Raw genomic sequence first — 59648 nt, forward strand, 5'->3', positions numbered from 1 at the left:
GGCGCTTGGCCTTGCTGGCGCCTCGGCTTCGGGCATTTATCCGCAAAGTGCCCGGGCTCGAAGCAGTTGAAGCACAGACGCTGCGGACCTTGAGCGTCCCTGCGGCCTTGACCAGGCTGCACAGTTGGCGTAGGAGGACGGGGCGCACGAGTCCCTTGCTGACTCTGCTGTTGCTGCGGCTGTGGGACGCGCACCACGAATTGAGGTCGGGGCGCGGAGCGAGGTTGCTGCTGCTGTTGCTGCTGCGAGGAGGTTCCCCCTGGATAGGGATTGGTGTAGCGGACCCTTTGGTTAGCACCCTGTTGATTGCGGAAATTCGCCAAGCGGCATTTGTGCGACTCCAGTTCCTTGTGCTTGGCTTCCAAGCGGATGCTCTTGTCCACCAGACGTTGGAAATCCGGATAGTCACCGGAGATTAGACGGACGGACAGCTCAGGGTCCATTCCTGCCAAGAACTTCTCTTGCTTCTCCTCATCTTCCCGCACATCCTCCGGGGCGTAACGGGCCAGGTTGTTGAACTCATGCAAATACTCCATCACGGAGCGGTTGCCTTGCTTCAACTCTCGGAATTCCCTTTTCTTAAGGGCCACGACTCCGGCGGGCACATGGGTTCTCCGGAAAGCGGCGGTGAAGCGAGCCCAAGTAATAGGCTGCCCCTCTGGCTGCGTAGCCTGGAAATGGTCCCACCATAGAGATGCGGGCCCCTGCAGCTGGTGGGCGGCGAAGATGACTTTCTCCTCATCGCTGCACTGCACAGTGTCTAGCTTTTTCCCCACGGCATGCAACCAGTCCAACGCATCCACGGGGTTATTGGAGCTAGAGAAGGTAGGTGGGCGGATGCGGAGGAACTCGGCGAGTTTAGAGTGTTGTGAGGGTGGTGGTGGAGCATTATGTTGTGGCGGATTTTGGAGGTGGTGGAGGAAAGCAGTCATCATGTTGGCCTGCTGGGCGAGGATTTGGGTGAGAATGGCGTTGGTGTCTGGTGGTGGTGGTGGAGGCGGAGGAGGAGGTGGAGGTGGGCTGCCATGGTTGTTGTGGTTGCTGCCTTCAGGTTGGTTGCCATCACCGGTGGCAGCACTTCTCCTAGTCGTCACCATCTGGAAACCCCACACAAAACCAGCAAACAGAGAGAGCTGACAATTAAAGCTAACCACCCACGACTACCATAATTCTTGAATTTATTACTGCTATTAAATTGGTTCATTAAAGTTCAAGTTGCTTAAGCAAATAAAATAAAGACAGGCTCCGACACAGTTATGCCACACACCGGCATAACCATGCCCCACACGACTCCAACAAGAAGACAAACGAGAAAGAACACACGCGCAAGCCTACTAACTGCTCGTCTACCGCTGCGACAGGCCAGGACGGAAGGTGAGCAACAGCGCATCCTCCGTGCTACCAACGCCGGAGGCTTCCCCCTCCTGGGGAACCACGGGCGCGGGCTCGGCACGAGGGGTCTCCACGAAGCAGGTCCACGCCAGGGACTGACGAACAAGCTCGGGCCTGGAGGTGCTCTTGCGGGCGGTGATCTTCTGGCTGCGGCAGACGCGGCGGCGCTTGGGGCGACAGACCTCTCCCTGGGCGATCTTGAGCTGATGCAGCTGCGCCTCCACTGCGTCTAGGTCCTTCTTCAGCTGCAGATTCTCCTGACGCAGCTCCAGGATCTTCATGTTGTTCTCGACCATCCCACGGCGCACCATCTGATGGAAGTCGATACGAGCCGCGTCGTACGCCTCCACCATGCGCGCCAGGTGCATGATGGTAGCGTCATCCTCCGAGCTAGCATCCCGGAAGGTGGCGAAGTCGCGGGCTCCTCCGCGGCGAGGGTGGTAGCGGTAGGGCGAGTGCTGCAACTCGTCCGGGTAGCGCTGGTGAAGAGTGCCGATGGCGAGGAGAGCGGCGTTCTGGCAAGCGGCGGGGAAAGAATCTCCACCTGCGGTGACTGCCAACGAAGTCCGCTCGGGAGAGCCAGTGAGGATCACTGCAGTAACCTCCCAAGCAGCGTGGGGCTCTGCATCGTCACCCTCCTGCTCCGGAAGCGGCATGCCCTGGTAGTCCACTCCATGTGGATACCCCAGGACAACGCACATGCCCCGCAGCTCCAAGACGAAACCAGTCATGTCCAGGCCACGACGGCTGACGCTGCCGGCCATCTACAAACAAAAACAAAAAGAAAAACAACATTTTAAAGGTCAGATTTTGGCGATAAATGAAGCAGCAGGACAGAGAGAGACTAGAGGATTTTCACAAATAAGACAGGATTTTTTTATTTTTGAAAATATTGCTAAGGCTTGGGATCTACGGCTCGTCCTAGGGTCAAGGGGGCTCTGATACCAACTTGTCACGACCGGAAATAACCCAACGGGCGTTCCTTACGTGCGTGTATTATTCCTTGTCCCAGGAGGCAAGGTACACCAAAAGTTGATACAATTCAGAGTTTAACAAGCGGAAGCGTAAATAGTTAATTTATTACATGGGCAGCGAAGGCCCAGCACACACAAAGACAAACGGGAAACACCGGAAGACTAGGGCGATGACCACAGGCACTTGACGGCAGGCACGAGCTAGACACCAAAGCCTTCATCTTCTAGGGGCTCCTCTTCTGGGTTTGGGAAAAATTGAGCAAGACTGAGTACAACCACCGTACTCAACAAGACACACCCACAAGTGCAGAATAAATGCGAGGGAGTACAAAGGAGTTATAATATAAAGGGTTAGAGTTGCAGTAAACAGCATTTAAAGATATTTAGTTGCTCAAAGCTATTTTGTAAACACGATTCTAGAACTATACAATATTATTTATCAAGGCCGTGAACCCACACGAACCTGCCTTAACCCAAGGCCTACGATGATTCAGACCGAACTGGCAACCCGACCCTGGGTCCCAGCTCGTCCCAAGCCAACCCAGGCCAACCATTCCTCCTTTTAGTTGTTTAGCAGGTTTTAAGAATTAAAACACTAACTTGGGTACATTGCTCGGCTTGCCCATAACCGAGGGCGCGGCTATTCGAATAGATTATACTCTGATCAGAGGTGTACATCTTTACCCACAAGACACATCTTCCTCACGTGCAACCATGTGCCACATACCACCACGGTATACAGACGGAAGACGTGACATAGTTTCCAACCCATCCTAGCCATAGACAAGAGTACCGACCCAATCCCACCTACGGCCAGAACCCCCGGGACAGGTAGGCAGGACTGAGCCCCTAGCAACAGGACACCGGCCCTGTGCCATGACATCTCGACTACCGGGCCGCAGCTCGTGTAGCCTTCATTTGCCCTGGAGATGTCCATCGACCCCCGACTTCGTCCATCTCCATCCATGTACTTTTGTTTATAACCAGACTGAGCCACAAACTAAGCCTTACCCACTAGACATGTGGAAGTACGGTAGTGCTTTGCAACAGAGGCCCGAAGACCGGTCCTTATATGGCCGAGGTGCTACTATCAAAACCATGCACCCCGAGCCAGCCTAAAACCATTTTGGGGATTTTGAATAGAAGGAGCGGTGTGAAGCCAATTCCACAATAACCAAACCATTCCATAGTGTCCAGGTGATATGAATATTCCCAAAGTCTAGAGTTGAAAAACCACCTAATGTTACCTAATTAAATAGCAAAGCATCTACCTAAAATCATACTAGTGGTACCATGAGTAGAGTGTCCACTAGTTGGGGTTTTGTTTACTCTAGGGTGAACAAGGAAATAATAACAATAACAATAATAATAAGGTCATAACAAAGGTAAATAGGCATGGCTAGATAAAACAGTGATAACGCGGGAATTTAAATAAAGCGATAATGCAATAATTTAAAGCGACATAATTTTATAAACTGGGATTCAATATGTTCAAGGATGATGTGACTTGCCCTGCTCGCTTTCCCAAACGTCGGCTTCAACTTCCACGAAGAGCGGATCTTCCGAAGCTGCAGCGTCTACACGACCAACGGAAAAGAAAAGGCTTTTACTCTAATAAACTCCATATAACAAGCAGGAACAAAGCACAAAAATGGGTTCTTGACTTCTTAAGGAAAAATTAGAGACTTGAACGGTCCAATTCCGAGTTCAAATGGCCAAGTTATGGCCATTTGAAGGTTATATGCTCTTTAAATGAATATTTGCGAATTTCTTCATTTAAATTTTAATTTAAAATTGGATTTATTGCGTCAGCCGAGGGGAGGGGCGCGCGGACCGGGTCCACGGGAGTGGGGCCCACGCGGCAGCCTCACGGTCCACGGTGGACCGGGTGCACCCGGCTCACACCGGCCGGCGCCGTGGGTCCCATGCGTCAGCCGCACCCGAGGGCGCGGGCGGCTGACAGCCGGGCCCCACATGGCAGCCGCGGGACGCGCCCGAAGGCGGCCACGCCGGCACAGCCGACGGGAGGCGGCGCGCTCGTGCCCCGATGGTCGCCGCCGGCGACCACTGGCGCGGCGGAGCGGCGCCCGAGAGAGGGGAGGAAAGGGGGAAACGAATCGGCGGTCCACGGCTCACCCCGGGTCGACGGCGACGACGGGAACGGCGACCGGAGCGGAGAGAGGCGGCGGCGCGGCTCTGGTCGACGGGGACGGCGGCGTTCCGGCGATCGGCGACCGAAACGGAGAGGTGGACGAGGTCGGCGAGGTTGCGGCGAACCCGAAGAAGGCGACGCCGAAGCAGGAGATGGTCCGGGGCGACGACGGCGGCGGACCGGAGCTCGGCGGTGACGGCGGAGAGAGAGAGCGACGGCGCGAGCTCGATTCCGGCGGAGAGAGAGAGCGGCGAGTGGCGGAAACGGCGGAGGGAGGCACGGGGAGTGTTTATATAGGGTTGGGAGGGGGAGAGAGCGGCCGGATGAGGGGGAAACGGGCGCGGAAGATCCGGCCGCCATTGATGCGCCGGCGAGGTTAGGGGGAAAGTTTCCGAACGAATCCAAGGGAGAGAGGGAGGGAAAAATGGGGGGAAAGAGGGAGGGAATCACGGGGAATATTTCCCCCCTCTTGATTGCACGCGGGACGGACGGGAGCGGCGGGATTCGCGGCGGCGGCGGCGCTAGGGCACGGGCGAGGCGGCGGGAGCGGCGGGAGGAAGGGGATGACGGGTGGGCCCCACCCGTCAGCGAGGGTGGCGGGCGGGCCCGCCCGTCAGCGGCACGCGCGCGGGGAGGAGGCCGAATGGGCCGCGGGGAAGAGGGGAGAGAGGGAAAGGGATGGGCCGAGCCGGCCCAAGAGGGAGAGGGGGAGGGAAAGGGAACTTTTTAGGGTTTTTCTTTTTATAAAACCATTTTAACTTTGTTTATTTCTTCTTAATTATTATTTGTGCTCTGAAAATTCCACTAAAATTTATTTACGCATTTTAGGCTTTTAGGAAATATACAAAAATCCTCCAAGCCTTATTTAACTTTTAACTTTGCACATTTTAATTGTTGGAGGCTTTCACATGGATTTTAATTATTCTAGGCATAATTTCGAGGATGTATTTTAGAGTCGTTTTGGGACGCGACACAGACCGGCGGCATCCACTCAGTCAGACCGGCAGATCAATCTCGGTCTGACCGACTTCCGTCGATTTCGAGGGTAACTTTTATTTCCGCTAAAAGTTTTTGGTTTTTGGGTATACCAACCATTCACCCCCCCCCCCCTCTGGTTGGCTTAGTTCTTGTGATTCGATCCTACAGTACACAGCACAACCGAACTTACGCAAATGGGAAATACTTGGAGGATTTCCACGTACTAACTGCATTGGGGAAGTTTCATGATATGCAGTTGGTCATAGTTGGACAAGGTTAGCAGCGTGCAGAACTGCATGACCCCAAAACGACGAAGGTAATTTGCAATTCATCAATAATGGTCGAGCAATAAGCTTAATTCTTTTGATCAATGATTCAGCCAAACCATTTTGTGTGTGGACATATGGAACAGAGTGCTGAACCTGAATTCCCAATGCCATACAATAATCATCGAAAGCATGGGATGTAAATTTGGCAGCATTGTCCATATGGATTGATTGAACCCTATGTTCAGGGTAATTTGCCTTCAGCCTTATAATTTAAGACATTAATTTGGCAAAGGCATGGCTTCGTGTCGATAAAAGACACACATGAGACCATCTTGTAGATGCGTCAATCAAAACCATAAAGTACCTGAACGGTCCAGATCTTGGCACAATTGGGCCACAGATATCTCCTTGAATGTGTTCAAGGAATTTAAGTGGTTCAGCTCTAATTTTGAGATAAGATGGTCTCAAAATCAGTTTCCCAGTAGCACATGCAGTGCACACGAAATCAGAGGATTTGAGAAATTTGTCGGTGATCAAATGATGACCAATAGAGTTGCCAATAATTTTTCTCATCATCCCGATACTGGGGTGCCCAAGTCGATCATGCCAAGTGTGGAATGCATCAACATTTTGAAAAATTACTTTATACGCAATATGTGCAATGGGCTTAATGTATGTATAGTACAATCAAGATGTGAGAGATGGAATTTTCTCGCAAATGTGTTTGCCATATCCATTTTGTTTGGTTAAGAGAAGAAATTCTTCTCGATTATCCATATGGGTTTCAATGTGAAACCCATTTTGACGGATATATCTATAACTTAGTAGGGTACGGGTTGAATCAGGATACAATAAAGCACCCTCAATTGTAATTTGTGTACCCATTGGGAGTGTAATAATTGCTTGTCCTGAGCCAACTATCACAGTATCGCGCCCAGCAATAGTCAAAACTTTTCCTTCTCTCTTTTTGAGAGTTTGAAAGTATTTGATCTCCCTAAGTATAGAGTTTGTGGTACCACTATCCACAAGACATAATTCATCTCCAATCGGAGCGATATCCTTAGACATCTATAATGAAAGAAGAATTGCTTGATTAAGAATTCTTTATCCAATATATATACATACATACAATAATTAAAACATCAAATACATAAATACATAGTATGACGTTTACATATGTTAAAAGTACATACTCTAATGACTAGCAAGCAATACAACCTTACAATATAAGGGAGTTCGTACTTATCTACTTATTACAACCAATATTGTTTGGCAAACTTATAGGATATCAATATACTGTTTCAAGCACACTGAGATAAGAGCAGCTTCATCTCTAAGTGGGACGCACCGAGATTATTGCAAATCACCAAGTAGGTCCATTGAGCAGTATTCGATGAACATATCGTCCATCGCAGAGAGTGGAGCGACATCTTCTGGGAGAACATTGAGGTTGCTCTCTGGTTCAACAGGAGCCTGGTGAGAACTTGCAACCTCAGGGCGCTCTTCATCTGTAAGATTGAATTGGGCTCCAAATCTTGGGTTCTCAGAAGACTTTTTGTCCTTAAGGGATTTTTGGTACAAGAGAACAAGATGTTTCGGGATGCGGCAGTCTTTAGCGACATGAGTGTCAGATCCACACCTGTTGCAATGCTTGTTGCCATTGCTACGAGGTTGTGGTGCCTTACCCTTCCCTTTTCCTTTCTTTTGACCCTTGAATTTGTGCCTGTTATTGTTGCGTTTGCGCTTTCCAGTCAGATTCTTAGGATTATTCGAAGAATTTCCCTTGAATGCTTTCTTATTCTCAGCATTATTCTGTACATTGAAGTGCACCTTAGGCAGTGGAGCAGAGCCCGATGGGCGCTGTTGGGCATTCTTTAAAGAAAGCTCATAGTGTCTTTCTGCCTGAGTCAATGTATGTATAAGCAGAGAATGTTTCTGGAAATTTTTAGCACGATACTGTTGAGCAGTATCCTGTCCTCCGGAAGCATAGTTGATAGAGTTTTCTCTATCTTCTCTGCCTCCGTTGGCTCTTGTTCGCAAAACTTCAACCTGGAACAAATGTTATGAACAGCATGGTTGTATTCTGCCACAGTTTTAAAGTCCTGAAGGCGTAAATGAACCCTCTCATAATTAGCCTCAGGCCAAATGAGTTCCTTTTGCTGATCATAACGCTCTTTTAGAGCTTTCCAAGGGTTGAGAGGGCTCGTCTCTAACATATATTCATGTTTGAGATCCTTGTGAATGTAGAGTCTTAAAAGAAAAAGGGTTGTATTGAGCTTCCTGGGCTCAATTTGCGGATCCCCATCATTGGGTTCCTCAATTGTATTTAAAATCCCCCGAGAGGCAAAATTGATTTTGATATCGGAAGCCCAGATGGGATAGTTAGTCCTATCGAGGGCGATTTCGTCGAACTCTTTTGTTGCCATGTCCCTACAATCATGGTTAACATTATCAATTTACAGAGGTAAATTAATAAAAAGGCAGGAGGGGGGCGCCGTTCATCCGCCGCCGACGTCGCCGTGGGGAACGCCGCCGACGCAGCCGAGGTGCGCCGCCGACGCCGCCGTTGGGGGCGCCGCCGACGCCACCGCCACAGAGTCCACCGCCGTCTCCATCCATTTCCTCTGCCGCCTCACCGTCGTCGCCATCCGCCATCCACCGCCGTCGCCATCCACCATCCACTACCGCCCCGACCGCCCCTCCGTCCGCTGGCGGTTTGCCAGCCGGATTAGGCTGACGGCTCCCAATCCTCGTCGGAGTCGGAGGCCGGCCGAGCCCTGACGCCATTCCCCAGCACCCCGTTAGGGAGTGTACGGCTAGGAGAGCCATGGGGGACGGCGATGAAGATGTGGCGGAGGCCGGGACGGCGAGCGGCGGCTTCACTGGCGTGACGACGAGACGAGGACGGATTGAAGAAGGGCGGCTCCCCCGTGCGCGCAGCCAGGGTACCGGTCCGGCCAGACCCCGCTGGCGCGGGAGTGGGGGAACGGCGTTGGCGTCGGCTTGGTGTCGGTGGAGGTGGTGAAGGAGCGGTTGATGGTGGCGGCTGCGACTCCATCTCCGGGGGAAGAGCACATGGCTCGCCGGGTAGTGTCACCACTGCCGTCCATCTGTGGTGGGCGCAGTACTGCACCCCCTACACGAGGATCCGGTGAGGTGCTTCGGCAACCGGAGGCGGAGGAGGAGGCACAACAGGGACGGGCGGGGGAACCACAACCGGAGTTGCAGTCACATGGCGGCGAGGGTAGTGGCGGCGGCCACCAACCCTAGCCCTGCCTCCGCGTGATCCCCAGCGTGTGCTCCTCATAGGTCGGCGAAGAAAATGGCAGAGCCGGCATGCGCGCTGATGGCGAGGGAGGCCGAGAACGACATCCATGATCCAATGAAAAGATAGGTATCGTACCTTCTCTAATGATTCTTCTATTTGCTTTTCTGTTAGATCAAAAGCGATGTTTCTCCCTTCTTTCACTTCGCGATCTCCTTCGCCTTCGCTCTCTAATAACGTGTTGAACGTGGATAGAATTGATTGAGCGAGAGATTGAGAGATTGAGCGAGAGAGAATTTAACACAAGAATGTAGGGAATAAATGAGCGGATTTCTTTATTGATCAGTGCAGTACAATTTATAGATGGGGAAGGAGTGGCATCGTGTCTATTGTCAAGGAGCGCCTAGAGAAGAGGCGCGGTTGCCTTCAATTGCGATCCATTAGATCACCATGTTGTTTCATAACAGGTACGAGGGATTGGATTGGGTTGAGGAGAGAAGGGAATAGAGGGGAAAACCTGTGGCGCTATGGTCAATCTCCCTCTCATCCATCATCACCCTCGAACCGCATCGCCACCCGCTTATCAAGGAGATGGGGGAGGCAGCCGCTGCTCGTTGGAAGATGAGACCATCACCACTGCCACTGCTTCCCCGCAGATCCGGCCGCGCCTGGCTTCAAGGTGGCTGGATCCGGTGGCCCCCGGCTTCTAGGCGGCCGGATCCGGCGGCCTACACACTGGAGAGAAACGGCACGCGATGGCGGTGGTGGCGCGGGGGCGGGAGTGCGCTCATAGCGGCGTCGCTAGCAGGGAGAGATGGGGAGCGAAGGCGAAGGACGGACGGAGAGCGAGAGGGCGGATGGATAGGAAGGATCGGCTTCGATGTCTGTTCTTTTTTGTTCGTTGTTTTTTTATTCGGCTTGATCGACAATGGAGCTGGAACAAAACAGCCGGATGGATAGGATCGGCTCCAATTAATTCGTTGTTTTTTTAAAAAAAAATACGTTAATTAATTAATCAATGGTAGGTAAGAAAAAATTAATTGGATCAATGCCACTACAAATACAACTTATTAGAAAAATATTATTACTATTCACAAAATCGGGTGGATGTCACTGCAATTTTTCTAAAATTAGAACAATGTGGTACTCCGTCATGATTTCTGTTATCTCCATCACATCGCCGTCTCTGTCTCCGTGATAGTTCGACAACGCGCCTCCGATCAGCTTACCGTGTTAATCGCTCGTCCGACGGCGAGAACACTCAGCTTTTCCTAGCAGCTTAGAAGGCGTTCGTCTGCATGCGATGTCACAATGACAGTCGTGGCACAAGGCACCGGAGATGCGGAGCTTGCAAGGGGTACATCCACGACCTGCCACCACAGTTCAATGACAACATGCTACCTAACTGCCATGAGTGGTACCTGTACCAGTGATTCAACATGTGCGTGTACCTTAGCAACGGCGACCTCGGCGAGTCGGTGGACAACGCGAACACCGACGAGGGCTAGTACACCACGAAAGCACGAACCACTTCAGCCTCAACGACATCTTCCACGGTAGGATCAAGCAATATGAGTCCCTCACCCAACTTGTCGTTCACCTGTTCTACGCTGGTTTCGATGACTTGCAGTACACACATCCAGCTTCTGCAACTTGGTCGGCTGGTCCAATGTTGGAAGGGTGAGAAGAAGTGCCTCGTCCCAAGCATCCGCATGCACGTGTTCATCGGCTTCCACTGTAGGGACTCAAGTCAACGCTGGTAGCAGCATTCCTCGACGTGCGAAGCTCGCGGAGTCCGCCTTAGCCCCAAGGCCCCCGATCCACTCAAGTCAGCGGCGACTGATGGTGGGGAACGAGGAGAGGGATGCGCGAGGGATGGAAACAGAGGAGGTCATACGGCGGCAGAAGTCGGGGAGTAGCACGAGGGAGGCGCGAGGGACAAGGAAGAAGGAGTTGGCCGTCAGCGAGGGAGGAGATTGGAGCCAACAATGATGGATGCAATAATTGAGGGGATGGGGACGGGGATGAAGACGACGATGTGACGGAGTGGTATGGTTCTATTTTTAGAAGATTGTAGTGGCATCCATCCGATTTATTTGCAATGGTATTTTTTCAATACACTATATTTATAATATATTTATAATGGTGTGGATCCAATTAACCGTTGAAAAACCGTGAAAAATGTATACTAAATACATCAGTGCCGATTTATTTAAATAACGGCACTGATGATCTCATACCAGTGCCGATTTTTTTCTCCAATATTTATTTGAGACACCAAATTCTCCGTGCTTCTCGATATATTGCATGTAACTCATAATTAAGGCCTGAAATTTTATTTAAGGCTTTATTTTGTATTACGAGAGTAAACTCCGCTTGCATGTGAAACTATCGGGTCTTTTTAGAACGACCACCCCTTTCTTCTATGCCAATATCTCATTATGCTAAGTATTGACAACAATATCTATATTCTTAACTTATTCTTTGTTTTGTCCCGTTGCAATGCACGGGCATCTTTGCTAGTCAAGTATATATATTAGAGTGAGTCATTAACAAATCTCCTAAATTCTTAACAAATTTCAAGGGAACATTTATTAAATCTCATCCTATTCTATTGAATCAAACATTCTATTGAATCTCATCCAACTCGAAAATGCATATGCATACGAAATTATATATTAGGTATGAAGTTTATAATTGCCAATTGATGCAACCACTTGACACGGAACTGAGGGGGAAAAACATCACCATGCCTGCTGAGAAGCACTAATAATTCCACAATGATATGACTAAGGGCCACTTTGAATTGTATGAATAAAAAAACAAAGGAATAGGAAAAACACAATATTCTTGCAGGAATACAATTGTAAAATAGAGGATTGCAAAACACAGGAATAACCGTTTGATTGGACCACAGAATAAACACGGGAATCAGATGAGAGAGATAGACTTGGAGGTTAGACCTCTTACTAACTTTCCTTCAAAATGTACATAGAATTACCTATTCCATAGGAATTTTAAAGAATTGGATATGATTCAATTCTTTATTTCAAAGGCCTTCATAGAATTGAAATCCTCCAAAATTCCTACATTTTTCATACAAATCAAAGGGGCCCTAAACTTCAATTGAGTTTGTTCAAAAGAGAAGTCGCAGAATGTGCCCATTGTGCAGTTCATCGATAGTTGTGTGTTTTACGACTATGCTGTACAGCTTCCAAGTCCAAGAGCTTAGCACCGACATGACACAATTTTATTTGGCAGACCTGCATCTGGGCATAAGCAACGGATAAATTCAGAAATAAGCATTGAGGCTGAACGGTTGATATAGTATGAAACACGTTGTTATGAAATGGATTTCTCACCATGCAGTGATCCAGTGCAACTGAAGTTGCATTGATACTAGCAAACGCACTGATCCTAGTCCCCTTCACTTTATAAGGATGCATCTGATTGGTGAACCTTCAGCACCCCGCAGCCGAAGTGGCAGGCAGTGCAAGGAGTATATCCCAGGCATGATATTTTCCAGTTTGAGGCCCTCGACAAGAATGATATCCTGAAAAACAAAATAGAATATATTACGTCGATCATACCCGTAGGGTAACATTCACATTCCATACGGCAGAATATGAGCTGCAACACTCATAAGCACATCAGCTTCTTGGAAAAACATGGTACTCCTAATTAAGTTGATACCAGATTGTGGGTATTCCTGCTACCAAACTTTTTTTCTTGTCATTCCATATATCTAGAGGTGCTCACTTGTGTTATATGCACACTGGAGTCTGGTGATTTATCCGCATCTTGCAAGTGTATGGACAAGTTTGACTCTGCCATATGGCACATATCAGTTTGTGTAATATATCGTGCTGTGCCAACAGTGCCTCACTTTTTCTTTTGGGCAGAGTGCCACACATAAATTAGTCTTCGTAGAAAAAAAATGGCACAACAAATTTCAGGAGTGACTACTGGTATCCTTGGATACTTTGATATATCATACCGAATTGTCAATCAACTTTTTCAACTTTACATTGTTCAGTTTAGAAATTAATGTCATCAGGAAGCCTAACAGGATATTAGCACATTGAATTCAACATAGCCAAGCTAGGAAGAATAAGAAAATTTTAGGTGAGGACAATATATATCAACACTCAACTATTTCTTAACTACATCGCATTCCTATCAGATTTCTATTGGAAGCTGGATGTTGTAAGTGACCGAGTATAGGAAATACAGGATAGGCAAGATAAAGTTCAGAACATCAGAACAAACGTAAGATGAATAACAAAGATAAAAGAGCCATAAATATTCTGAAAGTGAATGTGAACATAACAAAATTACTCCAGGAAACATGTCCATACCCTGTTTTTGAGAAGAACTAAATGTGACGGGATCAAGTCATCAAAAGCTGCAACAGACAAATAGTCTATTCCTGAAAATGACAACAGAAATGAGAAATTACAGAACAATAACTGTAGTGTAGGGCACCACACCACCACGATAAAAATATTACCTCTAGAGCACTATCGTCCAAGGTTAAATAAACAAGAATACAGAAGTTTGCCCTGATAGTACATACATAGAGAAAATTCCTTGTGTACACCTCAAAACTCTCTCAATCCCTTATATGCACCTAAAAAATACCGAATCCCTTGTGTGCCCTCGAAAATTTGTTTAGAACCCTTGCGTACCCCTCCCGTCAAGTCTCTGTCAGTTTAGATGTTAATTTGCTTAGAAATGTCCATTATGCCCTTTGAGAATGGAGGGCATGCATGGAATTTGATTATAGTTGGCTGATTAGAGAGCTTGCTATATATTAAATAATTTTTTTGTATGATGTGTGCTATCATAAATAATTAGTGGATATAAAATTTAAAATATTTTTTTAAAAAAATAGTACATTGCAATTTTAAAAATAAATATGTGGCTATAACTAGCTGAAAATACTAAGATTAGCTGAAAATACTAAATCTAGTATTTTCAGCTAATCTTAGTATTTTCAGCTAGTTATAGCCACATATTTATTTTTAAAATTGCAATGTACTAATCTTAGTATTTTCAGCTAGCTATATCCACTTATTTATTTTCAAAATTGCAGTGTACTAACTTTTCTCAAAATTTATTTTAAATTTTCTATCAACTGATTATTTAGTATCATAAAGCACACATCATGAAAAAAAATATTCAACATATAGGGAGCTCTTTAATCAGCCAACTATGATCAAATTTCATATCCACCATTCTCAAAGGGCATAATGGACATTTCTAAGAAAATTAACATCTAAACTGACAGAAACTTGACGGGAGGGGTACGCAAGGGTTCCAAACAAATTTTCGAGGGCACACAAGGGATTCGGTATTTTTCAGGTGCATAGAAGGGATTGAGAGAGTTCTGAGGTGTACACAAGGAATTTTCTCTACATAGAAAGTGAATGAAAGAACTAAAAAACAAAAAAAAGGAGCATTATCTACCAAAAAGTGTCAAAACAGACCATGACATTTCCTACTTGACTTTAATTACCATGCTTTCAATCTTATTCATTTGCATCACTACTTGATTAAATAGGACCTTAAGTGGAGGGTCACAAGTCAAGAAAAATCTTTTGTTCCTAAGTAATTTTTTTCTCTGGTTTTTCAGCATTGATTCATAGAAAAATGTGTATTAGTTAGCATGTCATGTATGCTCCAGACACTATTATTTGAAAAAAAAATCATTCAATATTAAAAAAAAGAAAAAGCTGACCCAGGGTACTCAGAAACTTATTAGTTTTGGCCCATGTTTTTTATATACAAGTACATAATAATTCTGGATTTTCACAGGAGCTAATGCTATGTCGCATGGAGTATACACAGCATGCAGTACCCCATCCCCCAGGCAACCATACTAGATCAGTATACCATTTCCATAGGTGTTATATGTTTCAAGACCTATCTCGTGACACAAACTTAAACCTGCAAACGTGCTATTCAATATTAATATCATCCTTGAACAGAAGGTCAGCTGATGTCTGCTTCTGCCTGAGACACACAATATCCTGAAAGATGAGTTCAAGTATACTAGTATGAAATAACACACAAAAACTCTTTGAAGTCCCTTAAGGTCATGATTTCTGAAGATCATCACATTAGAAGTGCAAATTTGCACAATTACATTGCTCAAACAGGAAGACATGTAAGATGGGGATGCACACTTGTGAAACATGAGAAGAGGCTTCCAGCTAAATGCTTATTCATCGGACCAAACTAGACATTGAGATGATTATCAAGGGAGGGTAAGTCCGTAAGTACAAGAAACAATAATATGTTTTTGGAAGGAAGACACTGTAATTTTAATCTAATATGATAAATGGTACCCAAAAAAAAAAACAGGAATAGACTAGTGATTTTCACAAAGTAGACCTTTCGGAAAACATTTTTTTACAAATGGACCCCTAGAAAAAACTTTTTACAGAAATAGAACCCTTCCAAATGGTGCTATGACATTTGGTGCCGTCTGTTCATAACACGATGCTGCAGGATTGAACAACATGTAGGCTGGCATGTAAAATGGCCAGTGGAGCCACTAAGGGTGTGTTTGGTTCACGGTCATGCATGGATAGGATATAGCCATCCATATTTTGTTGGATATGGTGATCCAATTTTTTGTTTGGTTTGTATGGATATGGCGATCCAATTTCTTGTTTGGTTGGAGGGATATAGCATGGATGGGAAAAACCAAAAGTTAGTGGGACCCATTTGTCATATATATTTTTTTATCAAAATATAATCATCCGAGATCTTGTTTTAAAGATTTAATTATAACAAATATAATTGTGTAATCAAATCATAAATTAGATAAACGGTTTACGAGAAAAAATCATTTGGAGCTTGCTTAACACGAAATCAAACCAACCACAGCAAATCAGAACAGGACACATCACCCAGTCCAAAACTGGATGGCTTCATCCAGCCAAATCGGCCATATGCACTCATCCAGCATATTGAGGGAATATTCCCTATTCCGGGCCGCCCCATCCATCATGCCCTCCAACCAAACACCACAAAAACTCGGGCGGCCATCTCCCATCCAGTCTCATACGCCCAACCAAACACACCATAAGGTTCCACGCAACATCCATACAGAAACCTACACGATGCCAAATCTTGCTATGTTGTGCTATGTACACACAGCGCCAAATGTCACCTCTCTGCTTAGGGTCCATTTTTAGCAAAAGTCTCATTGGAGATATATTTGTAAAAACAAAAAGTTGCAAAGCAAACCATGCCAAAACAATAATCATTTGCATGAGCAAGCTTAAGATAAGAGTCAATTGTACGGATAGTTGCATACGCTAAATAATATAAGAGTCGGTTACAAATATAGTGAAGGAACCTCAAAAGGATGCATTGCTACTTCAAACTCACCGACAAGTTTAATATCTGTGTTGTCTACCAACCATTGTGCGCCATCCTCCATAAAACCCACATAACTAGTGTCAAATTCTTTCTTCCACATTAGTTGCCTGCAAGATGACAGCTTTACTAAGTGCGGTATTTCAGGAAATTCCATAATAGATAGATTATAAGAATACGCAATAAAACTATCCGTAGACTACGGATGCACAAAATACACAATTAGGAAGAAATAGGGTAAACAGCAGCGCATCATTTCTAAATAGATAGAGAAACACATGAAAAGGGCATGCCGTTGCAGCAACTAAAAAAACTCCACGCACTTTGGGTTTTCATATAGAAACCAAAAGGTGGTGATTTTGGCTAGTGGCTCTAGTAGCATAATGAGCTCAATTAATCATGATGTTAAAATATCTGAGAAAACAAGAGTGAGTAAACTAAATGTAAATGCAAGGAGTATACAGTAGGACCCACTGCCAACAGATTTAACAATCAATGGGGTGGATCTCAGAAGGAAATATAGAGGGTCGGTAGACATAGATTAAGGAAGAGAGAAAGAATGCCTTTACCATGCTGAACAGATAAAGCAGAAGATTTTGAACTATATGTGTGCTCATATATATAATGGATTTTTTTTTGGCATAACAGTTAACTAGGCATGCTTACCACAAATGAGCATATAACTATGCTGGAGTCCATTACCTGTCAGTATTTAGTGTTCTAAATAGCACTCGTTGAATTCCTTTAGGAATATGTAATGATTCCATCATTTTAGCTGCATCGAATACAATAAATTCAATAGTTAGGTTTGACTAACACATGCTGAGATAAGTAAACAATAACTACAATTTTACTATGCTAACAGTATCTTGATGGATTAAACAACAAGAATTAGTTACCTGTAATATTATCATCTCTTGGAACATCAACTAACAATGCCAGACCTGTAACAGAAAATCAGTTGTTAATGTAATGCAATTCCATATATTCTCATGTAGATCTAATTGGTTGCCATGTAATGATTCCAATGTCAGTATAAGACATGATTATGCAGTTGTGGACATTGGATTTTCAGCTTGGGTATTCGAATTGCCGAATTAGAGGTTAAGACATCATATCCATACCATGACACGTCTTTCTCCAAAAGAATAGCACTGTAATTTGTACACTAAAATACAGTTTGGATGGTAGCACCAATTTTAATTGGGGAAACTTCTGATGGAAATCTGCTACCAACAGAATACCATGTGTTCATTTTATCCAGAATAGCTGGCACAAATTTCCTATTGCAAAAGAATCGCAACAACATGAGAACTCCACCACCGAACTAACTAGTCAAGATTGTCCATGGGAAGATTATGGTGATCTGAGATCAAACTGAGACACGAAACAAGAAATATGGGAATGCTTCGAGAACTGGAAGTAGGAAGAACTAGAAAGAGGGGTTTCATTAGGCTAATTTCATTGATGTCATGTAGGTTTTTAGCCCCAAACTCCCTTCACTCACTTACACAAGGAACACATGGACTGTTCCTCTCCTCCTGTTGAAATCTGCTTCATGGATGTCACAGAAAAGCTCGAATCTCATAGCTGTCATTCATCTAATCTACAAACTTTGCATCGCAGATCCGAAGGCTCAAAGCCACGCCATATATTCCAATAGTTTCTAGTAATAATACCTCAAATCCTTAACATTTTCAATTAACTCTCTCTCTCTCCCTCTCTCTCCCTCTCCCTCTCCCTCTCCCTCTCTCTCTCTCTCTCTCTCTCTCTCTCTCTCTCTCAGATCGGCAATGAAAAATTCCCACATACTAGTATACAATCAAAAAAAAATCACAAAATAAGCAAAAGGAAGGAATCCAATCAATCCATGATGCGATTGAGTGCTTGAGCTAACCAACCATTGAGCACTTCGAGGTCGAGGGAGTCGACGTCGAAGCCGGCGTCGAAGTAGTGCTGGAAGACGTGGCCCGGGGCGTCTACGTGGGTGCCGGTGTGGGTGGGCAGGCGCATCTCGGAGTTGTTGGCGCGGGAACCGTTGCGCATGGAGGCGGGGAGCCACAGGAATTGGCCGACCCCGCCGTCCGACTCCCACGACGGCATGTCCTCCCGGTAGTAGTGGGTTATGTCCAGGATGCGCCCCCCGCCATGCGCCTCCCGCCGCTCCGGCACCGGCACCGCCGCCGCGCAGGACGGCGGCTCGTTGGGGTAGGCCGGGTGGGCGGACGGCGTGGCGGCGGCGTGGAGCGGGAGGAGGAGGAGGAGGAGGAGGAGGAAGAGCGGCGCCAGATGAGCCATCATCGGAGGATTGGATTTTGGAGCCCTACTGTAGCGGGTCTTCTTCTCAGGGCGACTAGCACGCGACCGAGAAAACAGGCGGGCGGCGGCGAGGCGAATGATGAGGTCAGCGAAGAATCTGCTCTGGGCCCGCTTGTCGGAGGGAGAGCTCCGTTAGCGTTGGGCCACGGTGAGTACTGCGGGGCCCACTTGTCGGTGACGCGAGCCAGGTCCGGAGCTCACAGATAAAAACCCTAGTGCCCCTAGTGGTAGCCGCCCGCCGCCTCGCACATACTACAGGAAGGAAGGACACAGCCAGCCCACGCAGGCCCGCCGCCGCCGCCGACATGGACCCTTCGGCGCCGTCCGGTAGCTCCGCCGACGCCTCGGCGTCCTCCTCTTCTTCCGCCGTAGAGGACCTCGCCCCGGGCATGGCGGCCATGAGCCTCCAAGACCGGTTCGAGTTGCTGCGGGGCATCGGCGAGGAGTGTATCCAGGAGGACGAGCTCATGAATCTGCTGCAGAAAAAGCCCGTCCCCATCTGCTACGACGGATTTGAGCCCTCCGGCCGCATGCACATTGCCCAGGTTCGGTGAATCCGCCGCCTCTCCCCCCTTTAGATCGATCTAATTCCCAGGCTCGGTTTGTGGTTGCTGCCCTGTGCTTATCCTTTTTTAAATTGCTGTGCAAACTAAAACTTACAATCTTTCTTTGTTTGTTTTGCCGATCGAATTGTTTTAAAATATGTTATCTAACCCTCATAATTCCCTCAATTGTTTTATATTTTCAAACTGTAATAATATTACCCTTTGTAACACCAAACTAAAGGAAAAATCAGTTTGCCAGACACCAAAATTTGTAAAGCTATTGGGATTATCTGAATCCACCGCGTAGCCAAACGGAGGCTCAAGGTCTCAACTATCTGTGTTGCTACTTATGTTGCAACTTGAACTGAAATAGTTATAAGTTTCTTGTAGAAGAAATCGAATTTCGCATCGGCTGCCTAGAGACTAGAGTTCAATTCATCATGGGGGAAATTAAAAAGTACCAGCATAAATTTATCAGGACAGGTGAAATATAGAATTTTTCTTCCAAAGTTTCAATCTTCAATGCAATTTTTTGAAGGGATATGCACATTTGTACTTTGTAGGGTATTATTATCATCAAAATGTGCTCCTATGTGGCTACCGAGTTCATTTAGGGTAAAGTCCATTTTTAGGCCTCAAACTTCCATCAAAGTTCATCTTTCACCTTGAACTATAAAACAGCCTAAACTTTTGAAACCAGACAAACTTCTCCCATGATTGTTTTTAGTTGTGGTTTTATCCATGTTGAGAATCACATTGCTATGCTATATTGGTTGCTAGCACGGCATTGCTTCACATATCATATGCTTTATATCCTTCTTCCTTGCATCTCCTTCTCTTATCACTACATTGTGTGAGGATTGAAGATTTGGGGGGGGGGGGGGGGGGGGGTGGATTTCCCCGGGAAATGTTTGGCATGTTGAGTCACTATAATATTAGCAACTAGAATAGTTTAACATATTTTTGTTGTTTTAGATGTGGTAAAAAACACCATTAAAATATTAGTCTTGGGACTTGACCCGGTTTTTAAGGTTTGGGGTTGAAAAATATATGGGTTCGTAGTTGAGGTTGAAAATAGGAATTTAGTGAAAGTTCAAGGGATAAAAATGGATTTTACCTGATAATTTATGTGGTACATGATGTTTTTCTCTGGAATGCTACTTACTGAGAAGTTAACTTGGTCTCTACATAAAGATTCAATGGAATTACCATGATTTCACCTAGCTGGGGAGTGGAGATTTGCACTAATATGCTTGCTTTAAGTTCTCTGTGCAAATAAATTTGAAATTTGGGTTGGATGTACCTATAGACCTATAAAGTTTGCTTTATTCACTGTATGGACCAGATGGGTGAAACTAAGTTTGGTGCATATGTTAATCTGATATATGCTAGACGGTGCGTGCATTGGTTTGGATAGTAAACAACTATGATGGTGATATTTTTCTAAGAACCACGACCAGAGAAGAAGAATACTCTAGTTCACTGTTCCTATACTTTGAGGTTTATTCTTGTTCCACAAATTGAAAACATGCTGCATTACCTCATCTTTGGCTACAACATTCACTACATGAGCTTGTTGTGTTCTTCCTCTTCTGCCATGACTCATTGTGGGCTGTTTTTTTTAGTGATGCATGAAGCTTAGATGTGCAAAAGTTTTAGGCTTACAATATTTGAACAAATGATTGTTTTGATTGATCATCTTGTATATTGTCAGGGCATTGTGAAGACAATCAATGTTAACAAGATGGTCAGGGCTGGATGCAAAGTAAAAATTTGGATAGCAGACTGGTTTGCTCAGCTCAACAATAAGATGGGGGGTGATCTAAAAAAAATCCAGACTGTTGGACGGTACATGATTGAGATTTGGAGAGCAGCTGGTATGAATCTTGATGGTGTGGAATTCTTGTGGTCCTCAGAAGAAATCAATAATCGTGCAAATGAATATTGGCCACTTGTAATGGACATTGCCTGTAAAAATAATGTCAAAAGAATAATGAGGTAACCACATTTGGATTGCATATGTTCGTCTAATGGCTTCTTCACTTCCAAAGCCTGAAGTGTAACTGCAATTTTATAACTTGCAAGTGAGTATATATTTTTGGCTCACAGATGTTGTCAGATTATGGGTCGAAATGATTCGGATGAGTTGACAGCTGCCCAAATATTCTATCCTTGTATGCAGTGTGCTGATATATTTTTCTTGAAGGTTAGTAAATTTATGCTATTGCACACCATGCCTTTTGAGAAGTACCTTGAGTCACAGTGTAAAGAGAGCGTGTGTACATGAATCTGTAATCCAGAATTTCATATAGGCATGAAGCTTATTCTAATTATCCCTTCCTTTTGTAGGCAGACATTTGCCAGTTGGGCATGGACCAAAGGAAGGTCAATGTGCTAGCCAGGGAGTACTGTACCGACATCAAAAGGAAAAACAAACCGATTATTTTGTCACATCGTATCCTAATCTGCCCTTGCATGTTGATTAAACCTTTATCTTCTGTAATTAAACAGCGCGGGACACTTTTCTTTTGGTCTGTCAAATTAATTGGGATGCTAAGCCTTCTTTCTGAAAAAAAAAAAACATTGTCAAAAATTGTATTACTCCCTTAACGTGAATTGCAGACATGCTCCCTGGTTTTAAGGAGGGCCAGGAAAAGATGTCAAAGAGTGATCCATCCTCAGCCATTTTTATGGAAGATGACGAGGTTTTCCTGTTATTCAAGTATCAATTTCTATAACTTCTGAACCTTGTGACACCCACTATTGTAATATAAAAGAACATATTTATTACGCGGTATGCCTTTCATAACACAAGTTTAGGCAGCAAGGGCTGTCCAATAGTAGTGTATCCTTCTGTTTTCAGTGTTGGATAACTGCTGAAAGTTCACTAACTTGGATGAAAGAAAGTACTAACTGATAAGTGAGATAGGAACAACTAAAGGTGACCCCATTGACTATGCTTTGTGAAAAAAAAAAAACTGTGCCTTTACTCGGGACCATCCCAATCTTTGGGCAAGCTAGACCCTTCCTAAGAAATAGTGGAATGTTTTAAGGGTATTTACCTAGGAGAGGTCATCATCTAAGTGCTATAATTTTATGTTTTTTCTGGTGATTTTACTTTGGTTTTAGTTTCCTGATGCGGGTTGATAGACACCTATGTTGTTTTGAATGGCTACTATGGCAACCTTACATGCTGATTTGCAGTTTTTCTTTTCCTTTTGCTTATTCTAGTGGATAAATAAAATTCTCATTTACTCCCTCCTTCCCAAATTGATCATCATATAGTGGAACTCAAAATTTCTCAAATTGATCATCATATAACCGCATGGACACGGATTTCATCATAATACAATTAGTGCAGCATGGGAGAATGTGAGCATGCTAATGTGTAATTGGCATGGTGTTTTAATCGATGCATGTATTGTGGGAGAATGTGTGCATGATGTCCTGATTGATGTGATTTAAATTATCCTTGGTCTTGGTGTATAAACATATATGATGATCAATTTAGGAAGATGGGAGTATGTTTCTACAATTTGCTAATTCTTTTCTTTTTGGTCTTCTATAGCAGCTTCTGTTATGTACTTGTAATCAGAGCATGTATTCATCACTACCCAAACTAGTTCTAAATTTATTCATGGCTTAATTTATTGCAGGCTCAGGTAAATTTGAAGATAAAACAAGCATTTTGCCCTCCCAACGTGGTTGATGGGAACCCATGCTTGGAGTACATCAAGTATATTGTTTTCCCTTGGTTTGAAATGTTTGAGGTGGTTCGGAAGGAAGCAAATGGCGGTAACAAGTAAATGTTCTGTTCTGAGCTACATAACTTGGAATTTTTCCTATTTACCATCAATTGGCTCAATCATTAAGTTAGTTGCCTATGCCACCAGTCTGTTAATCAGAGCACATTAAGTTAGTCTATTATTGATCTTCTGACATGACAAGGCAAAGCATCGATGTTAAACTTTTTTGCATATTGATGTTAAACAGGACATTTACAAACATGGATGAACTCATCGATGATTATAAGACTGGTGCTTTGCATCCTGCTGATGTTAAGCCAGCTCTAGCAAAAGCAATAAACCAAATATTGCAGGTAAAGTTTCCCACATTTGGCTTTCTGTTCAATAATATGGTGCCTATTTGTTGTTTGCTTCATTTGACTATTGTCATTTTCTCTAGTTTTGATGGATTATTTTTATTGATGTGGTATCAATTTCGCACTAGTGTATTTTGTATTGACCTGTTTTCATTGGATAATGATGTGGTGTTTATTATCAAGACCTTGCACGGTATGGTTCCAATAGCTTATCTTGTCTTAATAATGTTATCCTTTCTATTTTCAGCCTATTCGTGACCACTTCAATAACAACAGTGAAGCAAAGATTCTGCTTAACACTGTTAAGGTATATTTTTTTATTATCCATCTCTGACTGTTGTGGTTAAACTTTTATGGTCTTTCTTCACACTGTAAGATACTGTAGTAACCACTTCCATCCATGCCTTTTGCTTGCACTGTGCAATGCATTGTCACAAATCGAGTTTAAAGGCAATTTATGATCTGTTCAGTATTGATATAGCTTAAATTATGCATTATTGCATTTTCATGTCTTAGGAGTTTTGTAAGTGGCGCTTTGACTCAGCGGGTGTAACTCCGCTGAATTTCATTTACCACAAGATAATGGGAAACATCTCTGTTGACTTGAATTTGCAATTTTATTTCAGTTGCTCTTAAGATAATCTGGTTGAACTTCCATTTACTCTGTTTGATTCAGCTGTTGACAATAATTATTGCATACATGGATCAATTGCTAAGGTCTAATTTGAACTTTTCCCATTTGCAGAAGTACAGAGTAACCAACTAAGGAGGAAACTAGTTCAAGCATCTTTGTCCTATTGATCTACCTGGATATTTTCTATGGCTACTTTGGAACCATATGAACCTAATATTTAATGGAGGAATTTTGTTTGCCATTTTTTTGTTTTTGTTTTTTTATGTACTGAGTTGCAGAGCAACCATTGCATGGTACTGCACAAACTTTGTTTAGATTATTAGTTGTCAGATACCCAATCTCGTTTTATCAGTATGGTGCAATGAATGTTCATGATCACCTTAATGTTATAGATTTGACAAGACAAAAGTCGAGTGCAAAGTGCAAACATATGGTGGAAATGCATTTGATTTTATTCCAGACGTTCTACGCAACCACTGTGATCTTAACCTTGTGAAAAGAACTGGTGAAACGCTGTTTACGTGGGAATCATAGCTGGTATGTGGTACTCCTATCTTTGTAGACTTGTGAATCACCCATATGGCTGCTTCCTAGTATCTTATTTTTTATCTGTTCCCATTTTTCTGTGTTTATCCTGTGAACCGTAAAACATATCAACTACGAGGGGGAAGCGACCTATTTTCAGGCTAAAAAAAGGAACCTATGTATGGAGGCATAATGGGAAAAAAAAAGTAAAACATGTTTTTTGTTGATTGGTTGGGATTTCAAATTGGCGTGAATGCTAGTTGGCGCGCATGTGTTGCCAATGCGTACTTCCGGCCCATAAGGCTGCCGGCACGTACCTTTGGCCCACAAGGTTCACGCACGCGCGCACACTTCTTCTCTCTTTCTTCTTTTTTTTTGGGACGCCGCTCTTTCTTCTTTTTTTTTCCTTTTTTTTTTTTTTTTTTTGCTGTTTTTGCCATTCCTGCCCTATGGACAGGGGAAAAAATAGTAATTAGTTTAGATTAAGTTAGTGATTAGTTTACTAGTAATTTTTAAATCTTAACTTTAAAATTTTCAAATTTGGATTTGAAAGTTTTCAAATCTCGAGTTGAAAAATTTTCAAATCTCAAGTTGAAAGTTTTCAAATATTTCAAATCTAGACTTATAAGTTTTCGAATCTCGAGTTTAAAGTTTTCATATCTCGAGTTGAAAATTTTCAAATCTCAAGTTGAAAGTTTTCAAATTTTTCAAATCTGGACGTGAAAGTTTTCGAATCTGAGTTAAAAGTTTTCAAATCTCGAGCTGAAAGTTTTCAAAATTTGACTTTAAAATTTAAATCTTAAATCGAAAGTTTTCAAATTTGACTTATAAATTTTCAATCTGTTAGTAAAAAAATCTCCCAAAAAGAAAGAAAAATCTTGAGAATATTCTCTAATTACCCGTCATTAGTGTTAAGTGTTAACTAATATAGAGTAGTTATAGGAGGGAAGTGCTCGCCGCTGGCCGTCATTAGTGCGCCAGCTAGCAGCCCCCAAATTGGTTGTGAACTACGATTAGACTTGTTCTTAGACTCCTAGATAAACTTAGCAACTTTTGTTATACTTAGAAAATAAGTACGCATAACTAGGCCATCCCTTTATTACGCAACTGCTCTACTACGTACAGCAGTTTAAAAGGATTGCGTATGCACACGAAGCCTCAGCTCTTCTTCCTTTATATAGTCAATTATTATATATAAAAAATAGGGTGTCCCCCTCCCTTTATATATAGTCAATTATTATATATAGAAAATAGGGTGAGGGACAATTGATGTATTGGACATTTAGACTGGCCTTCATGGGCCAAAGTCCAAATTTCTCACATTCTTCCTTGGATCTTCACCACGTATTGCTTATGCATCATTAAAACTTCTTAAAAACCTAGTGGGAAATAATTGAAGAAAGAGTACATAGCATACATTTTGTGTGTTGCACGGATATATTGTCTCATTAAAAACCTTAATAAGAAACTGCGAGAAAACTTATATAAGAGAAAGAGTACAACCCACACCATTATTCTTATTGGGTACTTTGTCATTCTGGAATTTGGATTAAGTTTAGCAAGTGAGTTAGCAAAATTCTCCTTTTGCACTTCTCTAAGTCTCATCATCCCAATCCCTTGGATGCATCTTTCAAAAGGGATGTCGGTAATGACTTAGTGAATAAATCTGCAAGATTTTCACAGGACTTGGTATGCAATACTTTAATTCATTCGTCTTATGCAGTTCGTGAGCATAGAAGAACTTGGGGTTGATATGCTTGGTGAGATTACTTTTCACGTAACCCATTTCCACTTGTGTGACACACGCTGCATTATCTTCATAAATAATTGTAGGGGTCTGGATGGTGTTCAATTCACATGATTGTTGAATGTGGTGAATCATCCTACAAAGCCATGCACATTTGCAAGAGGCTTCGTATAGTGCGAAGATTTTTCGAGTGGTTCAACGCAATTGCTACAATATTTTGTTTTGATGATTTTCAGGAAATTGTTGTTCCTCCACATAGGAAAACATAACCAGTCTGTGACTTGGCTATATGTGGGTGTAATAGGTACCCAACATCTGCATATCCTACCAAGGTGAGATCTTGGTTATTTCTGTAGAATAGTCCCATGTCCTTGCTTCCTTGAAGATAACAAAGGATATCCTTGATGCCCTTCCAAGTAAGTTGCCGACAAATGCTATGTCCAGTCTTGTGCAATTTGCAAGGTACATGAGCGCTCCTATTACACTCAAGTATGGAAATTCTGATCCAAGGACTTCCTCCTCCTCTTCTCTTGGTCTACCATGAGGGTTTTCGAAGGATTTTTTTTTAAAGCAAAATTGTTCCAACACTTTCTATGTGTAGGTTGACTGGTGCACTAAGACCCCTTCAGGGATATGCTCAAGCTACAAGCTTAAGCAATACTTAGTTTTGCACAAGTCTTGCATTTTGAACTCAGATTTCATCCACGAATGCATCCATGTGATATGTTGGGGACCAACCCAACAAAGATAGTAGGCAAAGAAAAGCATAGAATGTTCACTTGTCAGAGAGTATATTCCCTATTTGGCGTGAGCCTCATCAGGTATAAATTTCTATCGCAAGGTGACATTGTTATTAGAGCATAACACATAAAAGACAAAAAGAAAAACAACTAACCTCCTCATCGTCATCGGCTTGCTTTATCGTCTTGTGATGTCTTCGACAAATTCTTTCCTGTCTTGGCATCCCTATGTTCAGTCAGTTCTAAGGATGCAAGAGTTGGATCTAATAAGGACGGGAGCCGTGAATCGGCTATCAAAATCTCACACTTCGACTGCGATCCAGGGAAGGTGTCCTTTCTCACCTTGTCTAGCATCTTCCTCTTCTTTCTCATTGTCTTGGAGAGTTTAGTCTCCAGAACGAGAATCAGGTTGCTACAGAAGGAGATGGAATAAATGTGAGGACGTAGTGTAAGAAAAGGGGAAGGAGATGGAATAAATGGGAGGATGTAGTGCAAGAAAAGGGGAAGGAGATGGAATAAATGGGAGGACGTTGTGTAAGAAAAGGAGGGAGAAAGAGATGTAGGGGGTGCATCACACTTACATATGCCGGGGGAGGGGGGAAGGGGCTACCTCAGTCGCATGGGTGCAGATCTACCCAGAGGTGTCAATCCATCGACAATGAGTAGTGGAGTTGGGAGGTCACCGCCCTCGTGGAGAAAGAGAATGTAATGATGATTCATTTTAGAAACCGTTGTACTGCATAACTAAGATAGGAAGTAAAAATAATAAAAAAAATTATCCTCTCAATATTTTCCCATTTTCCGGATTAAGAAAAGGAAATGTCATATGCCATACATCGTTTATTAAACAAAGTGCTATAGTGGTTCTCAAAATTACTTGTCATTATTTGGCAAGGTTACAAACCAAACAAATTTATTATTATAAAAAAATCAAAGTATTACCAAATACCAAATCTTCTTGCTAGAGATTTATTTTTTTAAGCAAAGGGCAAAAAGCCCTCCATTTCCATTAAAGAAATGTGGAAATTTAAGGTCTTAGACCCGAGGAGAAAACTCTCCCCAGGGGCTCACATGGAGCAAACAAAGAAGAAAGAAAAAAAACAGCATGAAATGCCCGAAACAACAAACTGTTTTTTACAGGAAACCCCCCTCAACTGCTACGTAGAGCAAGCCAAAAAGACCATCGATCACAACACAAGATTTCGGGCCTGTTTGGTACAGCTCCAACTCCTAAATTTAACTCCAGGAATTGGGTCTGGAGTGGAGTTGTGGAGCTGCCTAAACCTAGCTCCACAACTCCAGTTCATTTTGTGAGAGAGCTCCACCCAACTCCACTCCCAGTTTTATTGAAGCTGAAACTGTTTGGCTGAGCTCCAGCTCCAGGAGGGGTGGAGCTGGAGCTGGAGCTGTGCCAAACAGGCCCTTCATCAACTTCGTTCTCCAGATCTTCCTGCTCTATATCAGCTATTCAGTAATCTTCTCTGTCCCAGGCACCATCCAAACTGAGACTTGAAGACTTCACTTGCTATTTGCTTTAGCAATTAAGCTCCCCACTTCAACTTTCTTCGCTTTTCCTCCGAACTCTGTAAAATAGACCAGTCAATCATTAGTGCACAAGCATTATATAAAATATTAGTTGGATTATGTGGTAAAATTTGATTGAAACAAGCTTTGTTTCTAGCTTTCCAAGTGGCCCAAATTATAGCAGCCACACCAACCAACATTAGCTGTTTTGTGGTTTTGTCACAAGATCGAATCCAAGAGTTCAGCATGTGTTTCAGGTCTTTGATCTGTTTCATTCCAAAAGCGCAAATCACAACGTTCCAGGTGAACCTTACTATTGGACATTCGAAAAATAAATGTTGGATTGTCTCTTTTTGTTCACAGAACTGGCATAAGTTGTTTCCTTTTTTCCACCCCTTTTTATCAAATTGTCTTTTGTTAGAATACTCTCTTTTAACATCAACCACATGAAAATCCTAACTTTTAAAGGAATCTTGATTTTCCAGATTTTCTTATGTATACCCCTGTCATGGAGGATGTTTCCTGAAGTTTCAGAGCTGTATAAAAGGATTTAACACTGAACAATCCATTTTTTGTCAGATTCCACACAACCACATCTTTTTTATCATTTAAAGTTAACTGATTGCAAGAAGCCTTAATTCTGTTCCAATCTGCTAGTCTTGCTAGAGATTTATTTATGCCCACTCCTTACGTATTCGGCTGAGTTCTTTTACCAACTTTTCCAATTTACCACCCTCATTTTCCGCACTCACTTTTTTCAAAATGCTAAACGGTGTGGTTTTTGCAAAAAAAAATATACGAAAGTTGTTTTAAAAAATTATATTAATCTATATTTTAAATATAATTAGTAAATACTTAATTAATCATGAGAAAATGTATTGCTCCGTTTTACGTGTGGGGTAGGTGAGTTACTCCCGAACTCAGCCTAGCCCTGCGTTCGTGCGACCACGTTCCGCGCGAACGTTCGGCGCGAACGTTCGCGTGGTGGTCAGTGGCCATCATCGTCCAAAGTCCAAAGTCGAAACCGACATAAATTAGGCGCTTCCGGATCCCAATTCCACTGGCAGATAAAAATCCCCAATCTCACGCGTCCTCCCCTTCCACCCGCCTCTTCCAACGAAACGCGAAACCCTAGCCCGTCTGATCTCTCTCTATCGCCATGGCCGGCGGCAAGATGAAGGAGCACGACGGCGCCAGCCCAGCGTCAGTCCTCTCGCCTTTCTCCCCTCCCCCAGATCCCCACCTCGCTCCTTACGGTGGCTCGGTTCCGAAATCTTTCGGCATTATTTTTCTGATGTATTTTTTCGTGTGGTTTTGTCTTTGGTTTGCTCTTCCTGCAGCAAAATCTTCATCGGCGGGCTGCCTAAGGACACCACCATGGGTAAGTCCAGATCTGCTATAGATTCACTTTCTCCCTCGTGTTTACTGGCTGTTTTGGCGTATGCTTGATTAGTTATTTATGGTTCGGTTCTTGTTCAGATCTTCATGTTTTTAGCTTTTATATGTTGCGATTGACCTAGTTCTGGAGGTAATAATTTCCTTGATCTGGTCTAGTTGGCCCGGTGGAGAATAGCTCTTCTCTTGATTAAGAGCATGGCAATTTTGCGACCTTAGCTTTGGTGGCATGCTTTGGCATATTCTGGGATGCACTACGTAGCGACAAATACAGTTGTTCCGTTAACAATTCATGCTGCACCAAATAAAAACTAATATATGTGTGATATAGGGTACTGGCACTGTGGTTGGACCAAACAATATTTTTGAACCTACATTTGTCATGTAGACCTCATCTTGCTCAAATTTGGCTTGTCAGCAAGATTTGTGAAAAAGTCAAAGGGAATAGCGTCTTTCAAAGGTGTACTGCTCGACAACAGTAGGGACTTCCATTAACCTTTTTACAAATTTGGCATGTGGCAGTGAGGATGGCAGAGAGGTCCTGCACTAATCCTTTCCTTGCAACCAGTGCCAGACATATAGGTAGGGGTAGCAATTTCCCCGTTGGGGCCAGGGACCCGCCCCTATGGGGTCAGGGTTGGGGTCGGGGGGGGGGGGGGATTCTCACCCGCGGGTGGATGGGGACGGGGGCGGGGATCAGAATTAACCCGCAGGTGACCTGGAGGGGCCCCATATGTGAGAAACTTCTCTAAAAGTAGCCCATTACAATAATATAGACCCAACAAGCCCATTCAAAATTGACATATAAAAGCTCAACACCCTAGTTCTCAACTGTAATCCCTTTCCTTCCTTCAACCAACCCACTTCGTCGGGGGCTATTGAAATTTTACCATACCCCTCCGTATTTTAATGTATGACGCCGTTGACTTTTGAACCAACGTTTGACCACTCGTCTTATTCAAAATTTTTATGCAAATATAAAAATACTTATGTCATGCTTAAAGAACATTTGATGATAAATCAATTCACAATAAAATAAATTATAATTACATAAATTTTTTGAATAAGACGAAAGGTCAAACGTTTGTCAAAAAGTCAACGGCGTCATACATTAAAATACGGAGGGAGTATTATTTAGTGTATTGCAATATTTTTATGAAGTATTAACTCCATCCGGGTGATGCGGGGCCCCGATCACCCGCCGGGTCCCCTGTGGGGGCGGGGACGGGTGATGTTTTTCACCCGACTTCCTTTGTGGGGGTGGGGGCAGGGATACCCTCATGAGGGCGGGGGCGGGGGCATTCCAACCCAACCCGGCCCTGCCCCACCCCGCCCCACCCCGCCCCACCCCGTTGCCACCCATACATATAGGAAACGGAAGTTTTGTGTGCACTGTTAGGGCCCGCCTAATTTTCGGGAGAAAATGAGCCATGAGTATTATACGAAGATAAATTGTGATATTTTATTATGGAATCAACTGTATTTGCTTATCTTTTAGGTTGGTATCATCATAGCTTAAAACTTTTAGTAAAGCAATAGCTGATGTATTTGTTGATAATAGATGTCTGATACTTCTATTCTACCAAATATGCTTTGCCTTTTTCATGTTGTGAATTATTTAATTGGGTTTCATGTGCACTTGTTACCTATCATACAAAAGGTCAAATTTTTTTGTACTGATCTTCGTGTGGCCCTCGGAAATTATTTTTTCATTGGTCTGTATCTTGTATTCTAAGATTTATATAAGAAGTAAAAAATCTGAGGCTATTTTTTTATTGCTTGTTTTATTCAGATTTACTCTAGCTGTCTGTTAACTTCTTCGTTATGCTCTTGAACATGCAGGTACTTTCAAAGAATACTTTGGGAAGTATGGGGAGATAGTTGATGCCGTCATAATGAAGGACCGCTTTACCCAGAAACCCAGAGGATTTGGATTTATTACCTTTGCAGATCCTGCTGTTGTTGACAGAGTGATTGAGGACAACCATGTTATTAATGGAAAGGAGGTAAATTGTTTGATTCCTGTTGCTACCTGACTTCTTTTGATCCTTTGAGCTTGGTTGTATGAATGTCGGTTACCAGAGTATGTCATAAGTTTATAAGTTAATATACTAGTCCAACTTCCTTTAGCAAAAAATAGGCATTGCCTATTGCTTCTCTCACTCTGTTTATATCGTAACATGATTCAACGTGAAACATGCAGGTTGAAATTAAGAGAACTATTCCAAAGGGTGCTGCCCCCCTAAAAGATTTCAAGACGAAGAAAATATTTGTTGGTGGATTACCATCTGCTTTGAAAGAAGGTATTACATGTATATATTGTTTGCCTAACCATGGACTAGCTCATATTATTATTTTATAAGTATACTGAACATGTTGATGCGATAATTTGACAGATGAATTCAAGGAGTTCTTTTCGAAATTTGGAAAGGTGGTGGAACATGAAATCATTCGTGACCATTCAACTAACCGGTCACGAGGATTTGGATTTGTAGTCTTTGATGCAGAAAAAACTGTAGATGAATTATTAGCTAAGAAAGGCAATATGATTGATCTAAATGGTTCTCAGGTGAGACTCGGTGTATTGCTTTTTGAAGTTTGTAATTCTACTAGTTTGGTACAACTATGCCTGCACATGTTAATAAACTGTGTTCTTCCAGTTACCTCTGGGAGAACCCTTGCTGATTTGCTGTTATGTTTCTGTTGCTTTATTCGTTGTCTTATATAGGCTGCAGGTTATTAGCACTCCATTTTCGTGGAAGTAGAAAGGTCTTAAGAGAATATAGGTTGACTTTCTTGCTTTGCTGTAGGTGGAGATCAAGAAGGCCGAACCAAAGAAACCCTCTAACCCACCTCATCGTTCATTTGATAGTGAACCTAGGGGCCGTCCACATGCGGATGGTTATGATGGATTGGGCAACTCTTATAATTATGGTGGTAGCTTTGGCCCCTATAGATCACCTGGAAGTTTTGGCACTAGGCCTGGTGGTTACAGTAGTTCTTATGGCCCTGGTGACTATGGTAGTGGCTATGGTGCTTATGGTGGAGCATTAGGAGGATATCGTGGAGAATCATCTCTCTATTCTAGTCGCTTTGGTAGCACTTATGGAGGAAGCTTTGGTGGTGGTTATGCTGGTGGCAGTTATGCTGGTGGTTTAGGTGGTGCATATGGGCGTGATGCTGGGGGTTTTGGTGGTTCTAGCTATGGCCCTAGTTATGACTCTTCTTCAGGTCCTGGTGCTGGTGTTGGCTTTGGCACGGGTGGACTCTATGGTGCTAGAGGAGGCTATGGTAGCAGTGGTGCTGGTGCTTCTGGTCGTTATCATCCATATGCAAGGTAGACAGCTTCAGATGCTGCCATGTGTGTGTTAGATAAGCTTGCAGAAGGTCGGTACTAGACAAGGCAAGATAAATTATCTGCAGCTAGAAAAGAAGAGTTGAAGTTTAATCTGCTAAGGTTATGTACCTCTCCTGCTAGATTTGGCTCTGCTAAGGTTTATGTACGCCTGTTAGATTGGCTCTGCTAAGGTTGCTGTACCACTCCTGACTCCTGTTAGATTGGCTTGTAGAATTTAAAATCACTTTTTCAGTGTTTAGAATTCAAGAGATCGCACATATGCTTTGATTAGATAGCAAAGTCACTATGGCTGTTAGTTTAGCTCGTATTTAGTCGATTTGAGATGCAACTGGAGCATATTTTCTGTGGATCTTTCCTATCATAGGCTTGATATGATGGCGATGAAGTATCTTGAATTCATAGTAGTATATCATCGTTTTTCTTCTGTTCTTAGTTAAAAATTTCGTAATCATTAGTGTCCATTGAGGTCAGCTTGCATCTTAATTTGTATGCGTATCAATTTTCTGCGCTGGCAATTTTGTAGGTTGGTTGGGTGCTATAGGCTAATGAATGCTGACTTCTTGGGTGCTATATGGCTACCATATATCGTTGCATATTTTCCTTGCAGGGCTCAGTAGTCTTCGGATAAACTAGTTTGGTATAATTGCATTTTCAGCCGGTGTAGTTCATTAGTATCTGGTTTGATTTAAATTGCACTATATTAACTGGAGACATGGTGAGATGCAGAATACACTATTATTCCAAAGATGTTCACACTGCACGTGTACCAATTGAACCAAGCTATACACTATAGGACCCAAGTATAGATTATTCCCTTCGTTTCATATTATAAGATTTTCTAGTATTGTTCACGTTCATATACTTCCTTCGTTTCACAATGTAAATCATTCTAGTATTTCGCACATTCATATTGATGTTAATGAATCTACGAAATGCTAGAATGATTTACATTGTGAAACGAAGAGTAATGTTAATGAATCTATTCACATATATGTCTAGATCATTAATATCTATATGAATGCGGACAATGCTAGAAAGTCTTATAATATGAAATGGAGGAAATATCTTATAAGGTGTCTGCAGTTATACAATCTGATAACCTCTCAACCAACTCATATAGTAGTTACTCCATCCTAAAATATAATAACTTTTAGCCTATAGTATTTGTTCTAAAATATAACTTCTCCACTAACATTCTCTGTCCAACTAATCATAACCCTCGACCGTTCACTTTTTTCTACTGACCTTCACTACTCATCTAATTACTACTTGCTCTTAGGTTGTGTTCGCTCTAGTCGGTTCCCCGCCTAAACAGTACGCACGGAAAACGGAGCGGTCCATTAGCATGTGATTAATTAAGTATTTGTACGTAGTTGCGTAATCAATTGCTATAGCCAGCAAAACCCTAGAATATCAGCTTGGTGGAGAAGATAGACTACTTCCCCTACTATAGCTATATTCGTCAGCTTTCCATTGATCTATGTTGTCTTGCATGTCCAGTTGTAACTTCGCATGGCGCTCCCTGAACTACAATACTGGATATCTCAGATCATTCAACTATTAAAACCGGTGCAATTTGACCCCCTTGACGGTTTTAGAGGGCGGTTTTGCTTATGTAGCGCTTACGTGGCGGTGTTGACCTAGTATTCATCCAACGTGACGCTGACGTGGCACTTATGTGGTATTAAAATTAAAAGAATATGTAAGACCCATTTGTTGTTCACACAAATAATTGTGGGACACACTGTCATGTTGGGACCCTACATGCCATCCTCTATCATTTCCTTCTTCCTCCTCTCTCTCTCCCTTCTATCTCTCTTTCCCTCTCCTTTCTCTTCGTTTGCAGAGGGACAGGAGCAGGAGCCGAGCGACGGCGGAGGGCCGTGCTGTTGCGGGAGAGAAACGATGACCGGGTCTACTCATCGATAGCCTCCGCGTCGCTGCCTTCATCGGGGTTGGCGATGATGCGCGCTATTTGGTGGCCTCGAGGTCGGCCTGGAGGAGGTTTCCCCCCATGATTAGCCCCATGTCGAGCGCGGCGTGGCGGTTGGCGACCAACTCCTACCGACGCCACGCGACGTGGAGGCAGGCGAGCGCATTCCGGCGATGTGAACGGAAGACACTAGAGCAAAGAGTGGAGGATAGGAGTCATGTGAACGGCTTGGATTTTGTGTGGGGGAGGGGGGAGGACGGGAGAAGGACAGTGACGCCACTGGAGGCGCGTCACTTAAATAGCTGGTGGTGACCAATTGGGCGGCGAAAAGGGCGCCGTTAAATTCAACCCATCCTCGTCACGTCGCATCGCAGCCTCCCTGTGTCCCATCTTCCCCGCGTTGCCCCGCAACATCATGGTGCTGCCACCTGCACCAAGTGTTCACTACGTCGCTGCCACGGCCAACACATCCATGCCGCACTGGGAGCTGCGCAACCGCCTCTCCCGCGTCTATAGCGCCGACGCTTGCCTATAAAAAGGCCGGCGAGCTTCGCTGTTCGCTACACCACCCCAAGCTCACCTCCCCGCTCCCAAATCCTCATCCGTCGATGCCCCCTTTTCTCTTTCTCTCTGTCTTCCCCTCTCCCACTGCCATCGCCGCCGATCCAAATTCCCGCGCCGTCACAAGGTAGCCACCTCCTCCTTCCTTTTTCTCTTCCCCTCTCTCCGCACACCGCCGCCTCTGTCGATCCAGCCCTCACCCACGGAAACAATTTGGTACCGTGAGGTACTGATACCTCGAGGTATTTTTGTTGGACCGGAGCTTAAAATTTTGTACTTTAGCTAAGTGTAATCACAAATCGAGATCCATGGATTTTTAGAGTTATACCTAGCTTCAAGAAATATTGGATCTAAAACCATGCTAAGCAAAAACCTATGCTGATGTACGTCCATTACTTAGTGTCGTCATTCGTTCTGATAAGCTGAATCATTGTTTTTCACCCAATGAGACATAATGGGGCAAGATCAAAGAGAACCTTATTAACCATCCCATAAGGAACCGATGCCTCTCGAGGTCATCCCTACTGGCTTTGAGCTATATTTTCACATGAAGCCTTGCAACACACAACCAAAAGTCCTCAATTTGTGCCAATAGCAACCAGAGACCAGAGGACAGCACAAAGACCGACCAGATTAGGATCCAAGCAGGCAGGCGGAAAGAGGCACATGCGAGCATGGCTCGCTGTCTAAGAAACTGACACCTTCATAGGCTCATAGCCACTTTGCATTGCAGGTGTAATGCACCGGTGAGGCCGTGACCACTGCCGGCTGGCGAGTGGCGACCATTGGATCTACAGTGTATGAAGAGGAGGGGGCAAAAGAGAGGAAGACAAGAGGATATAATATATACATTTGAGTAACCATCTGTCATATGGAGTATATACATGTAGATGCGGTGTCCTGATCAATCAAGAAGGTACAGGCGGGCATCCCCTGGCAAACACCCCAGGTGCTGTGGGGCACGACGCCAAGGGGCAGTGATCATCGGCGGCGCCACCCCACCACTGCACCCCGTATATGTCGAAGTATCCTAGCGAGACGAAGGTGAGCACGCCCATGAAGGCGACGCCGGCGTCGAGCCCCGCGGCGAGCACGTAGTTATGCCGCATCCACCACGCCCTGCACCGGCGGTACACGACGTGGTTGAACACGAACCCGACGAGCCCCCACATGACGAAGTTGACGGACCTCGCCGGGAGCAGCCCGCTGGCGCCGGCGAGGACGAGCGGCAGGTTGATGTCCCGGAGCAACGCGCTGCGCGGGTACCGGCGCGACAGCAGCCAGACGGGCACCGGCGCGAGGACGCCGACGAGGAAGAAGTAGTTCATCTGCCAGTAGTTGCCGAGACGGCCAAACATCCGGAGCGGTCCGACGACGCCCCAGATGATGGAGGCGTTGTAGAAGACGTCCTCGCCGGGGCACGTCCACGGGCTCCCCAGCGGCAGGCTGTCCACGTCGCAGATGTTCCTCACCGTCGTCAGCAGCCACCACGCCGTCGCGAAGTGCACCGTCGACGCCACCACCGTCCCTGCCAGCTGCACCATGAACATGGACCTGGGCGGTATCTTCATGTAGTGCCCCAGCTTGAAATCCGACACAAACGTCAGCGCCTGAGTCATGCTTATGTAGCCGTAGGTCTTGAACACCACATTCGCCAATGGCTTCCCCGGGTACAGGTACCCGATGATGAGCTCTGTGATGATGTTTAACCCTGGTTGCTGAAAGAAACAACCAACCAACAATAATGCAATTTACTACTATACTAGCTTAGTTAACGTTAATTCAAGGCTGAAAGAGAAAGTAATTCTACTTGTGCTGACCATGTTGGTCGTGGCAGAGATGACGCCGATGGGCAACGTGAAGGTGAAGGCGATGGCACAGGCAAGGAGGAGACCCCAGTATGGCAGCTGAAGCTGCCGGCCAAACCCCTCACAGGTGTACAGCGACAATGCCATCACGATGGCCAGCATCAAGTGAAACCACCACTGTGGCACGGCCTTGTAGTTCCTCTTCATGATTCTCGTGTGCACGTCTTGGCGCTCCTTGCCGCCGCCGTTCGCCTGCTCCGCCGTTGCCTTCCGCCACAAGCCCCAAATGTCCCTGCTCGAACAAATTGAAGTCAAAAGTTTTGCAAGCTGGTTAGCTGAATCTTGTCATAAACATATCAAATATTTATGACTGACGGGAGTACTAAGTTAGCAAGAGCTTGTGCGGGAAAACTTGCTTGCCGTGGTAGAGCGCGACGTGGGAGAGCGTGGACATGAGGCCCGCGAAGCCGATGCCGTAGTTGATGGCGAAGAGGATGCTGAGGTTGATGCGGCCGTAGGCGTCGTACTCCCTGAGGTTGAGCGTGAAGGTGGCCGGGTCGAGGATGCGGGCGGTGTCGTAGCGGCCGCCGGCGGCGTTGAAGACGTGCGACGACACGAGCGGGAAGCGCTTGGCGTTGTAGGTGTCGGTCCAGTAGAGGATCGGCACGGCGACGTAGGTGCTGAGCGCGAAGCCGGCCATGACGTTGAAGATGGCGAACGCCGGCGACGCCAGCGGGTTGCCGAGGAAGCCCACCACGGTGTTCCAGTCGAGGCCGAAGGAGCCGACGCCGAGGCCCGAGGCGCCGGAGCCGATCTGCTGCGCCGTCACCGAGTCCCTGTACAGCCAGCACAGCACCGAGATGGTGCTGATCGCCGGGAACAGGTAGCTGGGTACGATATAGTAGGCGAAGCTGCACGTCATCACCATGATGAAGAACTGCAGCCGCGTCAGCTGCCCCTTGTTCCTCTTCTCCTCCTCGTGCATCGCCCTGCGTGACAAACATTCCAAATTTTGCTTATAAGTTTCCCCGCAAAAAAAAAAAATGCTCAAAATAAAGTTTGTGTTTGCCCATTCCCCATTTGCATCATATATTTTTCAGAAACAAATATTTCGACAAAATAACTGCTGGTAATTAGTACCATTACCTGAAGAGGGTGACTTGGACGAGGTTTGACGGCCACCACATGTAGGCTGAGTCAACCAGGTACTTCCTGAACAATCCGGCCCATCCATACCCAAGCAACTGTATGAAATCAAATAAAAGGCCATTTTTGGATTAATCAATGTGTGTTTGATCAGGTCTTCGATTTGTTACTAATCAACCAATGCATGAGTGGCAACCTGGGTGGTCTGGGCGAGCAGCATGGCGGCGTAGGGGCTGATCTGGCGCTTGTAGAACACCTTGACGATGGCGATGATGTTCATGGCATAGACGCCGCTGGCGCCGGCGCCGGCGAAGATGATGATGAGGCAATGCTCCTTGAGGCTGAAGGGCCCCGGGTTGAGGGAGAAGGACCAGCCGCCGACGCGGAGGCGCCTCGCCGGCAGCGTCGACGCCATGAGGCGGCCGATGGGCAGCGTGATGATTTGCACCACCACCGTGCCGATGCTCAGCTGCGTGGTCCGGTACATGAAGAACTCGTTGACGAAGGCGAGGAACACGCACGACGAGAGCCCCAGCACCCACACCCGGAACGTCAGGCACGGCTCCGACGGGTCGTCGGTCACCGGCACCGTGTTCCGGACCTCCTCGATCGGGTGGTCGTTCACCTCCTCCTCCATGCCCTCCTCTGCAGTGCGCACACACACACACACAAAACTCTGATAGTGATTATGGCTGATAACCCGGAGAGGGCTTTTAATCATTCGGTTGGATATGTTCATATATTTATTACATGTCAACTAGATAATTACAAAATAATAAATCAAAACAATTGACAAGATAAGATAGATTAATATGAATATTCACTTAAACAAACAAGTTCAAATTTAACTTTTACGAGTTGTAAGAAAAACAAATTTAACTGTGAGTATATACGTATACTAATTAGAGTTAATTTTTTATGTTTTTGTTAGAACTCATAGAAGTCAAATTTAAACTTGTATGTTTATGAAGTGACATATTATGTACTCCCCCTATTTCATATTGTAAGACTTTTCTAGCACTGTTCACATTCATATAGATACTCTAATGAATCTAGACAAATATGTGTCTAGATTCTTTATATCTATATGAATGTAGGCAATGCTATATGTCTAGATTCATTGTGGAACGGAACGTATTAGGTCTCCATCGTTTGGCATATTCATATGCTTATCAGCCAAAATTTGAATTTTCAATATTAAATTTGAAGCTGATTTTAGGGTTTTTTCATTGAAGGTTATTTTTCAGCCTTTGCTTTTAGATCGCTAATAACACATATATAAAAATTTTATTCACAAATTACTTTTCATTTGCAAATATACCGTTTAGCTTATTCCACCAATATGCCAAATGATGGCACCCTAATATATCTTATCATTGTGAAATAGAGGAAGTATTAATATATCTTATCCATTTTTTTAAAAAAAAATCATAATCATTTAATTTGACAGGCAACAAATGGGTGGATGTCCATCTAAATGATTAAAAGTGTTTCCTCTAATGACCCAAAATTGAATGAAATAATCCCAAATTCCAAAATGAACTAATCACAACTTTTTATATCTATTTGTTTGCAGTTTAAAAGCTAATGCTAAAAATAGATTACGATGAAAAAGAACTCCCAAGTAAAGTTTCAAAATTCAAATCTTGACTATGGCTAACAAACTAACCAGCAAACGATATGCAACCGAGATTTGAAAGCTTATGATCTATGCATTTGAAGTGTTTTTACGAAATTGACGATCAATGCGTTTCACTTGTTTGTGGTAGAACTTTGCGACGATGACTTACAAGTAAAGGAGGTTTTAGGCGTGGTTTGTTGTACCGCCTGCAGTGTCCATCGGAATGTGCTCGATCGTCGGACTCCGGCCGGCCGGCTGGCTGGCAAAATATTTCACCGTCTTTCTCTACACGTACGCCCTCTTCCTTGATGTTCTTTTGTCATCTTCTGTCCCTAAAATAGGCCGCCTGCATGTCTTTGCGAGAGAAGTTCTCAAACCCTCATGTTTTTAGCAAAGCAACACTGAGCCGTTCAGATTCCATTGGGGAAAAAAAAAGAAACATGAGTAAAATCGTTAAATATTTTAGCAGCAATTTTGCACGAACAAATGGGAAGTGGAAGAAAACTGTTGTTGATTTCATTCTCCAAGAGAAACTAGCTAGTAGCTTAATTTCGATCTTCTACCACGAGAGAATTTCATTTGCATTCCCAGTGTAGGAAAGGCAATTCATGCAGAGAATGAACAAGGAGGCATACACACCATCGGCAGAAGCCGAGACGTTCTCGTCACCGGACTCCGGCGGGATAGACCGAGCCATCATCTGTAGGCTTGTTTCTCCCCTGTTTTGTTCTGTTTTCCTCGTCAGCTTCTGAAATTCTGCTCGCCTTGCTTGAGAATCTCGTACGACCCCACATATTTCTAACGGTCAAAAGCTATATATAGCTTTGCTGTCTATAGATAGTTTTGTACTCTGTGAACAACCAGAATAATACGAGTACGAGAGTTATCTATCATGTGTTTTTTTTTAAAAAAGTATGAATTACCCACTAAACTATCGCGGTCGACCGAATTACCCCCTAAACTTGAAAAACAGACATTGCTCACCCTGAACTTTCAATACCGGACGAATCACTCCCCTCGACCTAATCCAGAGCGGTTTTGTCCTACGTGGCGTACGCGTGGCAATCTAGTAAGTATTTTCTTTTTAAAAATATGGGACCCACTTGTCATACCTCCCCTTCCTCTCTTCACTCTCTCTCTCTCCCAGTTTGCATTTTCTTTTTTTAATTAGCGCGTAATTAATTAAGTATTAGCTATTTTTTAAAAATAAAATGGATCAATATGATTTTTTTAAACAACTTTCGTATAGAAACTTTTTACAAAAAACACATCGTTTAACAGTTTAAAAAGCGTGCGTGCGGAACACGAGGGAGAAGAGTTGAGAACATGTGGTGCCGAACACACCCTTAGTTTATGAAAAGACTCAGGGGTAATTCTACTTACCAGTTACCAAACTTGTTATTTTTAAGCCACTGAATTGTAAGTAAAAAGACAAGTACTCCCTCTATTTTTTAATATATTTTTTAATAGATTACGGTCGTTAACCTTTTGTCACATGTTTGACTATTTATCTTATTTAAAAAATTTATGCAAATCTATAAGATATAAATCATGCTAAAAGTATTTTAAGTGATAAAACAACTCACAAAAAATAATTACGTAAATGTTTTGAATAAAACAAATGGTCAAACGTGTGACAAAAAGTCAACGGTGTCATTTATTAAAAAAGGTGGTAGTAGTTTGCATTATCCCCCCACATTGTTAGCATTGTTACTATCATGCTAAAGACATGCATATGTTAATTCTTAAATGACTAGTCTTTGGTAATTTGTATTATATCAACTTATTATACTCGGCTTTTTGTCAACAATTCTCTCTCTTTCCCTGTCTAACTTTATCGATTTTTCTTCCCGTTCTAACACTCTGACATAATTGCTAGTCTCAATAATAAAATATAAAACATCGAGCTCATCAATAAATGGTTTCTCTTAAAAAAAATATAAATAGTCAAATGTAAAATTGTACTCAATAGGACGATGTGTTAATCAAAGTTTAAGGATAGTTTGAGAAAAAAGATGATGAAGCGGGGAGGGCTAATGGGTGGGTGATAACCCAGAACAATCATCCCCCGTCCCTCCTCCTGGTACGTACAATCATCCCCCGTCCCTCCTCTTGGTGCGTACGCTACTTCTCCTTCTTCCCTTCCTATTATATCATAAATTTAAAATATTAAAAATATATATAAAAAAGAGTAAATAAAATCTAATACCCTTAAAAATATATTCATGTGTATAGACTTTGATTTATAATATAACTTTATGTATAGAAATATTCTATATAAGAATATTTAAATCCAAATTTAAATTTGATCGGGTATATAAAATTTTAACCTATAAAATATGTATAAACTTTATAGGCATATACTTTAGGTATATAATCTTATCCGAAAATAAAAACTATATCGTGAAAAAAAAGTGGTGGAAAAAAATACTTAGCGATCTCCTGATGAAGCTATACATCATAAACGGAGGTAAGTACATGATCTTAAATTCTTTTCTCGAGGGTTGGATAAAAGCATAAACCTCACTTCCAACGGAAACCTCGAGAGCGCTCTCTCGCTCGCCCATACTCTCCTCCGCCGCGTCTCCATCCTCTCCTCGCCGCCGCCGCCGTCGTATTCTCCTCCGTTCCGCTCCACCACTCCGGCGGACCAGCCATGGAGGAGTACCTGGCTAACATGAAGACCCTCCGCTCCTACATGAGCGGTGCGTCCTGCGCTGCGATCCCCCAAAATCCACATCCCTCCCTGAATTCCGCCTGTTTCGTTTTGTTGGTCTTGCAGATCTGGAGGAGGAAGCGACGAAGCGGTCGGCGGAGGAGCAGCGGCAGCGCACTGCCATCGACGCCCACGGCGCCGACCTCGCCCAAGGTCCCCCCACCCCTAGGGCGCCCAGCCCCTTTGGCCCTGCTTCTGCCTCTTTCCTCCGGTAACGCCTTCTCGTGCTATGGGGTTTTTGGTTGGGTAGTGAGGGCGCAGACGAAGCAGGCTAGCGAGGAGTCCGAGCAGCTTTCGAAGGCGAGGGCGGAGCTCTGCGTAGAGATATCCGAGAAGCAGGGCAGGATTGCCACGCTGGAGATTGAGTGCGCCACGCTGAAGCAGGTGATTAGTCCCGGTACTGATCATTCTAATTCTAGTGCTCTGCTTGGTGCCAGTCGTTTCACATTCAATGAGTTTTTTTGGTGCCTTGGATGTAGTACCAATTTTCGTCTATCGTGGATGAAACGTCCATAAACCATTTTAGGTCTATACAATTAAATGCTGTTTAACATTAGAGAGCTGAAAGTTTTATTCACCTGCCTGCTGTAGAGTCGAAATTTTATCCCATTTGGGACGAATTTCCTGCTTTTCTAATTTAATATTTGATTCCATTTGGTGCATCACTTTCCTGGAGGTTACAAAACTATAGTTCTTGTAATGCCCAAATTTTTAGCCGTGTAGAATGAATGACAAGCAAGATAATTTGATGTTTGGTGATTCTGAAACTGGTCATCAAGTATTTATGTTATTGCCTTTTCAATTGAATGTGGTAAACATTGTTGTGCTTAATGTTCTAAATGACACTTTTAAAGTTCATACATAAACAGATGCATTGGAGCTCCACCATACTTGCATGCTCTGTTCGTCATATGACTATTCGTTCCTAACCAATAGAGAGCTACATTTACTAGTTAGATCTGTCTGTGAACAGTTGTCAGTTTAATCTGAACAAAATGTGCCAATTGTTAGAGACAAGGGAAAAATTTTGTTGTCACTAACTTTGGCACACTTCTCACATATGCTAATACTTCTACAACCTTTCACAATACCCACTACTACATTAGTGAGCTTACCATAAACCGTTATGAGGCATATTTCTTTAGAAGTTACAAAAAGTTTGTGGCATATGGAAATGACAATGATGATAAGTATTTATTTTCTTTGGTTTGACAAGTATTTTGTGTACTGAGATTGTGTTTTGAAAACTCAAACCACGTTTCTCTATATTTTGCTTCTAATCTGAAAAAATATACTGAAAATCTCTTTCTAACTCTACAGCATTACTTTCCCCAGAAATAACTTTTCTGATTTTCTATATATTGGAGCATATTGAATAACTTTTCTGATCATGCATGAGTTTTTATGCCATTTTAACTGGACGAGTATTTTATATCCATGGAGAGGATGAAGAGCCAACCTATCAGCGCGATTTGTTTTGTTTGACAGGATATGAGAACAGGATATGAGAGGAGGGATAAGTTGTAAAACCAACTGTTACTGCTACCAGTTCAAACATGTTTACCTCCCAAGGTAGTTCAGTGACCTAATGCACCATCTATTGCCTAATAGTGGCAGCTATCTGGCGCCTAGTGCTGTCTTTTAGAACACTGGTATTTATTGTATCCTATGTAAAATTTCCCATTGATTTTCGTGTTGTGATGAGCTTATAAAAGAAGAGGCCTAAGGTATGGGCTCGGGTATTGTTCACATGTGTAGTGTAACATCGGTGCACCACATATTGTTTATGTAATTACTATGCCACGAATTAGTTTTGATAAGATTAGATCGGTTAGAATCATCTTTTCCGTAATATTAAAGATATGCCATATAAGGATGGATATATATCTACTTCCATTAATCAATCAATCTCTACGGATAGTCCAAAACTCCAAACGCCCAATAAGTCTTAGGGTGTGTTTGAGGAAAAGGGGATTGAGGAGATTGGGAAGATACGCAAAACGAGGTGAACCATTAGCTCATGATTAATTGAGTATTAACTATTTTAAATTTCAAAAATGGATTAATATGATTTTTTAAAGCAACTTTCATATAGAAAATTTTTGCAAAAAACACACCGTTTAATAGTTTGGGAAGCGTGTCCGCGGAAAACAATGTGCATTCTCACTCCCTATCACCCAAACGAACGCAGCCTTAGGGTCTTTATAGCTCATCAAAAGGGCGTAACAGCCTAGACTCTTACCCTAGCCCAGTCCCACAACACATGAAAATTTCATATAGCAGGAAGGCCCCAGAAGGCCCTCTGATATTAGACTTTTGTAACAGTAGTATAATCCAAAATTCTGTATGCCGTGCATCTTTCTTATCATCTGGACATTTTTTGTTTGCTGTTTTTGTTTTTGTCTATCTAACTTCATAAATTCTCAGTCAGACTTCTGTCTTCATTCCTCCATTGTACTTGCAGACCTTGGAGCTCCTCCATCAGGAAATCGCAAGTACTTCTTCAAAACTCATTGAGAAAAGGTGTAGCCTGTGCTCTCAAAAGGATGTACTGTAAATCGTAGTTACGCTAATTCTGCTCTCATGACAGATTGTTCTACACAAAGACAATAGAAAGCCTGACGGTCAAATTACAAGAGCAACAGGTTAACATATTTTTTTAGTCCTATGTTTATCTTTTCTAGTCAGTTTTATGTTCCATGAGGAAGTATACCAGATTTATCATTCCATTGCTGTAACACTTTCCATTCTTTCACAGGAATGGCTTGGTGCATTTAAGCTTAAGGTGATTACAATTGAACCATCTGTAAGCCTTACGCATATGTTACTGTAATTTGAAGAAATTGTTTTCCTTTCTTGTGATTATTTTTATGTAAGTAAAGAAACTTATATGTATACTGTTACTGCAAGTTACTACTACCTCCGTCCCAAAATATAGCAACTTTTGGCTATGAATTTGGACACACAGTTGCCCAGATTCATAGCTAAAAATGCTTACATTTTGGGACGGAGGGAGATAAGTTCTGTTATTGCTTATTGCCCTTTTGTTTAATACTGTGGTACACTAGTACTTGTTTTGAGCCAGCTAGTAATGACAAGGTATGAAATACTGGTATTCGCCAGAACTGTCCATTTACCAGATTTACTCGGAGAAAAATTCAGGTCCAAACATTTAATTTGAAAACAGTATCCATCTGGAAAATTGTGTATAGTAATTAGTGCAATCTTATAGTTCCAAATGAACATGATGCATGAATCCATAACAAATTATAGATCAACATAATACATGAGCCAATTAGAGATGAACATTATACATGATATAGCACATAGATACATATATCACTAGAGTCCATAGCGCAAATATAACACATTTTCACACATATATATATGTCTAGAGGTCATTGCACAATTAGCATGAGCTGAAGACATAATAAATTTTCTTTTGGCTATTGCATATGTGATGGCATAAAGGTGACACATGAGGCTATAGCAATTTTATAAATTTCAAATTTGAATTTTAAATTCAAATTCAAAAATATATTAGCCAGTTTATTCCAGTACTGGTATCCTACCCAAAATCCAAATTTCCAATAGAACTTCAGAGAACAGAAGCAACAAATGTTGTTTAATACTTGGGTGGACTATTTATAAATTCACTTCACCAATTATGCTACTAATAAGTTGCATGAGGTATATAGTATATATGCCCCACCAGGAACACCAGTAACTAAAAATTCTCTGTACCATAAGGCAACCACTTACCAAAGTAAAAGTTAATTTGAGCATCATAACCATTGTGTTTATTAATGACAACCCAAGTCTTGTGTAAAAGGAAAATAATTCTGGAATATTTGGACAAATTATCAAGTCATCTTAATTTTATCAGTGCCATGTGTCACCCATTAGGCCCATATTTAAGAGGTAATCAATCTCTCTAGGGCCCGCAACAATGTGTACATGATCAGTACCCATGGTACTGTTCACGTGTGGTTACTGTTCACAAAGCCTGTTCAGATTGGAGTTGAATTACAGGTAAGTTGTCAAGGATCAACTGATCTCATTTATATTGGTAAGTGTAGGCTCGTGTCTATATATTAACCAAAACAACAGACAAGTCTTTGATCTCTCCCTCTTCTCCCCTGCCCTTAGTGCTGTCGCTACTTGGGTCCAGCTGTCCAGATACACCTCAATCAGGCCTAAGGGCCCTTATCTCAACCATGCTTATTAAAATCAGGGAGCTTCCGCTTGATATTCAACATGTAGTCTGCAAGTATTTCGAGCAGATAGGATCACTTGTTTTTCAATGATATCATCTTGTAACCTCTGCTCCTCATTTCAATGCCCTGTTACAATGAAGCAACTACTGTTTAATTAGTGTGTTATAATACACTTTCAGGTTGAAGAGTCTCAGAGCAAGCAAAACCTTCAAGGTACAGCTCTTCTGAATATGAAGTGAAATAAATAGTGGCTCCAATGCTATTTTTTCCTATCTTACTTAAGTCCTTTCATGGGTTTTCTGTATCCATGTTGGTAAGCGTCAATATGTGGTATGTTGATTGTGCAGTTTTTTTTTTTCATTATATAGTTGAAACATGTTATTGTGCAGTCCAGTCAGTTCTAATTGCATCAATCTGTGTTTCTGAGTTAGCTACCATGAAAGGTGCTGAGGAAGGCCATGAAGCAAAGCAGACTGCATGCTTTTAATATGTGCATGCCCTACACAAGTACACATATGACATATGACAAATGCATTTGCACTGATTGCAATTCTTGGAAGTTGGGGGCATGAGTTACACTTCCTGGCTCAATCTGTGAAATTTCAGACTTGTAGATTTATTATGCACATGTGGATTAGAACTAAAAGCTGTTATACTTTGACTTTGGTAGTATCAAAGGAGGAGCCGATGTGCAGCTGCACCAGTTCAGGCTTTGTGTGGAAGTGGCACCAATTGATAAGAAGATATCTGGATTCTGGAGACTTCTATAAATTGCATAGCATTTCTATCTAAAAGTTGGCATGAAATTTAGATACCTAAATTAATATTTGATTACTATACGTAGCTTAGATTATTAGGAAGCCGACCTTGTATAAAGAGGGATCAGGTTAAGTGTTGATCAAGAAGGAATAGCGAAGTCCATTCTCCTATGTATTCAGCTCAGGCATATGCACCTGCCCTTTTCTGGCCAAACCACTGTTTATTCTAGAAATCATTGATTGATGAGGTCCTCCCCCACTCATTTTTGCATCATATGCTCTCTTTACAAAGGCTATAACAAAATCATATAATGTTTATTTACATATCTAACTAATTCCTCCTTTTTGATTAACTGGTGAGCATGGAGTAGAAGTTTCTGCAATCTTCTTTTCTGGACAGTCTTCCTCACCACCCTCCCTCCCAGAGTCTCAGTACAGTGCCAACCTTTGTTAATCTAAAAGCACCAATTGATATGGTTAGAACTGATTGGGCTGCATCACTAAAATTGAGAATTTTTTTTCATTGTGTTAGATTAGCAGTCTCTGCCTTGTAGCGTGTCTAAACATTGGATGACATAGAGAAATCTTGTGTTAAGTTATAATGATGAACAATTTTTACAACTTTACATTGACTTGGTTGTGTTGTTTGTATGCAGGACAAAGCCATGGAATACTTAACTCATGTGGGAGCCTAGATAAGGTGATTAATATCTCATCCCATCCTCTTAAAAATGATCCAGAGTGTCACTAACTAATAAACAGGGAAATGACATTGGAAGCAAGCAAGGAGAACTCAGGATTCAACTGGAGTCAACTAAACATAAGATCGACGAGATCAAAGAAAAACAATCAGCACTTCTTACGGAAATCAGCGAAGTACTCCAATTCTGACACCCATCCTTAGATCTATGACATCTGCAAGTTGTATTATGCCTATTTTTGGGTGAAACTGAAAGGATTATGTCTTTACTTTTCAGAGTAAGCAGGTCATAGAGCAAGAGAAAAATGCAATTTCTGGCTTTCTTGTATGTTTAGGCACGCTCTTCTACCATTCTAACATTGTTTTTAATTCTCATTTGTGATGTTGTATAACTCTGGTGCTTGCAGGCTCCACTACAACAGATGGATATGAAATCCTTAGAGGAGGAACACAAAGCTCTACAAGCTGATAAAGCTGGAGAAATTGAGTACTTTCAGTCTCTTGAAGAACGTATAAATGAAATGAAGGTACGCTGATGCTATCTAGTTTGGTTACCTTATCCATACTATGCTGCCGATAGGGAGTGGTGAAGCTACTTTGAGCAGTGGTGATTAGCTGATCATCTCCTTGTCCTGTAGGGAGTTTCTGATGCAGTAAAATGCCGTTGCGGATTGGAGTACAAGGTCGAACTAGGTGGCGAAGCCATGGATCTAAGCTAAACTTGTCCGTAGTGCGTAATGGCCACAGTTACACACTGTAAAATGCTTATATACATGTTACTGCTTTGGGATAGTTTGACAACTTCATATCGAGATTATATTGATGACGTCTAGTCGTCTACCAGTGGAAAGAGATACTAAATTGCATAAGCTAGAACATTGTCAATGAAGTTATCCAGAGTAGATTATATTCATTGGAGAGATGTAACATGGTTGAGATAAGCTAAAATTTTATGCGGCTCACTTGTCACCGAAGATGATTTAAATTTTTTTCAGTAAAATATAATCACCGAAGATGATTTAACTATAATGAATAAAACAGTGTTAATCGGATTTAATTAGAAAATGATTTATGAGAAAATCATTTGAAGCTTACAAACAAGAAATTAAACTCACCGCAACCAATCAGAAGTGGCCAGGTCATCCGGAGCAAGATATGGATGGCTTTATGCGACTGATTGGCTGGATCGAATATTCCCTTGCTGTGGTCGCTAGGGGTGGATGGGAACTTTCTCATGGAAATCAGAATAGTACATTAGCATGTCATTAATTAAATATTAGCTATTTTTTAAAAAAATAGATCAATATGATTTTTTTAACAACTTTTGTATAGAAACTTTTTTAAAAAACACACCGTTTAACAGTTTGAAAAGCGTGCACGTGGAAAACGAGAGGGGAGTGTTGGGAATTTACTCTTCCGAACACGGCCAGGTGTGTTCACCACCCCTGACTCCCAACACCAACACCTTGCACGGAAAACGGAGCGATTCATTAGCGCGTGATTAATTAAGTATTAGCTAATTTTTTTAAAAAAATGGATTAATTTGATTTTTTAAACAATTTTCGTATAGAATTTTTTTTTTTAAAAAACGTATTGTTTAACAGTTTGAAAACGTGGGAGAGCGGTTTGGAAAGGGGTTGCAAACGCAGCCTGGCCGCCTCATCCCTTGTTTGCCCACGAACAAACAAATTAAAGCATGGACACATGATCTGAGATTACCTGAAAAAACCACATGGTGAATGGCTGGGAACTCCTCTTTACCAAGTACCAATATTTATGGACTATGGTGCAAGAACATGTTTCATCAATCACCAAATTACGCAATGCCATTTCAGCTCACAGAATGGGTTAGGACTACTAATTTGGACTAGTGCTGAACAGAAAAACACTAGTTTGCTTATTCTGCATTTTATGAGTACGAGGATACGAGTGATTTCTGTCGAACATGTACTTTACTCTTTTATATGTGTTGCACAACCGCAGGTTCTCACCAAGCACTGTGATCAATCATGTGCTAGAAGGACTCATCTTACTGCTGATCAATCATGTGCTAGTACTCATCTTACTGCTGAGCTCCTCTGATCCTCCATGCTTAAGGCCATACTCAATGCACCACTGTATAAAGTGGTCTCGAGCCTCCATGTCGGACCTAAACGCTCGTGGCGGTAGGGACCAAGGTCTCACGACACCATGCACGACCTACAGAGGTTCTGGTTGCCTTGTCGTGCCTCGGGTCGGGAGCTACAAAGACACAGCTCGGGGCTAGGGCTGGACAAATAGCTCGGGCTCGTGAACTCGGCTCAAGCTCGGCTCGGGCTCGCCTGGCTCGGCTCGGCTCGAATCCTAAACGAGCCGAGCCCGAGCCTGGGTTTTAGCTCGTTTGTGAACCGAGCCGAGCCCGAGCCAGCTCGCGAGCAGCTCACGAGCTTAGTAGGCTCGGTTTGAATAGAAAGACTTCTGGCCGAAAACCAAAAAACCCCATCAATTTGTTATATGTTGGCTGCATACAATATACCTAATTATCTTTGTAGGGACTTGAGAGTTATTATCTGAATAACCAAGTCATTGCAAAGCAACACAACTGCTGCTGGCAATACAACTGCTGCTATTGCAAAGCTCACGAGCCAGCTCGAGCCGGCTCGAGCCAGACCACGAGCCGAGCCGAGCCTAATGTATAGCTCGGTTGGAGAACCGAGCCGAGCCAAGCCGAGCCTGGCATTTCGCGAGCTTCCACGAGCCGAGCCAAGCCTGGCTCGGTTCGGCTCGTTTCCACCCCTACTCGGGGCCACGTATTTGGGCAAGTCCGGAGCCCCGCGACACGCTTTCGGGAGAAAAGAGAAACAGAACCGGACTTGTTGTGGTTGTAGCTGCTTGCTGTAACCGAGGTTGTCACCGCTCACCACTACTGTTGAGGGCTCTCAGCGAGATAGTCGTTGCTCCTCGCCACTGCAGGTCCTGTGAGCTCGCGACCAAGTCTGTCGCTGCCGTGGGGATCCTCCGCCACCACTCGTAGAGAAGGGGAGGGGGGAAAGGCTAGTGAGCTTGCGGCCAGATCCGCCGTCGCTGTGAGGATCATTTGCCATCGCTCATAGATAAGGAGATGGGGGAGAGGCGGCATTACAACGGTGGAAGAGAAGGTGACATTAGTGGCTGAGAAGATGTTACTGTCAAGAGAAGAGGATCCATGGATGGTGGCGGAATAGAAAGAGAGTGGGATAAGGGAGAGAAAAAGAAGATGGGGGGAGAGGTTTGCGCTGGGTCCATATAGAGGTTAGGAGTATATATATATATATATATATTTTTATTGTTGTAAGGTCTAAAATATAAAAGTTTTAGTTGATTTGGTAATAAAAATAGTACTATAAGGTTTGACAAAAAATAATTAAGGACTAAAACGCAAAATATACCTTTAAGTGGTCTTTATTGTGGCTTTATCCTATCTATACATTCTATATAGTTGGTACCCATTAACAATTATTAGAAGCTAAAGCTCAACATGCAAACATGTCACATCATCACCCACTAGCAATTACTATTCTAGCCCATTTAAAATCCCATGCAAGTATGCCACATCTTCACTCACTAGCAATTACTATTATTCTAGTATATTTTAAATCCCATACAAGCATAGCATATCATCTACAATATTATATTATAGAGATAAACAAGTATGTGTTAATCATCTTTCTCACATTATTTTCTCAACTTTTTAGCTTTTATCATTTCAATAGTATTTAACATATACTCATTCATAAATCCCGCAGCAAAGCGCGGGATATTATCTAGTATATGACATGTTGAGACCGCTGATAGTCTTTATTGGCCATGTTCTTAGGTACCACGTTGGTTCAATAAACCAATATGTTGATTTGCATCCTAGGGTTGGCTTGGAGTACGTAGCATATTACAACATCCACTTTTAGCATATTATAATGCAAACATGAATAATCCGTTTCACGACTATTATTGTTATGCTTTATTTTGTTAGAAAACATATTTTTCGATGCATATAGCAAATAATTCATTTTAATAACCTGATGAATAAGCTATGACTATATATAGGGATGAAACCTACACAAAAAATCTAGCTTTCCTAGTTAATATTTATGCTGCAGAAAAATATAGTATACTTCCCATAAATGTTTATTATTTAGGATAAAATTTTATGAAAACATTTAAAATTTGACCAATAATTTGATATTAAAACGAGTTTATAAAATTAAATAAGTGAATCATACTATGATAGTATAATTTTTTTAAGATAAATCTATACATGCATTTTATTTAATTTTAGAGAAAGCATCTCATAAGTTATTTATGATCAACATTTCAAAATATTGTAACTTGAGGATACAATATTTCTAACTTGATGGATGGACTGAGTAAAAGACAAAATTACCTTCATTTTAAAATTTAATACGGACTGTATATTTTAGGATAGATGTAGGACCTTTTAAAAATAATTTACTAGTATTTTGTTTGTTTATGAAATAATATGAAAAAAAGGAACGAAAAGAGCGAGAGAACACGAGGCAGGCCCAGGGGAGGCCAAGTTGGGAACGGGTCCGTGTCTTGTGGGCATCGCTTTCATCACTGCCCCGTCACGTCGGTCAGCTCCGGCCTCGGACCGTCGCTGCCTCTGCGAATTGTGCTAACCGCCGTCGCCACCTCCCCCGCCTTGGCTTATAAAATCAAAACCCCATTCTCCTGCGACGAGGAGAGACACCCCATCGCCGCCGGCTCTTCCCCGTCGTCGTATCCGTATCCCACCAACCCTCCCACCCACCCACCCACCTCGTGCTCCTCGTGCGATGGAGTCCCTCCTCGCCTCGCCCTCTGTCTACAGGGCTTCCTTTCCCTGCGCCTCCTCCGCCTCCCGCTCCCCGTCGCGGGCTCGCCTCGCCGTCACGCCCGCCGGCGCCGGCGCCCGCGCCCGCGCCCGCTCGCTCCTCCGCTGCGGGGCCAAGGTGAGTACCCCTGATCTCCTTTCATCTTAGGTTTAAGTGTTTCTTCCCCCTTTCTAGCCTCAATCTTGCTGTAATCCAACCCGCGTAGGTTCTTTCTTTTTCTTTTTATTTTCCCCATTTCTTGAGCACGGATTCGAAGTCTACATGGTGTTTTTTTTGCCCTCTTTTGAGCGCCATTTCGGAGTATTTCTTGTTTCCTGTTTATATCCGTCGTTTCTTGAAATGCTCCTCCATTTTTCTCTAAGGACTCCATACTCGAGGAGCTAGCGCAGGACGACATGGTGAACGCGGTGGAGCTAGCGCAGTGGGAGAACGGCAAGTCGATCAACGACATAGCGGCTAGTCAAGGGATCCGCATCCGCAGGCACTGCCGTCCCAATGTCCCCTTGAAGGAGATCGAGGAGGAGCTGGGTGCTCCCCGCAACATCCTGGAGAAGATCATTTGGGACAAGGAGGTTGAGGTAGCCGAGGTATGTATATAACCATAAACCCAAATCAATTACCTCAATAATTTAGTTTGGTACAAATCACACTCATTCATTAGCTATGCTGTTGATACTTGATGTTCAAGATCAAGGTGCAGGAGAATTTTTGATGCTTAATCTTTTCTTTTTTTTCATCTTAATATTTGATATCCCTCGGAAGATGTGCTCAGTTTGTGGTTCTTCTAATTAATGGCAAGGGAATATTACCTAAAAATAAAATTGTGTACCTGGACGCCAAATGACATGCTTGTGTCTGTTTCTAATATTGTTTGGAGAAACGATTTCTGTAGTTCATTCTTGATACTTCGTACAATGGCTGATTGCTGTTACTGGTCTTGTGCAGGGGCATGCCAAGAAGCCTCTCAAGGAGGTGATTGAGGCTGCAGGGCAGGCTCCTCCTGCAAGAGACTTCTACGGTGCTTTAGCATCAGCCTTCAAGCGCAATGGTATGCCAGCGTTGATCGCTGAGGTCAAGAAGGCATCGCCAAGTAGGGGTGTGCTCAGGGAGAACTTCAATCCTGTGAGATTTTGGCTTCTTAGTTGTCATTTTCGCTGCTACTTCAAAGCTTGGTTACATAACTAGTGTGAAATTTGTTGCAGGTTGAAATTGCTCAGGCTTATGAAAAGAATGGTGCTGCATGCTTGAGCATCTTGACCGATGAGAAGTATTTTCAGGTGGCTTTGGAATTGGATGTGTTAATGGATTTGGAATTGGAACATGTACTTTTACTGGTCTAAGCTAATTCTTTCTTTTATTTGATAGGGAAGTTTTGAAAATCTCGCAAAGGTGCGGAAGTCAGGAGTGAAGGTATTGGTTGATATATGTGTTATTTAAACATGAAGACAATGCTTGTGTATTACCATTTTTTTTCTCAAGATGTACATATCTTGTGTAAATGCAGTGCCCTCTCCTATGCAAAGAGTTTGTCATCGATAAATGGCAGATCTATTATGCCCGCTCTCAGGGCGCAGATGCAATTCTGCTTATTGCCGCTGTGCTACCTGATCTCGACATAAAGTACTTCCTTCGCATATGTAAGGAGTTGGGAATGACAGCTCTTATTGAGGTTAGTCACTGCTTTATATTTTGTAACAATGATTTTTTTTTTAATTCTGGAGGGTCCCATGAATTGAAAACTAGCTTACATCATTTAAACGGGATTTAAACTGGCCTATGGAGTGGTGGTGAAGCATGTTTCGTGGAGATAAGTCTCATATTCACATTTATATGGAAAACAAATACCATAACTTATATGATGTTTCAGATTTTTTTTGTTAACATGTACTATTTGAGTTAATAACTGAAATGATTACACTCTAATAATCTGCACAGATCCAAGCTTAATTTTTATTCTATTATCCGGTGATGTTATTTTAGGTTCATGATGAAAGGGAGATGGAGCGTGTGCTGAATATAAGTGGAGTTCAGCTTATTGGCATCAATAACCGCAGCCTTGGTATGATACTTTTCTTGTGCTCACTTTTTTCCCAACATGTTGCAATCTTTAGCAAGCAAGTTCACTTTCATTGTCTAAAAATCAATGTTTTCCTTACTATTCGATAAAATAGTATTTCCTGCTTACTTCCAAAAATATTTACACTGCAGAAACATTTGTTGTCGATACTTCAAACACAAAGATGTTGCTAGATATGCATGGTGATACCATCAGGGAGAAGGGAATATTGGTAATATCCCATGCTAATGTGTGACAATTCACTAGTTGTATTTTCATGCATCTGTTCAACTCAATCAAATGTTAGTACTGTTATTCTATATATTGGAATCTTAGGTAAATGGTTACTGACTTTGTATGACAAGTAGGCACTTGGACGCCTGTTCTTTTATTGTGTTGAATTCTTAACTTGCATCTACTGTTATCACTGACTGAATGTTTGCGACAGTCTATTTTACAGCAAATGGAAAATAGAAAATTAATTATGTCAGATATATTTATGTGTAAACTTTATGCAATTTATGTATACTGCTGAGGAAAATGATATGGGAGAATGGATTCTTTGGTACATCAACACAATCTTTACAAATGCTAAGAATTCATAACCTTATGATTGACTTCGTTCAATAGCTGACGGTTTCAAAAAAAAAAAAAAAAGAAGACAACTTCAGTCAATAGCTATTGTTCATTCAATATCCTGCCATACACAAACAATTTATTGTGTCGGATCTTTGTAACCTAGTAGTCTAGACTAGATTCAAATTATATCCTGTTAGTATTGTAACAGATCATGCATCCTTAATGGTAGCCTTTCCAGCAAGCACATATTCTGTTCAATAGAAGATTGAAATGACCTGTTTGTCTATTCAGCATTATATGTACTCTGTTGTGCATTCTAGATGAACTACTAGAAGTATTGAAGAAATAAGTGATTTTTGTTGGTATATCAGGATGAGATTTTCCAATTGTTCGTAACAATGTACATGCACATGACATTACTATCAAAGGAAATGTTAGGGTTTAGTGTTATCCATAAATTTTTGTAGTGATATTGACTTGACTTTTGGTTCCTTGGATAGTTAGGTTTGCTGAAACACCTAGGGTGCTAGTTTGTGCTGGTCTTTATCCAACTTATGATGGGTTTTCAGGTTGTTGGCGAATCAGGGCTGTTCAACCCAGATGACGTTGCTTATGTGCAAAATGCTGGAGTTTCCGCTGTAAGTTTTCAAATTACTTGTGGATTAATGTAAACTAGTCCTATACGATTTCAGTATTCGACAAACTTGTTGAAACATCTGAGAAATTGGGTTAGTTAGTACAGATTTCCCTTTTCTCACTAGTTGTGCGGTTTTCACTTGTCAATTTACCTCGAATTTTTCCTTAATGACAAGAGTCAATGTTAGATTTGTGGTCGTCCAAAATTATATGCTATAGGAAGGAAATATGCTACAATATATCAATATAAAATTGCATGTTCCTGCTGAAATTCATTCGCATTTCTACAAATCCTATTCGCTGAAAATTTAAGCGTGTCTGTTGATGCTGTAGGTTTTGGTGGGAGAATCCCTGGTCAAGCAAGACGACCCTGGACGAGCCATTGCTGGGCTCTTCGGGAAAGAACTTTTGCATTGAGAAACAAATTCGTATATGTTTTTGGTATAGCGTAGCAGCTGTTTGTTGTTAGCCTGAACTGGAAGAAGATTAATAAAATGTGAGCATTATTAGCATTAGTATATGGTATGAAAACAAAATAAAAATAATGTTCGCCTGTATATTGTGTTGTACGTGCTCTTTTTTTCTGTGCCGTGTACTTCCTCCGTCCCAAAAAAAACTCAACTTAGTAGGGGTGGGGACGTGACCCCTCTTAGAACAATGAATCTGGATAAAGGGTAGTCCTGATTCATTATACTAGGAGGGGTGGGAGGGAGGGAGTACATGGTAAGGCCATTCAACAGTGCTGTGCGCAGGCGTTCGGCCTGAGCGTTCCACGTATGCAAACAGTAAAAATTCGCTGCCATGTTATTGGTTGGGCTCACGAAATTGAAGCGCGTATGACCAAAGTTTGCTACTCGTGCTTTGCCTCGATCGAGACTGGGGAAAACGTCTCAGGCGTCTTTTGGAGGCGAAAACGCAATGCTGACCTTGTGTCTTTTGGAGTTCTTGAGTCCTGTTTGGCAGCCGAGGCCAAACGGAATTCAACAAAATTCACGGCGCACTGTGAGTGCCCTAATAGCGCCCGTACACATGGAACGACAAAATGTGTCACTTGACTTAGTGCACTACTCGCTACGTCCCGAAAAAACTCAATCTAGGAGGGGATGTGGCCTCTCCTAAGACAACGAATTTGGACAAGGATTCATTGTGCCCCTCCTAGGTTGAGTTTTTTTGGGACAGAGGGAGTAGCGGTCACCGAACGAAACTATATCCAATAGTAACAATTGTATCGAAACCTACAAGTTCATATATATCCAATAGTAACAATTGTATCGAAACCTACAAGTTCATATATATCCAATAGTAACAATTGTATAGTTTTGAGAAAATCCATGAAATGCCATCGACAAGCACTCTAATCCTAGAAATGCCATCGACAAAAGCAACTTCCCAGAAATACCATTGTACAAGCCTCTTTCTCCCAAAAATACCATCATAGTCAACTCTACACCGTTACAACCGTTATTTTTTTTGATAATGACCATTTTACCCTCAGTGCAGGATATACCAGTTTTCACGGTAAAAGAAAAAGAAAGATGAAACGGTGAAAATTTCTAACGCTAACCCTAAACCGAACCCAATCCAGGCGGCTCTCCCGGCGGCGGCGCGGCGGTCCACGGCGGCGGTGGTGCGGGGCTCGGCAACGGCGGCGAGGAGGTTGCAGGCGACGGCGAGGCGGCGGTCCACGGCGGCGGTGCGGCGGTCCACAGCGGTGGCGAGGGAGAGGCGGGTTTCCAGCGGGGTGCGGGGGCTCGGCGACGGCGGCGTGGCAGCGGTCCACAGCGGCGACGAGGAGGTTGCAGGCGGCGGCGAGGCTGTCCACAGCGGCGGTGGCGCGGGGCTCGGCGGCAGTCCACGGTGGCGGCGCGGCGGTCCACAGCGGAGGCGAGGGAGAGACGGGTTTCCAGCGGTGGGTTTCCAGCCTTCCTGGTAGTGGGGGAGAGGCGGGTTTCCAGCGGCGGAAGCCCCACCGATGGCTCCATCCCTGCTCCTCCTCCCAAAGAATAGCTACCGGACCTCGGAGTGGAGATGGCGCTGTCGCCGTTCTTGCCTCGCGAACCGGGAGCAGTGGACATTGGCCTCGGGGTTTTTTCTTTCTCGCTGTGCTCACTTCCCCACCGCATCGACGCTCCTCGCCGACGACCAGTGGTAGGTGAAGTTTCTTTTGGATTTCTCTTACGATGCAGAAATGCTGAGTTGCTGCATGTGCAGTGAGTCCGGAAGCGGCGAATGTGTGAAATTTTTTTTGAATCTGATTTCTGTGAATTTAATTCTGAAATGATTTGATTGATAGCAAAATAATAATGTCTGTGAATTTACGTGCTAACAGAAATATGAATAATGTTGTGTGAGCACACACTGCAAAATGATGCTGTGTGAGCAAATAGTTGCATAGAGGTAAGATTGTCTTTTCATACAACTTAATGGAGATATGTTAATAGCAGTTTGACTGTGATGGCATTTTTGGGAAGAAAGAGACTTGTGCAATGGCATTTCTGGGAAGTTTGCTTTTGTTGATGGCATTTCTGGAATTAGGGTGCTTGTCGATGGCAATTCATGGATTTTCTCTATAGTTTTTTAAGGAGAATCTGTAGGATCGAATCACAGGAACTAAGCCAACCAGAGGGGGGGGTGAATGGTTGGTATATCCAAAAACCGAAAACTTTTAGTGGAAATAAAAGTTACCCTCAAATTCGACGGATCGCGGTCTGACCGCCTGATGAACGTCGGTCTGACCGATGTAGATCGATCGGTCGAAC

The 59648-nt window shown here is 43.0% G+C and overlaps 7 protein-coding genes across 16 annotated transcripts; 4 read left to right on the forward strand and 3 right to left on the reverse strand.

The window, feature by feature from the left end:
* Nucleotides 1-1161: 1161 nt before the first annotated feature.
* On the reverse strand, nt 1162-9945 carry LOC136351508 (uncharacterized). Its single transcript, XM_066303683.1, has 2 exons — nt 9548-9945; nt 1162-2156 (listed from the first exon to the last, which is right to left on the reverse strand). Exons 1-2 carry the CDS (start codon nt 9575-9577, stop codon nt 1347-1349), a joined length of 840 nt encoding a protein of 279 aa, XP_066159780.1. The 5' UTR covers nt 9578-9945; the 3' UTR covers nt 1162-1346.
* Nucleotides 9946-11787: 1842 nt separating this feature from the next.
* LOC4345252 (cyclase-like protein 3) lies at nt 11788-18825 on the reverse strand. Of its 2 annotated transcripts, none has more exons than XM_015794774.3 (7): nt 18321-18825; nt 17319-17363; nt 17122-17194; nt 16432-16529; nt 13389-13459; nt 12393-12583; nt 11788-12299 (listed from the first exon to the last, which is right to left on the reverse strand). In XM_015794774.3, exons 1-6 carry the CDS (start codon nt 18718-18720, stop codon nt 12458-12460), a joined length of 813 nt encoding a protein of 270 aa, XP_015650260.1. In that variant the 5' UTR covers nt 18721-18825; the 3' UTR covers nt 11788-12299; nt 12393-12457. The 2 variants fall into 2 exon arrangements, with proteins under 2 accessions (XP_015650260.1, XP_015650261.1); XM_015794775.3 differs by having other exon boundaries at nt 11862-12293.
* A 146-nt stretch (nt 18826-18971) lies between these two features.
* On the forward strand, nt 18972-24478 carry LOC9271247 (tyrosine--tRNA ligase 1, cytoplasmic). Of its 2 annotated transcripts, none has more exons than XR_010734433.1 (9): nt 18972-19283; nt 20998-21281; nt 21393-21489; nt 21633-21738; nt 21906-21988; nt 22940-23155; nt 23277-23382; nt 23633-23692; nt 24131-24478. XR_010734433.1 is itself a non-coding variant. In XM_015794773.3 (9 exons), the coding sequence occupies exons 1-9, from the start codon at nt 19044-19046 to the stop codon at nt 24149-24151; spliced, it is 1143 nt and encodes a 380-aa protein (XP_015650259.1). In that variant the 5' UTR covers nt 18972-19043; the 3' UTR covers nt 24152-24478. The 2 variants fall into 2 exon arrangements, 1 of the variants encoding a protein (XP_015650259.1); XM_015794773.3 differs by having other exon boundaries at nt 22940-23085.
* A 5139-nt stretch (nt 24479-29617) lies between these two features.
* LOC4345254 (heterogeneous nuclear ribonucleoprotein 1) lies at nt 29618-33715 on the forward strand. Its single transcript, XM_015795515.3, has 6 exons — nt 29618-29758; nt 29896-29936; nt 31793-31956; nt 32154-32253; nt 32347-32519; nt 32761-33715. Exons 1-6 carry the CDS (start codon nt 29715-29717, stop codon nt 33289-33291), a joined length of 1053 nt encoding a protein of 350 aa, XP_015651001.1. The 5' UTR covers nt 29618-29714; the 3' UTR covers nt 33292-33715.
* Nucleotides 33716-36622: 2907 nt separating this feature from the next.
* LOC9269293 (oligopeptide transporter 1) lies at nt 36623-41156 on the reverse strand. Of its 3 annotated transcripts, none has more exons than XM_066303838.1 (7): nt 41017-41156; nt 40547-40723; nt 38953-39401; nt 38757-38854; nt 38027-38599; nt 37623-37902; nt 36623-37520 (listed from the first exon to the last, which is right to left on the reverse strand). In XM_066303838.1, the coding sequence occupies exons 3-7, from the start codon at nt 39391-39393 to the stop codon at nt 36711-36713; spliced, it is 2202 nt and encodes a 733-aa protein (XP_066159935.1). In that variant the 5' UTR covers nt 39394-39401; nt 40547-40723; nt 41017-41156; the 3' UTR covers nt 36623-36710. The 3 variants fall into 3 exon arrangements, with proteins under 3 accessions (XP_066159935.1, XP_015650998.1, XP_066159936.1); XM_015795512.3 differs by having other exon boundaries at nt 40547-40778; nt 41017-41149; XM_066303839.1 differs by having other exon boundaries at nt 40547-40731; nt 41017-41144.
* Nucleotides 41157-42867: 1711 nt separating this feature from the next.
* On the forward strand, nt 42868-49730 carry LOC4345256 (uncharacterized). 6 transcript variants are annotated; one of them, XR_001547920.3, is made up of 12 exons: nt 42868-43082; nt 43160-43246; nt 43344-43477; nt 45558-45616; nt 45684-45738; nt 45852-45899; nt 47490-47523; nt 48725-48768; nt 48831-48944; nt 49046-49103; nt 49176-49295; nt 49407-49730. XR_001547920.3 is itself a non-coding variant. In XM_015792859.3 (12 exons), the coding sequence occupies exons 1-12, from the start codon at nt 43034-43036 to the stop codon at nt 49485-49487; spliced, it is 873 nt and encodes a 290-aa protein (XP_015648345.1). In that variant the 5' UTR covers nt 42868-43033; the 3' UTR covers nt 49488-49730. The 6 variants fall into 6 exon arrangements, 4 of the variants coding, with proteins under 4 accessions (XP_015648345.1, XP_015648346.1, XP_015648347.1 ...); XR_010734710.1 differs by having other exon boundaries at nt 45852-45878; XM_015792859.3 differs by having other exon boundaries at nt 49046-49093.
* Nucleotides 49731-53386: 3656 nt separating this feature from the next.
* On the forward strand, nt 53387-57446 carry LOC4345257 (indole-3-glycerol phosphate synthase, chloroplastic). The gene is made up of 10 exons (XM_015795548.2): nt 53387-53735; nt 53981-54205; nt 54564-54740; nt 54821-54895; nt 54984-55028; nt 55123-55287; nt 55599-55677; nt 55827-55906; nt 56823-56891; nt 57223-57446. The coding sequence occupies exons 1-10, from the start codon at nt 53580-53582 to the stop codon at nt 57304-57306; spliced, it is 1155 nt and encodes a 384-aa protein (XP_015651034.1). The 5' UTR covers nt 53387-53579; the 3' UTR covers nt 57307-57446.
* Nucleotides 57447-59648: the final 2202 nt, after the last annotated feature.

The sequence above is a fragment of the Oryza sativa genome, chromosome 8 (genome assembly GCF_034140825.1).
Source record: "Oryza sativa Japonica Group chromosome 8, ASM3414082v1".
NCBI classification, from domain to species: Eukaryota; Viridiplantae; Streptophyta; class Magnoliopsida; order Poales; family Poaceae; genus Oryza; species Oryza sativa.

Coding starts and splice junctions, on each gene's coding strand:
- LOC136351508 (XM_066303683.1), bottom strand. CDS start 9,577: ATGAGAGGGAGATTGACCATAGCGCCACAG. Junction 2,157..9,547: donor GATTGACCATAGCGCCACAG/GTTTTCCCCTCT, acceptor TTTTGTTTGTAG/ATGGCCGGCAGCGTCAGCCG.
- LOC9269293 (XM_066303838.1), bottom strand. CDS start 39,393: ATGGAGGAGGAGGTGAACGACCACCCGATCGAGGAGGTCCGGAACACG. Junction 38,855..38,952: donor TGCTCGCCCAGACCACCCAG/GTTGCCACTCAT, acceptor GATTTCATACAG/TTGCTTGGGTATGGATGGGC. Junction 38,600..38,756: donor GTCCAAGTCACCCTCTTCAG/GTAATGGTACTA, acceptor TTTGTCACGCAG/GGCGATGCACGAGGAGGAGA.
- LOC4345252 (XM_015794774.3), bottom strand. CDS start 18,720: ATGATGGCTCATCTGGCGCCGCTCTTCCTCCTCCTCCTCCTCCTCCTC. Junction 17,364..18,320: donor CGACCTCGAAGTGCTCAATG/GTTGGTTAGCTC, acceptor TTTCTGTTACAG/GTCTGGCATTGTTAGTTGAT. Junction 16,530..17,121: donor AGAACACTAAATACTGACAG/GTAATGGACTCC, acceptor GTCATCTTGCAG/GCAACTAATGTGGAAGAAAG.
- LOC9271247 (XM_015794773.3), top strand. CDS start 19,044: ATGGACCCTTCGGCGCCGTCCGGTAGCTCCGCCGACGCCTCGGCGTCC. Junction 21,490..21,632: donor CTGATATATTTTTCTTGAAG/GTTAGTAAATTT, acceptor TTCCTTTTGTAG/GCAGACATTTGCCAGTTGGG. Junction 21,739..21,905: donor ACCGATTATTTTGTCACATC/GTATCCTAATCT, acceptor CGTGAATTGCAG/ACATGCTCCCTGGTTTTAAG.
- LOC4345256 (XM_015792859.3), top strand. CDS start 43,034: ATGGAGGAGTACCTGGCTAACATGAAGACCCTCCGCTCCTACATGAGC. Junction 45,617..45,683: donor TCAAAACTCATTGAGAAAAG/GTGTAGCCTGTG, acceptor CTCTCATGACAG/ATTGTTCTACACAAAGACAA. Junction 47,524..48,724: donor GAGCAAGCAAAACCTTCAAG/GTACAGCTCTTC, acceptor GTTTGTATGCAG/GACAAAGCCATGGAATACTT.
- LOC4345254 (XM_015795515.3), top strand. CDS start 29,715: ATGGCCGGCGGCAAGATGAAGGAGCACGACGGCGCCAGCCCAGC. Junction 31,957..32,153: donor ATGTTATTAATGGAAAGGAG/GTAAATTGTTTG, acceptor TGAAACATGCAG/GTTGAAATTAAGAGAACTAT. Junction 32,254..32,346: donor ACCATCTGCTTTGAAAGAAG/GTATTACATGTA, acceptor ATAATTTGACAG/ATGAATTCAAGGAGTTCTTT.
- LOC4345257 (XM_015795548.2), top strand. CDS start 53,580: ATGGAGTCCCTCCTCGCCTCGCCCTCTGTCTACAGGGCTTCCTTTCCC. Junction 54,896..54,983: donor CCGATGAGAAGTATTTTCAG/GTGGCTTTGGAA, acceptor TTTATTTGATAG/GGAAGTTTTGAAAATCTCGC. Junction 55,678..55,826: donor CATCAATAACCGCAGCCTTG/GTATGATACTTT, acceptor TTTACACTGCAG/AAACATTTGTTGTCGATACT.